The sequence below is a fragment of the Hippichthys cyanospilos genome, chromosome 15 (assembly GCF_059441005.1).
Source record: "Hippichthys cyanospilos isolate Australia breed blue-spotted pipefish chromosome 15, RoL_Hcya_1.0, whole genome shotgun sequence".
Taxonomy (NCBI): domain Eukaryota; kingdom Metazoa; phylum Chordata; class Actinopteri; order Syngnathiformes; family Syngnathidae; genus Hippichthys; species Hippichthys cyanospilos.
In genome coordinates, this window is record NC_142383.1 from 8,003,321 (window position 1) to 8,075,409 (window position 72,089).

General features: G+C 38.8%; 1 protein-coding gene across 2 annotated transcripts; it reads left to right on the forward strand.

Annotated features, from left to right (window-relative positions):
• The first annotated feature begins 9,425 nt into the window (after window positions 1-9,425).
• Window positions 9,426-54,759, forward strand: ctif (CBP80/20-dependent translation initiation factor). Of its 2 annotated transcripts, XM_088435666.1 has the most exons (14): window positions 9,426-9,587; window positions 16,318-16,552; window positions 17,223-17,294; window positions 17,380-17,502; window positions 17,604-17,677; window positions 18,289-18,393; window positions 18,491-18,569; window positions 30,038-30,114; window positions 35,025-35,099; window positions 37,708-38,215; window positions 39,412-39,702; window positions 42,384-42,539; window positions 48,421-48,474; window positions 50,817-54,759. In XM_088435666.1, exons 2-14 carry the CDS (start codon window positions 16,376-16,378, stop codon window positions 51,039-51,041), a joined length of 2,016 nt encoding a protein of 671 aa, XP_088291792.1. In that variant the 5' UTR covers window positions 9,426-9,587; window positions 16,318-16,375; the 3' UTR covers window positions 51,042-54,759. The 2 variants fall into 2 exon arrangements, with proteins under 2 accessions (XP_088291792.1, XP_088291791.1); XM_088435665.1 differs by lacking the exons at window positions 9,426-9,587; window positions 35,025-35,099 and adding an exon at window positions 16,088-16,240.
• The last annotated feature ends 17,330 nt before the right edge of the window (window positions 54,760-72,089 follow it).

Here is a 72,089-nt window from a genome sequence, read left to right on the forward strand (position 1 = left end):
TAAACAGCATAAACTAACCATTCTGATGGGAGTGTGCTTGTGTGTGGTTTTGCGCATGTGCGCGTGCTAGTGTAAATTAAAGGGCCAACACCACCTTTTGGGTTCAAGACGTCATTTTTCCTCATGGCTATCATCAGAATTTTCCTCTTTGTCATCCCTGGTATGCTGCGGTGACATGACACACACAAAAAAAGAAACTTGGAAATGTTTTAAGAAAAAGGAGGTTGACTGTTGGTACTCCCCCCACCCAAAATATGACTTCATGCTCCTAAATGGTGATTTATTTTTGTCTCTGTCGCGTTTTGTATTTTTTTTTAACAGATTTTATTGATTTGAGTTAATTTCTTGTCTGAATCAATTGAAAATCCTGGAAAAAGTTGTTTTTGTACCTTATTTACATGACTTATGGCAATTTTTTTGCGTTATTTTTCTTGGTTGCATATAACATTATTTTATTCCTGAAGGAAAAAAAAAATACTGTTCATGTTAAGTTGCATATTTCCTCCCAAAAATGCAAAGTCATTCTCATAACTTTTTGGGGCAAAAAGGAACGTTATTCTTTTAAGTTAAGACATTTTCTGGGGATTACATCATACTTGTAAGTTGTGAAAAATATTATTATTATTAATATTATATTACATGGAGGGGTGGCACTCCTCTGGAGGTCGCCATGTCTGTTATAGCTACGAACAGCCAGAGGAGGAGGGTGTATTGCTGCATTTACTGCAATGCCCCTAAAGCTCCCACGGGCGCAGGTGAAAAATTACACGTAGGAAACGCGGTCTATCATTTGTGTCCACTTGAGTGGGCATTTGTTTTTGGGCTTTTGACTCATTGGAGCTACCCGGGCATGGTCAGAGGAGGACACCCTCGGCTTTGTAATGATGTCTCATGTGTCTGAGCGTGATGTGATTAAATTGGACACAAATGAAAAAGCTGCATTTCAGGGGGGTTACATTCCTGTACATCAATGAAAGGTCTTGAGATGATTACGGTCAGACTGTATTATTTCCTTTTGGAAAAATTAATCTACAAAATGAATTAACAACATTATGCCAGATTATTGAGTCATCCTGAGTCCTCTCAACTTGTTCACAGCAGACATAATTGTTCAAAGTGATTTCTTTTTTGGCCTGCTAAAATTAAACCCTACCAAATTAAAATGGTGGATGGAAAAATCCTGTTTTTTTTCTCCATGCTGCAGCCATATATGTGCTTTTAGTCGCCCGTACGCGAGTACTATCGCGAGCCATGTGACTCAGCGTGGCTTTCGGTGGCCACATCATCGGGATGTCCTGGCGCGTAGACCATAATCATCTCCTGACATTAAAGGCCACTCGTTTTGCTCTGCTGTGTAATAAAAGGGGACTTCCACCAAAACATCTTATAACTTTCTACAAATCACAACCCATCAAAAGGCTTCCGTGTTTAGTGTTTATTCCTACTTTGCCGTGTGAAGGCAACACGGATGACATACGGTTAGACGTCTAAGTATAGTTATATTATGCGCTCTTGTATATGTGTTAACAGGTCCTGAGCGTATGCCCTGTCCCAGGATATCATGACTGGTGTCGACTGAAAATCGGACTGTCCAACTATAAATCAATGTCAGGCACTTCTCAAATTTTAACTTTTTATTGTGGATAACTGACATGAATGCCCAATTTCTTTTATTCTCCTGAGACTCAGCCTAATTATTTGTTTCCACTGAAAAAAAATAATATAAGAAAATCTTTTGAAAAAAAAAATGTATATCATTTGACTCATTTGATTTAGCCTATGAAGTCCCACTGCTCAGATACTCAGAATACTCAGATACTGCTCTGATTTCTGCAGACATAGGTCGGTTGTGGAGCGCTGAGTTTAAGGGTTCTTGTCATTCATCAACTAATTAGGCGCCCGTCAGTGTTGGACTGATGGACTGCCCGTTATAGGTGATGGACCTCTGGTTTTGAGAGATATCATTGTGGCTGAATATAAAGATTGAGTTCAAGTCAAGCACACTGTGGAGTTCAATGTTTACAGTTGACTTCTGCTATTTATGTTGGGTTCATTTAAAATTGGTGGCCATTGAAATGCATTTTTTGAAGGGGGCAGGAAACACAAAATATACGCTGAAAAACGCAGAAAAAAAAACCTAGAAAATATTTATATCTTAAAATAATTTGGAAAACATTTAAATGAAAAAATTAATAATTCCTCAGGTGCAGAACCACGAAGGCCAACTTTATTGCAAACAGGAACCCTCAGGTCTTGTTTCTGTGTATAACTGACAATTTCACAAATAAAAACACAAGGTAATCAATAAAACGTCTCTCAACATCGGTCAGTGGCAGTGCTCCAAAAGAGTGGGATGAACATGAAGACAAACCTGAGACGGACGAGTTAGACGGATAGAAAAGGGGAAAAGGAGAACGAGCAAGTCAGTGTTTTAGACGGGAGGCAAAACTCTCAAAAAGTCTGAGAAAGTCTCCAAATAAAGCACCCAGAGGGGGGAAGAAGAGCGGGAGGGCGTAATCTCTGCCTTCACCAGAGAGGAGAGGAGGGTGGGGAGGGTTTTGGACCTCGCTTCACACGCACACACACACACGCACACACGCACAAACAAGTCGGCCATGCCAGGCGGTTAGGTGGGAGGATGTAAGGGAGAGGGCTACACCCTTGAGCTCCAGCTTTGTTGTGTGACACATACACAGCCCACCCTTGCATTCCCACCCCTAAATTTGGCCTTGAATACAATTGCAGGTTTGAGGGCGACAAATCGGACCCTGCCACGCCGGCGCAACCAACTCAGCCCAGGACTGGCCCAAGAACAAATCAATGGAAAGAGGAGGATGTAAAGATGATTTTTAACACAATTTCACTCCCGAAACTTTAAAAACATGTTCAAACATCACATCAACACATTTAAATGTTAACATTTAATGTAACAGCATAATATTTTGGAATACATCATAAAAATAGCCCACGGCTACACTTACACAAGGCAGGGCCGCATCGTAAAATGTGCAAACTTTTTTTTTTTGAAGGAGAGATGCGTCTTTCATTGTGGCTTTTGTGGAGAGTTTTTTTTTCTTTTTTTAATAGCAGAAAAGTGTGTGGCTGTAGCTACTGAAGCAGACATTTTTTTCATGACCTCTATGGCTGCACACATTTCACTCCCCACCACTTCATATACTGGCTATAAACATGTGTGTACACATTCAGTGTTTATTCTGAGTGTGCATCCCACCCCATGACCGCTTTGGGCTCTAACTCATTCTCCACTTAATTTACTGTCCTCTACTACTGGTCTACTGCTGTATACAGTAATTAACGTGCCTAACACATACGCACACATACATAGACAGGTGCATGAAAACACAATCATACACTCATAATTATACCCGTTGCACACACACGCACACGCTTACACACACAAAGAGAAAAGTTAATAAGAGCAATAAAATGAATTGATAGGGTAAGATGGGGCTCAAGCACACTTGCTAATTTGGGAAACATCTTCTAGTCCTGTAGTTTTCATTTCTGTTAAATACAGATTTTAGACAAATCCTTTGGTAAGCCTATTAAATGGGCAGTATAATTTTTTGTTTTTAATTGTATATAATATGGCCTGCCATTGGCAGAGCAGAGCAAGGTGCACCCAGCAGCTCACCTGAAATCAGCTGGTATAGGTCAATCCATACTTAATATATATATATATATATATATATATATATATATACAGTGGGCCCCCGGGTTACGAACTTAATCCGTTCAGCGGCTACGCTCGTATCTCGAATTGCTCGTATAGCGGGCAATCCAAACCCATGTTAATTCATGAATGCGTGCAACGCGCGCCGAAGCCGCGCACCGAAGCCTTAGGTAAAACGACTCACTGTGTACATATATTAAAATTGAGTGACATAATCTGCTGTACACTTTCATTATATAATGAATACAATGGTTAAATAGCTTTTACCTATGAAACGACGAGACTTGAGCTGGGTGTAAGCAGAGGGGGGCAGAGTCCAACGCTCAAAGGTAACACGGCGATAGATATGCTATTGGTCTTACAGTGTTACAGTAACTCTTTCAGTCAGGGTGCAAATCACGCAGATACTAAAACATCATCCTCTTATTTCTTTCTTTACCGCTGCTAGTAATTTTAGAAGCTATGTCTAACAGATAAAGTTTGCAAAGTCTTCACAACATTCCGTTTTTCACTAATTTTCTCTCCTTCCTTCCATCCTGTCCCATCAAGCTAGATAAAGCCGTTCGGCCAATAGCATATCGGCATTTCTGTGATTGACATGTGACGCCGGCCAATAGCATCTCCGTGAGTGAGACCGGGTGACCTTAATCGACCAATAGCATATTCGCATCTCCGTGACTGACTGATAATTATTCGCACTTTTTTTTTTAAACGGTTGGAATGTATTGACAATTAATTTAAAAAAAAACCACACATTTAAACCAATGACAATTCTTTGTCCTGCAATCGGCACATTTAATTTCATGTCAGCTGTTTTTCCCTTTAGCTGTACAAACACTACACTTAAATGGTAATATATTTAGACACCGTGAGTGAGACAGTCAGTGTGACGTTGTAAGACCAATAGCGTTCACGTTACTGCCACAAGTAGCTACTAATGATTGATGATGTCGCTACTGTTGATTTTATTGACGCAATTCAACGAGAACTTTTCCACATACTCAATGGCCGGCATGTCGAATTGCGCGTAGGACAAAAATCTCCCTGATCCACGCTCGTAAGGCGAATTGTTCGTAAATCAGGGTGCTCGTAAGCCGGGGGCCGACTGTATATATATATATATATATATATATATATATATATATATATATATATATATATATATATATATATATATATATATATATATATATATTTATATATATGGCCTTCTCGCTTGGCTCAGTCAATATATCTCCTGCTTCCATGCTTCCTGCTTCCTCCCCATTTCAGCCAGCCTCTGCCACCTGTCTGACCTTAAATAAACCAGGTATTCACCATTCCTGTCTGCCTGCACGTGCAGACAAAAATGACCAGGGGTGCTCATAGCAGTAGTTTGTGCAGAGTGTCAATAGCTCTGATGTAATTACTTCGATTTCTGGCAGCCACCCCAGTTTTATGTCATTGATATACTGCACTGTTGCTGCCTGTCAACGACAGTGAAATGTAGACTCCCATCTGTTGTGAAACTTGTCACTTGACTGACACACAAGGCACGCTTGCTGCATGTCTCACTGCATAGATACATATGTAATTTTATCATTATTTAAGTTACACAATATACATCTTACTGGTACAAACAGAGTAATAAGTATATTTTAAATGAAAATATGAATAATAGGATCGTCTCAGTCCGACACTAATATAGAGTATCAGTCCAATATCAGACATAAAAAACTTTATTGGATAATTTTAGTCTACATCCTGATTTTAGCATCCTGATTTTATTGCAGACTCTGCTTCCATTATTTTTCGTCCTGTGTTATTCCAACCATAAACTGAATGGAAAGTATGAAAAATATGAAACAGGCCTTCCTGTGTGGAGTTTGCAGGTTCTCCCGTGCTCATGTGGGTCTTCTCTGGGCACTCGGATCTCCTCCCACTTTCCTAAAACATGCATAATAAGTGTATTGGACCCTTCAAATTGCCCCGTGATTGTGAACGATTGTCTGTCTCTGTGTGCTTTGTGATTGGCAGGCGACCAGTCCACGGTGCCCCGTGCTTACTGCCCAAAGATAGCTGGGATAGGCACCAGCAAGCTAGTGACCCTATTGGATATTAGCGGCTATAGACAATGGATATATGTTATTTTGCACTTGATTGTGTATAATTTGTTTTTATTGACATCATTAGGCTTATTTCTGAGGGTCCTTGAATTTATTTTTAAATAATGTTGATTTATTTTTAAATAATGTTGTTTTTTGTTTTTTTTGTAACACAAATGTTTGGCATAAAGAGGTCATAATTTGATACATAGTCTTTCCACTTACTGTTCTTTGTTTGAAGGGAATCACTTGATCAAGTTTAAAGTCATGTCTTGGGACAACCCAGATAAATGAATGAATACATTTGAGCTTGGTTATATTTCAAGCAGCTCGCATGCTTTAAAAAGAAAGTGTGGGCACCACTGCTGGGGACAATATCTTCCAGTTAAAGCAAAAAAATAAAAAATCAGTTTGGTGAGGAAGTTTTTTTTTTTTTTTTTGCAAGTAATGGAGCATATTTAAAAAAAATGTTAAAAGATGATTTTGCATGGGTCTATTGGATAACATTTCCTTTGTCAGGCATTTAAGGTCATGAGTATACTTCTCCCACCCTGTATCCTTCCTCCCATGCTCCCTTCCTGTAGTCCTCCCTGCACCTGATATCATTTTCTCCTCCACCCCAAGAGCCTCAACTCCCCCATCCTCCCACCCTCCCTCCCTCCTCGAACTTCCCTCTGCGTTCCATCTGCCCCTTTGCCACCTCTCCCACTGCCTCACAGCAGACCCACCTACTCAACGGGTGCTCGGTGTGCATACACGCAGGCGAGGCATTGCCACGGTGGTGCACAAACTCAGCGGGAGGGCGGCTGACGGGCTGCCGGGTGTCAAGAGCTCCGGGCCTGCAAATTGTAAGGAACAGATTAGCTCAGATTAGAAATGTTGTTTGTATTGGACATGTTACATGGAGTTATTTACCAACAACTAAATAGTTACGGTTGTTGTGTTGGTCCTTGCTAACCAAAACAGCAGCACCTACTCATTGTGGAGTACAAAAGACTACATATATATATATATATATATATATATATATATATATATATATATATATATATATATATATATATATATATATATATATATATATATATATATATATATATATATATATATATATATATATATATACGAAACGTGACTATCACAAAGTGTGTGTGTGTGGGTGTGTGGGTGCATACATACATGCATATACTGTATATATATATATATATATATATATATATATATATATATATATATATATATATATATATATATATATATATATATATATATATATATATATATATATATATATATATATATGTGGGTGTGTGGGTGCATACATACATGCATATACTGTATATATATATATATATATATATATATATATATATATATATATATATATATATATATATATATATATATATATATATATATATATATATATATATATTTATATATATCTATTTATATATATATATATATATATATATATATATATATATATATATATATATATATATATATATATATATATATATATATATACAGTATATGCATGTATGTATGCACCCACACACCCACACACACACACTTTGTGATAGTCACGTTTCGTGTTTAAGGAAAATGTAAAATTTGCAAGATGTGACATTAATAAGTCAAAGGTAAGTCAAAGTTGGTCGTCATCTTCGAGTGCCTCATAATGACTGTTTTCCACATGAAGCTGTTCTGTCGTGCCACATGTTTTGTAATGATGATGATATAATGAGTTGACACCCACTGAAGTATTAGAAACACTGCGCTTAGCGCTATCTCTCAGTTTATGATTTGTGTGCTGCCCCCACCTACTGGCTGCAAATCCAACATTGTTTTTGTTACTCAACATAAAAACTCCCAGCACATTCGTCTGTGGGCAATCGCAACCCACACAGACACACGCCAAATTCAAATGCAATACAACAAAAGGCCTAATGAACTACTTTCCACACGCGCGCACACACACACACACACACACACACACACACACACACACACACACGCACATACACACGCATACATATATATATATATATATATATATATATATATATATATATATATATATATATATATATATATATATATATATATATATATATATATATATATATATATATATATATATGTATATGTGTGTGTGTATGTATGCGTGTGCGTGCGTGTGTGTGTGTGTGTTAAAAAAAAAGCCCATAAAAAAAAAAGCCCAGATGATAGTGTTGTGTGGGAAGAGGCTGTGACCTTAGCAGCGGCATGCAGTCCCAACTCCATGCTTGTGGTTTTGCCTTTTATAACGCGCAGATGGAACCACAGGCACACGGAAATATCATCACTGCTAATTGGTGCCTTGGTGGTGGTACCCATCCTTCAGTCTGAGGAGCAATGAAAAACAGCTATTTCTATGTCATGCATGTATTCTTCCCAACGTTTCTGTTTACTGAGAGGGGCGGAACTAGTGGTTAGCACATCCGTCTCACAGTTTTGAATCCGGGCGAGGGCCTTCTTAAAGTGCGTAACTTCTTTACACAGCTGTAAGACAATAAAAAAATATCTTTTCTTTTTCTTTGACTTTTCAAAATACAAATTTATGCTGTGTTGAAGTGATAAGCTAAGTGCTTTCAGTATTTGCAGCATCATGCAGTAGGTTTTGAGCAAGCTCCACTTTTCATACCGTCCACAAGGGGTCGTGATTACATATTTTGTAACAATGGGTCTCTGCCGTGAACAGTATCTTTTTCTGTTGCGCTTCACGTATTACTTCGTTGGGTTTTTATGCAAGAACCAAAGGGATTCAGATTCATCCTAAATTACAACTAACTGTAAAAAACAGTATCTTACAAAAATATATAATTGCGCACAGAGGTTGAAATTGTTAACAAAATAACATAATGAAATAAAATATAATAAATAAAATCATAGCGTGCAAAACATCAATCCCATGGACAGCAAACGTTAAAATATTGTTGTGCAGGTAACATAGTATTATTTTATTTATTTATTTATTTATTGCCTTTATACAGTATGTATAGCAACCTTGTAAAGTATTTTGCATAAAAGCTTATCAATGAAAAAAACAACATTTTAATTTTTCATATATTGTTCGTCCAGTTTTCTTTTCGGGGTTATTTTAATTCATTTAATTTATGAATAATTTCCATTAAATGTGTACAAATTAATAACATTATTATGTTTTTTTGCCGACATCTCTGTACCTGTTCGTCAGTAGTGAGATAAGAAAAGTAAGATTTTATAGATAATTTAATTCAATTAGTAATGTATTAGCAAATGTATATCCCGTTTTTGTCTCAAAAGTGGATTTCATTTGTGCCCTTTGCTTTCTTTTACTGAGCAACGACTGAAACGCACCATATTTGTTTTTGCTCCCATTTTTTCGAGCTGAACTCAAAAAGCTCTCAACTAAACTCAACAAAAACTAAAACTATAGTTATTTTTCTTTGAACACAAAAGTCCTAAAATATCCTGAAATTTCCTGTTCAGTGTTCGCTCTTCTCTGAGACGCCGGTGTTATTTATTGACTACATTTCCCATGATGCACCCCCCTCCGGCTTGCACGTGTCAACGCTGCCAGCAAACCGGACTAGACGTCACATTCCTGCATTCCCTTTCGCCCCCTACGCTTTTTTCTCTCCCGCTGTCGGCAACTCCGAAGCTAACCCGATCCTTTCTTTACACAGTCACTTTCCCCCTCCTTTCCCCCCCAAACGAACATACACGATGCGGCAGGTTTGACACGAGAAGGAGGTGAACCCGGGTTTCGGAGACACATTCGGGTGAGCATTAATCTCATTATAAGCCGGCGGATGTGTGCGTTTCCATTGCTAACAAACACACATAACAAGGTTGGCGTGTTAAATGTCATCTTCTTGCAGTCTCCTTATGCTATGACATTTTTATGTCTGGCTAATGATGAGGATTTAAGTCCATAATGTGTGCTCTTTTTTGTCTTGCGGTTGTTAGCATAGCCGACCGGTTAGCCTCAAAGTTGGCGTCAGGTCAGCATTGTTGTGTTGACTCACTCGGGCGTGTGTTTTACCTCCGCGCGTGGACACTTGTATTGTTGTTCATAATGTAATGTATTTTGTTGTTGTTGATGATGATGATGATGTGTGTTGTGCGATGCCAAAGCTCATGGCTAACGGATGTAGCGTCCCAGGCAATATGGGCGTGGTTATGGTAGAGAAAAGACAAGGATACTGACAGGGTTTGTTTGGATGACAAGTGTTTTTCTATTTGCTTTTAGCAACGTTATTAAACATCAATGTGACTGGATTAACAATGTCGAGGATGATTCAATCTCGTGCTCTAAATCACACACTACATGACCCTTTCAAATCATCTGCAAAATCTATCTAAAAATATTGCCTCACATGCTTGAAACATACCTTGGATTCTTGTACGAACAGAATCGAATGGAATGTGTACGTGTGACAGCATGACTCCTATTTGAGACCCTCACCATACATTCTGGATCTACACTGCATGGCTCAGTGTTTTGTTTTTCACATATTTATGGTTCCTCAAAAATGAGCTTTCATCATGGCAGCGTATGCATTTAAAATTATTCCATGTATTTTGTCAATGACCGCAGTTCTCAAAAAAGTTGGATGAGTATCCCAGGGGATACACGAAGGCACTTCGAGTATTTCTTTCCAATTCCAGGACAGAAAGTACGTTCAAATTAGAGCAAATTAATTGGGACATGAATAACCATATTGTTAAATTGTGTTATAGTGTCTTCTTTATAATGTCATGCTTTGCACTGGTTAGGGGGTACGTGGCCCATAAGAACAATTTTCACAGGTGGTATGTCAGTAAAAAAAACAAAAAAAAGTTGTTCAGAACCACTGGTATAGGCTATATGTAACTTGGAACATGTTTAGAAATACATACTTCAAATCATAATTGGGAATAATTTCTTGGGAGTCGTCACTATATTGTGGCAATTTGCACACAAGGGAAATATATTATGCATCCAAACAAAAGCCCTTTGTTGCAGTTTTTTTTTTTTTGTCCTTGTGTTCAATTAATTTGTATATGTTACGTCAAAAGTACTTGAAGTGTTAGTACTCTAGTGGTCAGTGTTCAGAGACTGAAATAATGGTTAACTTTTTTTTCATGTTTTTGCAACAGTTAGACACTGAAAGAGATTAATTGTATTTCCATTGCTTACTTAGGGACACCCATGTTTGCCGTTGTCTTCATCTTGAGATAATTCGCTGTAGTTGCACTTAATATAATGCATCTGTCAGCTAGCACTGTTTAGGCCTAGATTGAGTTCTGCTCCGTATTGATCAGTTTACTCAGTCAGCCTCTGTCTTCAAAGGTCAAAAGAGCAGCTGGAAATGAGAGAATGTGAACAGTTCAAATGACCCACGTGTACTTTTCTGTATCTAACTTGACTGAATTCTGTGTAAAATAAAAAGGCAGGTAGATGCCAGGCTTATGTTGCAGCTTGAATTAACATAGTTGCCTTGCATTGATACATTTTAACTTTTTGTAGTTTTATTAATTAGGGCCTTCTCTTTTGTCTCTGGCGTTTATTTGTGGTGTTGTTATGTAACCAAACCAAAACCACAATGCTAAGGTTAAAAACAAGGTAAACTTAGTACTTTTGAAACACATCTTTTTTTTTTCTTTTTCACAGCTTTAGTGTTTTGGGGTGTGCTGTACATGTCAAGAGTTGTACATGCGCAATGCTATTGCTGTACATGTCAAGAGTTGTACATGCGCAATGCTATTCCATCAGGTCATCACTGTCCCGCTGGGAGACAATGGACTATTGTGTACATAAATGTACGCAAGCACCCCCATACACAAACAGCCTCTTCCCACACAACACTATCATCTGGGCTTTTTTTTTTTATGGGCTTTTTTTTTAACACACACACGCACGCACACGCATACATACACACACACATATACATATATATATATATATATATATATATATATATATATATATATATATATATATATATATGTATATATATGTATATATGTATATATATATATATATATATATATATATATATATATATGTATGCGTGTGTATGCCCTGCTTTTTACCACTCTGTGGTTAACGCTAGCTGCTCTTTACCTCTTTATGAATTCAGTTCATTCTCTCCTGTTAAAAACATCTCAAAGATGTGTTACTTATGATTGTTAGCTGAAAGTTTCCACTTTTGTTGTAACATCATTCCTCTAGTTCACTTTGTTATGCAAGCAACACACAACCTAACCTGCTGTACTTTAGCTCCACGCGAAAAGAGTAAGAAACAGACTTCTTTGACGCCCTGTCAGAAAGGCCCATCAGTGTGAAGCAAAAAACAAGCTGAGGGCTCCCATTAGTTTGGCGTTAAAGGGGCACTGTTTAAGATTTGACAGTTTTTTTTATTACTTACAGCTGGAGGTGCTCTATTTATTATTGTCCGTAGCTATAACAAACATGGCAGCCTCCGGAGATACAGTGGGCCTCCAGTTTACGAGATTAATTCGTTCCGTGGTTGGGCTCGTAAGGCAAATTTGCTGTATGGCGGGCAATGCAAACCTATGTTAATTCACTCATGCATGTACATATATATATATATATATATATATATATATATATATATATATATATATATATATATATATATATATATATATAATATATGGTGTATGACTAATGTCTGATGAATGAGTCAGGCGAGGTCCGTCTTGGTGCTTTCGTGTAATGAACCTGCGCCATTATTCATCCGGCAAGAAATACTGTGGTGAAGCAACCTCTGCCAGAGTATAAGGTTAAGCTGGCCATCTTCCACTCTTACTGCAGCAAAAATGTTGAAGACAAAAAGATCCAGCCCAATCATCATGGACGAGGTGCCTCTCACTTTCAACATCCCAAAGTTTAGGGTTACCCCTAACCCTAACCCTGAGCCACACTGTAGAAAAGAAAGGGACGAGCACTGAAGCAATATGCACAACAGGCCATACAAAGTCAGCTTTTACTATTGTGCTTGGATGCTGTGCTAATGGATGGCCATCATCGTTTCTGAGGAGCCGCACGGCAACAAGACGGACTCAGACATTGACGAGAGGGAACATGGCGTATTAGATGCAGAACTTGCCCATTTCTTCATATCAGATACAGAAGACGAGTACTTGGATGGTTTTCTGAGCCTGTAATGATAAAAGATAACTTGATTACGTTGTACATACTTGTGAGCACTTTAAAGTACAACCAAACTCAGTTTTGCTCTTGCTGCCTTATTTTAAAAACTATAAGCCAACGTGCATGCGTGCTACCACATGTTTTAGGCTAGCGCTTAATTATACGTTGCATCTTGTGTGTGTGTTTAATACAGGAATAGCACCTATAACTGAGACTTCACCTTCACATACGGTGCATATTTTAGCTCCAAAATAATGTCATAAATGCAAACGACCAAACAACATAAGAGTATTTCCTTGTACGGTAATTGTGAATGACCAACTTTAGTAAAAACATTTTAAATGGCCTTTCACTTATAAAGTGCTTTTCTACCTTAGGTAATAAAAGCGCTTTACACTGTATTCATTTACCTAATGATGACATAGTATGAGGAGGACCTGGGTATTCAGTATCTTGCTCATAAACAACTCAGTATGATCATGAACGTTGAATACTGTGTTTGTATGGAGCAATATGAAAACATATTTCTGTAAAAAAAAAAACAACAATTTAAGGTTCACTTCCCCTTTAATCAAAAAATCAACCTAAAAATAAGATATAATAATTTACTATCTTCAGTTACTATGCAAATGGATGCAGGTTGTTGCTGTTGGATAAACAGCCACAACCCTAGTAGTGAGCCTGATCTCGGAAATAGAATACGCCAAATTCGGTGTAACCCTGCTGTGTGAGATTGTTAAGCCAGTCATTCTGTAGTAGACCAGATTAGATGTATTAGCCGCCTTCACTGTATGTGGTGGGAAACCTGACTTGCATTCCCACTGTTTTAGCTCCAGGCTTATTGCTTCTTTATGTCTGCTTGTTGTGTAACCGCGGGCGTCTAAAGGATACCAGACAAGTCTCAGAGTTGTTTTGCGGTACGAAGCTAAAAGAAGACCACACAGTTTGTGGTAAATTTTGCAAATCCGATTTAATGGATGGGTCAATATCAATCGGCAGCAGTATGTTCCTGCGGCACTTATTGTAGCCTACTTGTCAAGGACATTTGACTAGGCTGCAAATACACTCAATAAAAATGTCAAGTCTGCACAAAACTAATGACCAGGCTAATCATCGAGCATAAATGTATGGTCGCAATGTTTACATGCTGCGACTATGATGTTGAGCACGTATTTATTGTGCATTAGTTAGTGTTTTAGCCATTATCATTTTGATGTCTCCAGTATGCAGTGTGTTTACATGATAGAATCTGGCTGCACACCAACCATGTTGTTGGACTGCATACCTGCAAACACTATTAATCATGTGATAGATTGATATTTAGTGGTGGTACATTGATTCTTGAGTAGGATATGTTTTGTTTTTGGCAGGATAAAATTGCAATGACCGTTAACTGGACAATTCACAACAGTTGCACACATAAATAATGTAACACATTTTCACCCTCATGTTACTACAGTAGTAAAAATGGAAATAACATTGTTCACATGGTTCACCTTTTTTGGCCTTGCTGTTTTATGGACTTTTTTTTGTGTGTGTTTGTATGCTGTAGACCCCATTTCCTGCGACATATAGCATGGCAGAATATTGTCTGACTGCGAGGCAAAGCTCCAAGTATAAAGTGCAAAAGTGCTGCAAAACGCGTGCCACCACGTCAAGTATAAATCCAGCTCGACCTTTTCTGCAGACTTGTTTTTGCCATAGTGAATTTCAATGCAACACAAATGCAGAAAAAAACATTTCATATTATGCAACAGGGAATTTTTCGTTGTATGAGGAAGAAAGGAAGAGGGAAAGCCTTCAATGCATGGATTTTTTTTTTCCCCACACTGGAGGATTTGTTTGCACAAGCAGGTTTCATTGTAGAGGAGTTTTACCGTACGTGTATAGGAAGGGGTTTTACAGTCTTCAAATATTATTAATAATAAATTTTATATATATATATATATATATATATATATATATATATATATATATATATATATATATATATATATATATATATATATATATATATATATATATATACACCTGTATATAGGGTTTTGTTCTTAGCATAAGCCCCTGCATTGTAGTAATTTTTAATTGTTTATTTTTTATGTTATCATTTTTAAATTGATGAGAAAAAACAAATAGTCATATTAAATGAAAAGTCATAATAAACATAAAAACGACAAAAAACATGTATTATAAATGATAAAGGAATAAAGGAATGAATACAAAACATCTGAAGGCATACAGTAGTACAATCAGCAAAAACAAACAAAATAATAAAATGAAAGGACATAATGAATGAAAAAAAGTAAAATCCTAAACAAATAAACAAATGAGTAAACCTAATCACAGGGGAAAAAATACATTTCTACCTCACAGATTTCACTTATCGCAGGCATATTTGGGAACATAACCCTCATAAATGAGTGAACATTGTATTTGCAGAACATTAAACTGGTTTGGTATACTTTGTCCTTTAGTAATTTAAAATAGCAAAAATCTTTTTTTTTTGTAGGATTTAAGGGGGTGAAATGTTAATACTTTAATGTTTTTGTGTGCTAACAAAAAAAAAATAGAAAAGTGCAGAATGAGAGGCCAATAAAATCTGTTGTCTGATTGAAAGATGAAAAGTCTCTGATACACTTTCAGCTGTATCGCGACATAACAAAGAAAGCCTTTTGTATTCAGCATTTTATACCTACGTTTCAAAATTCCATCATAACCTGGAGCTGACCCCACTCATAAGGGCCAGCGTACTTTTTGCCACTGCACAAGTCATTCACATAGTCCGTGCCCCAGTAATGTGAGACTTTTTGGCCCTTGCTCTGTTTTTAACAGAAACACTTCTGCTACGTAGTTTGAAATATTATCAAACATACAGTATGCTAGTCTTCGTTGCCACCTATAGCCAGACAAAAGCCGAGGACTCCCCAGCAAATCGGCAAGCATCGGTCGAGAGCGCTCAACATGCTCCTTGGGGACAAATCCTCTTTGCATGGCCGCTGATCAAAGCTGTGATGTAAAGGAGCTTAGCGGCGAGGGCCAGGGGGTCAGGTGTTGGCACACAACAACCCCGACAAGAGGGCGGGAGACGTGGCGGGTAAATGAGGTGGAAAAGCAAACAGAGAGGCAGTCGAAGATGTTGACTGTAGCGGAGGAGCCTGTGATGGTTTGGATTTAGTTTAAATATCAAACCTGTCAAGGCTGGTGTGAAAAGATGGTTTATGTCTGGATGCTCGTTGACAGCAGTCATGTGATGCGTTGTTTTCAGATCATGAGGTGAGATAAGCTTATAGCAAATATGATATCCTGATGAATTGATGCTGACTCTACTCTCACAATCTTTCCTCACATAGGTCACTTTCCTATCCCCCTACCTCTCCTTACCGCCCACCCGCCTCCTCCTCGGTTGTCATGGAGAGCTCATCAGTGGCGTCAGCGTCATCCGAGGCCGGCAGCACGCGCTCGCAGGAGATCGAGGAACTGGAGCGCTTCATCGACAGCTACGTGCTGGAGTACCAGGTGCAAGGGCTGCTGGGAGACAAGGTTGACGGCGATCTAGATCTGGATGATGGCGGGAAGGTGCCACAGGTTAGTTCCTTATTTCATAGATGAACGGCATAGGCGCGGTTTAGTTGAGGGTTGTACAAACCTTCATGTTTAAGAGTACGCATGGGATTTTTAAAAGTGGCATATGGACCAAATCAGTCATATATGAGGTATTAAAAACAGTTCAGAGTGTATAAAATAGTTTTATTTGAACTCACTCACTGCCTTTTACGGCATGACCTTATACATCAAAGGTCCATTTTTACTGGGCTACTTTTCATTTTGTATTTATTTGTAATACCATTATTTAATCATAATAATAAGAAGGACTTGACTGATATGGGTTCTTGTAAGCCGATGCACATTTTTGAGAGAAAAATTCTGACTAACAATCAATGGATTAATTTGAAAAATTATAATCACATTTATTTTCTCACAATGCATTTCAAGTAAATGCATATTTTCACTATACAGAAGCTGGCCTGGTATCTATTTCCCCTGAATACCAAAGATCACAGTAAATATAAAAAAAAAAAACACTTTACTTTTGAGCTCACAGAATGCGTTGTGTGGCACAATCGATTAAGTTATGAGGACAATAGTTCTTGTCATGTGTTTGTGCTACTAGTAATTGAATAGATGTCTAATTTGCAAAGCAGCAGTTGGTTAGTTATTCCAAAAATTGATCCTTTGTTTTGTTTCTCTCTTCCAGTGGACGGATGAGTGCAATGTCTACAAAGATGGTAGCTGGACATCCTCTCAGGGGAGGAGTTCCTCCAAGCCAGTAAGTGCATATTCTGTAAAGTTGGAGTGGACCCTATCTCTCAGAAGGATGAAAAATAAACTTTTTTTTTCTTGTCTGTCTGCAGGATGAATGGGAGCACAGCAGTAATGGCAGTTCAGGCTCAAGGCCCAGTTCCGGATCGAGACCGGGGTCTGGCTCTCGATCTGGCAGCAGGGGACGAAACAACCAGTTCAAAAGTTCTGCCAAGGTGCCAGTTCAAATCATGTCATGTCTGTGTTTCTCATATGTCACAATGAGGATGCATGCTATATTAATGTTTTTTTTCTCTTTCTACTGTCTGAATTGTAGAATGGAAACAAAGATGCGTCCTTTGATATTTTGGGCACAGACATTTGGGCGGCTAACACCATGGACTCCCGAGGGTATGTGCTTTGCATTACTGTATAGCGTCAAAAGCAAACTTTCTTTCAAAATTCCTTGTCAATTATTTTTATATTGAATAGTATGAAAAAGTATAACAGTAGCAGATGTTACAGGCAGTGTAATTGGGGCTTTATACACAATCTTGTTCTCTTTTATGTCTCTATTACTACCCCAAAAGTTTGAAATTGTGCTGCTCAAGATTGTCCACCAATATAATGCTGTTTACAGAAAACAAAAACAGGATGGAAAATTGCAGTTTGGTGTTCTGAATACAAAATCTTCCTTTTTTTTATAATGTCAATTTTTGTTTTACAGAAGATTTTCAACTGAATGGTTGCGACAACTTAGCCTGGAATATTGCAGTTGCTTTTTCTTTCTTTTTTTAAGAAAAATATTTTGCATTCTTTCGAATTTTGAATTGTTTTTAATAATTTTGTGGGTGTATGGTTGTTTTTCATTGAAAACACATTTATCAGCCTTTAAAAAAAAAAATCTACCCATGCATTTCAATGGAAATCTTTTGAATGCATTTTTTTGCAGGCTGACCCAGTCCCCATCCCCTTCCACTAGTGAGGGTTTTAAAAAAGTAATGTTTGTCTGCATGTTGCAGAGGTGCAGGTTGGGATATGCAGCCAGAGAAGCTTGACTTCAGTCACTTCCACAGGAAACACACAAGAGCTATGCCAAAGCACCTGCCACATATTGACCGAGAGGGGTATGATCTGCCATTTTGCGTGGAAAACAATGGTTTCATATTGTTCCTTGATGCCATCCCTGATGGGACCCATGATTTTTTTTTTCTCCTGTTTCAGAATGAGCAAAAACAAGTTTGAGGAAGACGACAGCATAGGCTTAAACGACATAGAGAAGTTCCTGCCCCATCTGTGTTCTGTAAGTTACAGGCCCATTTTTTTCCTTCTTCTTAGAAGAGATTGAATAATTCATTTTCTAATCCCAAGCATATAGCAAGTAAACAGTGCAAAAATTAGAACCCTTCTGCTGTTGCTTAACAGTACCTTCTGGTTATTGAATGGTGAAAAATAACAAGCAAGCCTCTAGTCTATAAATGTTCCTCTGGTGACATCTCGTGGCTCATTGTAAAACTGCGGTGCAAGTTGCTGCAAATTGCATTACTGCCTCCTGGTGGTTTTATTTTGTGTTTGCATCATTAACATCCTCCATTTAACAGGGTATATTTTTCGCAATTTATTTTCCCTTTAAACACATATACGTTGTCAATAGAACAAAAATGAGACCCCCCCCCCCCCCCAAAAAAAAAAAAAAAAAATTCTTAATGACAGTAGATGTATTTAAAGTTAATATTATATAGCCAGTAGTTTATAGAACGAAATAAAAGTTTTAATTTTACTCAAGCTATAATTAGAAAAATCAGACTACATATGTTGCTCATGTGCCTCTGGAGTAAAGGGTGATAGGAATGGTTTTGCACTCTTGTCCCCATCCCACAGAAGCCCACCCCCCACCCTGCCCCAAATCCGAGAACACAACCATCCTGTCCTGTTTCGCTGAAAGCGACTGCCGTCCCATCCTGCTCCTGTATTGAATGGCTCACACTCTCGTACCGCTCCCAGTTTTCGTTCCATAAGTGTACACATTGTTTACAAACTAGTCGTCCAACCTATTATTGGGAGCAGAGGACGGATTTGAGTCACAGATTGAACCCCCCTTTAAACATAACTTTGCCTTCTTTTAGTTTAGAAAACACTTTTGCTCATTAAGTACAAACAATATACAAGTAAAAATTCAAAAATATAGCTGTCTATATTTTAATATAACGTGAAGTGCAATATAATGCAGGATACCCTTTTTATGTATAGATAAAATATATGTATGTATAAATGTATGTATATATATATATATATATATATATATATATATATATATATATATATATATATATGTATATATATGTATATATATATATATATATACACAATGTATATGTGTATTTATATATGTATATTTATATATAATATGTATATTTATATATATATATATATATATATATATATATATATATATATATATATATATAATATATAATATATATATATATGACGCAAGCCCACAATTTAAAGTATTTGACTGACTCAAATTCTTGAAAAAAAAAATTATCAGCCTACTGTGTAAATGTTGTGTATTTTCCTGCAAGTAGATTTTCACTATAATACTTTCCTGAAAATAGTGTCAACAAATATACCCAATGTGTAAAACTACTTTTGCAGATGTGTTGCTATCAACAGACACATAGCATTGTGTTTACCAGAGGTGATTTGAGTTTGGCCGGAGTGTCCAGCAATGTCACCCTCTCTTCCTTCCCTTCTTTTTGAGCCCTTTCCACTTCCACTCCCTGCCGCTGTGTCATCATGGGAGCATTTTGAGCCAAGACTGACCCGCTTGCACTGTTAAGGATGACTTCCTCATTGTATAGATCACGAGCCAAGAACACCATTTCCAGTTATTCATGTAGGACCGACAAGAAAGATGGGGTGACCTCACGTGCGCCAACATTAGAGCTATGGATTCTTGGTCTTCTCTTCCTTCACTTTTCGCAATATCCCATGAATCATAACTGGAAAACTAAAAGCAGTGCGCAAGTTATCCAGATACACTTTTAAAAAATTAGTAAATGTGGCCTACCCTCATTTTACCCTCATGCAAATAGAGGTACCATACCTGTCCCATACACACTCAGCAACTAGGCAATGTCTGTATAAATGTCCCTACGGTGTTTTACACTGGCGGTCGATAGTTGACATTAGATAATATTAATTACTGAAAAAAGGTTTACACTGGTGGTCGATAGTTGACATTAGATAATATTAATTACTGAAAAAAGGGGATTTGCGCCAGCAGAATTTTTTCCCTAATATATGTGAAATTTCCTGGTACTGATAGGACTTGGAGAAGAAGTGTCAAACTCAAACAATACAATCATCGTAATATTGGGTTTGTGAGTTCAAATATGCATCCTGACCAACTCACAGTTTTTCCATAGCATTCCGTTATGCTCACTGTTGATTGAATCTCATTTCTTTCTATTATTATATTCAAATTTTCATCTTTGACTAGAGCCGAATAATACTTGTTGGTCATCTACAAATATGCATTTTTTGTTTTATATGGCAGCATAGTGGTTTAGAGGAAGAATGCTTAGTTGGCCCAAGACCATATGAAAACTGTTGCCTGGAAATTTCACACAAACCCACGCTAAGGACAACATGACCTGCAATTCCAAACGACCACTCAAACCTACTGCTGCAGTTTTTTGTTTTGTTTTGTTTTTTGCGCCTTAGGAATGAGCCATGTTGTTGTACTGCTCTGTCAGGGAGACTATTACAATGTCTTAAAAGAATGAAAGGCAGCAGAAAGGGAAGGTTAGGTGAGAGCAGTCATTGAGGACATATCCGCTTTCTGGCCGAGGAACAAAGCGGCAGCCCGAAACTGAGATGTGTCGCAGACTGCCTGGCCCCTGTGTCTGGACGTGTACGTGCAGCAGAGCATAACTTGGGTCAGGAAATGGACCTCGGGAGGTGGGAGGCTCACCTGGGTTGGACTCTTTGTGGCAGTGCGTCTGCCAGCTGTCAGTCACATTCCACTGGCAGCCTTTACTGTTGCTTATAGCGTTTCTTTCATGTTTCTCTTGCCACCATTCTGACTCCATCTCCCAAAACGCTTGATTTTTGACTTCTTCTTCTCCCTGCGCTCCACTCGACATCCTTCACGGTTCCCCACATCCTTCGAATGTTGGTGGGCAGCGGAACAACATCCAGGGAGGGGTGAGGGGGTCAGGGTGACCGGTTGCCCCCCCACCCTGTGGTCTCTTCCTGCTATTGTCCCTGCCCTTGAGGTTAACTATGCGCTGGTCACTTCTGCAGTACGACCCTTTGGTCTTCTTTTTGCCACCTTAGCCTCTGCTACAGCTTTGCATCTTCTCACTAGCCAATGAAAAATTTGTATCTCCTAATTTAGATTGACTTTGCTTTATACATTATCAGCATATTTAAAAACGGTTTCAATTTTAAAATAATTATCACTGAACGTTGCATCGTTTTTTTTCTAAAAAAAAAAAAAAAAAAAACTATTTTGTGTTTGTTTTAACTAGTTTTTTTTCCTGATCACATTACATTTTTTTCTGAAGAAAAAGCTTTGTTTTTATTCCAATTGTATATTTGTTTTAACCAAACATAACTTCATACTTGTAAATAAATAACTTTTTGTAAAAGTAACATTTTATTCTAGTTACTATAAATCTTTTTTTTAAAATACCTTTAAAATACCACCTTTTTTTTCAATCGAATGCAATTCTTTTTATTAGATTTTTTACAATCAGAATTTTAAAGGCCGATAACGGTCACTTAATAAGCTTTTGTGTTTTTTACACAACACATCCATCAATACCTTATCACTCGAACTACAATCAACTGGATCATAACCGTTTTTTTTATATCCTCTCCATTTTAATCATTGCTTTAACATCAATGAAGCAAAAATGAGCATGATAGCATCGAATTAGCTACTCAAAAAGTCATACAGAAACAAATGTATGTGTAGCTAAGTAAAGCAAATCTACATATTCTACGTTCTATAGTATAGAAGATAGTCGGCTTACCTCGTAGTTTTCACTTGACACTGTGTCAATGGATCCGGGGTTCTTTCGTTTAAAAAGTTCATGCTTTGTGGTTACCTTCTACGCAAGTTCACTTTTATTCAGCCTACATGTCACTGACCATAGTGATCTAGAGCATATATCAAACCAGATCTGCCAAAACCTTTTCTACGCCCATTCAACTTTAACAAAAAAAGTAGTTGTCAATTGACGTCGCTGGCACTCCTTAGTAGGTTTACGTTGACGTCCTTTCACATACACAATACACTTTGTTCTCTCTCCGTCAGAATATTTTCAGACTTCTCCGTCACGTTCCGCCAATGTTGTGTTTTTGTCCAAGATGGCTCCAGCTTTTTAAGCACATAATTGTGGCGTTGTTATGTTCGAGTCACATGAATGCGACCTGGCCGTTCAGACTGAAGTCGCATGTCAAAAGATCGGATATGTATGGAATTTAGTACCACAGACGCAAGTGGCCTGGGTCGCATTTGGAAAAATACAATCCATGTTATTTGCATTGCCCCCAAAAGATCAGATACAGGTCGGAGAGTGACGAAAAGTTCGGAATTGTGTCACTCTAGGCTACAGTGTGAACCTAGCTGAAGGCCTTGTCTTAACGTAGCCGGCAAACGGGTAGTAAACGTCTCCGGTTTGCCCTATTTGCTATACATGGCCGGCTTTTTATTTTATTTTTTTTCATCAAAGCCGAATGTTTCAAAACATCCGGCCAAAGTGGAAATGTTCCCAAGCTTCCGTTTTCGTGGTTGCCTGTAACCAGCTTAAACGGAGATCTGCGTAATCGCGCTACTTTTTTTCCCACCAAAGAGGCGGATACTGGTGATGTCAGAGGCGGAGGTTCTTTCTGATTGGACACGTTAGAGGCGGACGTTCTTTCTAATTGGACAGAATTTGCGACATTACTGCCACCTAGCGACTTGGCATGCCTGTACACGGATTTGAAACCGCACTATGCGGTTTCACATAGACACATAAATGCACCCTTAATACAAACCAGAACACACAAGCACACAGCTTTGATTCTTTGGAGATGATGAGCCGACTGTCAGTGTCATATAGCACAGAGCGCGCGTATGATTGAAGTTACACTGGGAGCGGTGGCAAGAACAGAGGGCGAGAGCGTGAAACCCGTCTCTGTAGCAGTGGGTGTCATATGATTACATTTCTATAGGGTACTACAGCCGCCCACCCCACCTGACACTTTGATCCCACAATGGCTCCATCTCCTCCTGAATCCAGACCACCGGCTGCTTTGATGTAGCTGCCTATCCGTCGGCGCTCCGCTGTGGCACCGGCCTCAGATCACATCTGTTTAATGAGATGTGGATGTCAGGACCTTGCATCGTTTCGCCTCCCATCACCGATCACCCACTGTACCTGACTGTGATGACTCCAAATCTCCCCTTTCTGTACTGCAGGCGAGCATCATTTATGGAGTTAGATCAAAAAGCCCCCCGAGTAGCGATCTTCAAACACAAGCAAATCCGGCACTACGGGGAATCCTATACTACAGGGATTTTCACAAGAAAACACTTCTCGAGAAATTCCCCGCATTGACAGAGCTCGCGTGTGAGTTTGAGTTTGCCTTGACAGCAACGGCAGTCGACTGTCAGCGTAGATTTTCTGATTACACCTGAAGTGCCGTTCGTCAAGTTTTCTTTGATCAATAGATTTGTTTTTATTAACTTTTCTCATTCTGCGCAAAAATGATTGATTGATTGATTGAAGCTCTATATATATGCCTACATTCCCCCAAGCTATCGGGAAAAAAAAAGATGAAAGGTTTTGAAAAGGTGATGGTGATGAAAAGGTGCATTTTTTGAGATGATAAAATGTCTGTTTTTTTTCCAAATACTGCTATTCATTTTAGATAAACATTGCTCTTGATGGTCATAAATATATTTAGTAGAAGTCTGTTTTTTAAAGCCACAGCAGCTACACTGCTATCCATCACCAAGACTTTATTCTCAATTACCTTTAAATTTTTTTCTTTAAAATAAAAAAAAAAATCCATAGAGAAAAATTTATTATTTCAGCATTGGCGTATTTAGAGTTTTCGTGACAAAATTAAGGCCTAACCAACATAGTTGCTTTTTGGACGATGCCAATTTTTGGCAAAAAAAAAAACACAAAACAAAACAAATACAAATTAACAAATAATCAGCTGATTATTTTTAAGTATTACATTGAATAAAATAACATTTATTCCCTTCCAATGTATTTCAATTGGTTTTAATTATGTTCAGATTTTCACTATTCACTGGCCGGCCCGCTACCTATTCCCCACTAATCACACGATTTCAATTGTAAATATGTTATTTAAAAAAGAAAGAAAATAAAAAACATTCCTTTTTGGTTCACAGAATACATTGCATGGCACAATTGATGACCTTTTTAGGACATTCGTCCCTGTCATATGTGTTTCTGTTACTAGTGATTGAATGGATGAGATATTTAACACATAAGCTTAATTTATGTTCACTACATATTTTTCTTAACAAACTGACTTTAGATTGCGTGTAAAGGTAGATAGACAGCTTTAATGAACATGACATCGGCAAGTACAAGGCAATGACATTTTTACCTAACGAGCTTTAACTGTCCAAGAAACATTCGACACAGTTGACTGACGGGAAGACAAGACGGGAAGACCCAACGGTATTTGCCATAGGACAGTGCTCCGTTAACTGTATGAAACATGTCACACGAGGAAAGGAGGACGAGAAAAAGAAAAAGTCTTCTGCCATGCCCCAAATGAAGGGCATGGCAGGAAAAAAAAATCCCCACACGTGCTGCAACAACAACAAAAAAGAGACACTACAACATATCTCGCACAAACATGTGGACGGCGGCGGCAGGGGTGGTGGGTGAAGGGGAACATGGCGCGGCTGGCTAGTAGCAGCTAGGTAATACTTCCCATGTGTTCGCAGTGTAGTCACATCTCGTGGGTGGAGATTAGGGCAAGCAGAAATGTTGAAAGTAGGGTGTGTATGTTTTGAAGTCTATGAATGTGTGTGTATTTAAGAGTAAAATTAAGACAAGTAAGAGTAAAGGTGTGACAGCCACGTTATTTTTTTTGCACAACTCCATTGGTTGTACAAATTGAGATTTGCTTTGTTTTTTAATGATGATTTGCTGAATTACCTCATCAACAAATTTCATGATATACACTTTTTAGGTATACAAAGCTATGATATGGATTCATGTGTACAAAGTAATGATAGCATGGTAACTAGTGTACAACTTCTATAAGTGGTTAATAAAGATGAAAGGTAAGTAATCAGTCATAAGCGGCCGATTTAGTCAGTCGGGTCCTAGATTTTTTTTTTTTTGGTCACAAAATAAGCCTTTCATGAGATTTTTTTTTTTTTTCAGTTTTCTTAAAACTTCCTCCTTACCCAAAATACTTTCAATTGCTTTTGTATCAATGAATGAATTCCAAAAGATAAATAGATCCTTTGTCAACTGTCCTCAGGAGGACGCAGCAAGGAAACCAATAATCTCTGACTATTATAAATTGTCTACTTTAATCCACAAACACAAATTAAACATAAAAATGTCAACACTGTATAAACACAAGTCTTTATTTTAACACAACACTGGTGTTATTTTTTTATGCACCTTCGTGCATTTAGATGTGATTTTATGGGGTGCGGCTCATTTCTAGATTGAAACAAGTATCATTCATCCATGTGGAAATGTGGGAAAAATGTTGTAGTACTTAAGAGTCCCTCCCTCTTGCTTTTATGTGCTCGCAGTCTTAAATTCACAATCTCTCATGTTGTCATTCCTATTCGACTTCTCCCCCCAACCCTCAGTGCTCTCAACAACCTGTCCTGTAACGCCACTCTTGGGGCACTTTTATATTTATCGCTTTTGGCCGCGTTCCCCGGCAACATAAATAAGCTGAGAGAAGGAGTGAAACAATGGAGTGCTCCGAAATGATGCCAGAATTGGTGTTCCACTTGAAGGCGCGTTAAAGACAATGCATTTCATTTTTTGTGCAATTGCGAGAAAGTCCAGTATAACGGTCAGTCTTGTTTGTATTCACATTCACCGCTTCCTTCCTGAATCTACATTACGCTTGAGCAAACCAGCTTCCATTCTAATGAAATGATCAACAATGGTAATGAGATCATGACCTTTTTTTGTACTCCTGGGGTAGGCCGGGTTAAATTCAGGCCATTTGTTATCTACTGTATGTTTCCTTTGTGCTTCGTGTCTTTACGATACGTGTCGTCCCAGTAAGGTAGGGGGCAGTCTGATTTTCTTGGAATTCTCACAGCTACGTCAACATCCTATCAATGAGACTCCATGCCTGCACATTATACGGCACATAGTCACACACAGTTTGTTGGCTGCGATTTTGACAGGGATACACGCATACGCACAACTGACAATCAAAACGTATCAGAGCAATAACAGGCGGGATTCCATCTGTCTTTTTGGCACTTTGCAGTTCTTTGTAAATGGCACCAAAGCAAAATTGGGGACAAGGGTCACACCTGCATGCTAAGGGAGTTTAGTTTATGAAGATTTAAAATGCTGTGCTCATTTCTCCTGTCCCATCATGTTGAAAATCAGTTAGTCAGCTGAAGTCACATCATTTAGGGCTGCAGCTAACAATTACTTTGATGATAAACTCATCTATTATTTTTATAATTACCATAATTCCCCAAGTGTAAAATGGACTTTATTTCCCCCAAATGAATATTTATTCTGTTTTGCAATAGTTTTAACATTGTTGTCAAAGTCATAAAGTCAAAGTCAAGTACGTAGAAAATACCAGAATTTGACCCCAAAATTAAGGGCGCGTCCTAAACACTGGTGCATCTTATATTTGGGGAATTACTGGAATAGTATTTTTTTTTCCATGTCTATGAATAACATTATTTCAAATTTACAAAAAGAGAATTCAACTATTAATTTTTTCTTATTTTTTTTTATTTACAAACATATTTTTGAAATCTCCATCAAAGTAATACAGAAAGTAAAGAAAAAAAAAAGCTATTGATCGTGTTCCAAAGTAAAAGCAAATAATCTGTCTTCTTTACCGAATAACAGAAAATGATTAACTCTGTTTTTAAAACAAAACTCTAAGCATTTGGTCGATTTTGAATTAAAAACAGTATCCAAATGATTAATCTGTCAATCAAAATAACGTGTGATTGGTTAGTTGTTGATTAATTGTTGCATCTTTAGTATAATTGTCTGATTGTAGAAGTCCATGTCAGTGTATAACATTGTGAACACAGTTTCGGCAGTATCCCACTACGCTGAATCTGTGCATTAAAGTGAAGGCAAGCTTTATCTTTTTACAGCTCTGATGGGTCAATTTAGTAATACATAAATAAACAAGCAATTTTAAAAAAATTATGAACATTTTGCCAATCAAATACGTCTTTGTTGATAATACATTCAACCTTACTATGTAAGTCAGACTTTTTTTTATGTGTATGTTAATTAGATAGCTAATAAAGTATCTGAGCTGCATCTTGGCAGCACTTCCAGTGGCCAGAATGCGCTGACTCGACACTGGCTCCACTCATCAAGGCGGTCTGAATGACAATGAAGGTGCGGCAGTCATGCTTGACCTCCAGAAAATAGCATCCAGGCATTGACTGTTGCGTTCAAGAGCAGCTACTATAAAGATGACAAGGTCGGGGGGAGTCCATAAAGTCCAGGGCTAAGATGTCTGTTGATGATCAGAGTAGAGACCTACTCATATCCAATCTGCCATGTTAGCCAGAGGACAAGGATAAGACCAGCAGTTTATTGAGGCTTTTCTGTATTGGCCGACAGTACTGTAAGTGGAAGGGATCCACTCGGCAGCACCGTTAGCAGGCTGATGTGTGACCATGGTAACGACACGCATTGATGCAAAGGTTTGCTGGAAGTACGCCGTTTGACCAATCCATACTATTCAGTCAACACTGTTCAAACAGCACGATGACTGTGAAGCAAGGAGATGTCAAACCGTTAAGTCCTTAACATTTATGAATGTTTATCATTGTTATTTGGCATCACATAGATCACCCACTGACTTTATAGACAATGTCAGGCAATAAAAGCACAGTGAAACTATAAATTACATTTACTCGCTATTGTAAACATATAAACCGATCCCGAGAATTATGCTTGTTCCTGGATTGGTGATTAACATGCAGTTTGCCACTGACTACATGATCAGTGAGTAAAGAGGTGCTAATGACTGCACAGTCCCAACTATAAATTACTTTCAATGAGCGCATTGTCACCTATTGGATCTTTCATATTTAATTTGATTTTAGTGTCTGTGCCCAGTCGAAGAATCCTGTTTACATACCTTGGTGAAAGATTCCTCCGTGTTTTTTTCCTGATTTTAGGAATAATCACACACACATACGTTTATCGCATCAGCAACACCCGTTAAGCGTTTATTCCTTACTAAAAAGTCTAAGCCAATTTCTAAATGAAGCCGGTCATTCACGAGGCGTGTCCAGTTGTTCCATGTCCTCTACTACCCACTTTTGGATGGAGGTTCCACCTCCATTAATGTCAACACATGTGCTAACACTGGATACATTCAAACACATACATGTGAAACAATGAAACAAGCACTACAATTAACCTTCCGGTTATATTCTAATTGTCTAACTAAAATAGACTAGATATTTCATGTTATCGGTATGTGAAATATGTGTTCTAACAGATTTAGCCATTAAGGTGCCAGAGCCTGCAATGTTTATTACAGGAAGCCAGAGAAGGACTGTCCTTTGAAGCCTGAGAAGTAGGCCCCCTCGCAGGTGACCAGATCAAAATACCCAACCAGTCTTATCATAAGTCAAAATATGAAGCACTTGGGCGCTACTACCTGATGACTAGTTCATGCTAGATACGACTGTAACAGAGCACACGCCACCAGAAAACAATGGCAACAGTAGCCATGTGTCAATGTCGGCGTAATTAAGTCATTTGTTTTAGATGGATATTGAGCATGATTTCACAACAATGTAGAGTTCTTTGTATCATGAGTCGGGATCAATAGTTGCAGTAGGATGGCAAGTCAAGTTGTTATGTTGCCAGGGACACCTTAAAAATAAAAGCGTACCAAGGCATTTTTGATTTTATGTTATTTGGTAAAGTAAGGCATATTTTGAAGGTGGCCTTCTTCCGGCATGTTTTATTGTCATGAAAAGCATTCAAACTTGTTGCTGCGATTGATGTGTAAATTTTTTCCCGAAGAAGGAAAAAAAAAAGCCTCAACCAAGGTACAAAAGTAACTAGAGGACTCTTTCAGCCATGTCACAAAAAAGTACTTTGATAAAAACTTTACTTGCCAGGCACTTTGTTACCGGAAACATATGAAACATATCTAGAGTTTATGCCTTGTGCTGTTATTCTTTGTGTATGTCTGAAAACAGCATACTGAACTAAACCTTTTTAGTTATTTAGCAGTACCTGTTTTTGGCACCCTAGACAAATTTTCTGATGGAAATGCAAACAAACTGTGTATTATAACCGAGCTGCAAGACCTTTTTCTAATGGGATAAATAAAGCTTGTCTACTTCCTATTCGATTTAAAGCAGACCCAAGAGCAAAAAGGTTTTGGGTGTATCATACACAAAGTATGTTTCTAATGCACTTTTACATGTATAGAAAATTTTCGCTCAGTGATCTAGTGCACGTTGCTGGTTTGACATCAGCTGTCTCTATGATTTGTGCTTAACAGATCTTCCCACCCCTTCCTAATGAGGCTGAGATCGCGCACACCAAAAAACTCTTCCGACGCAAGAGGAACGACCGACGGTAATGACGCATGGAAGTCCACATACGCACACACTCCTGGGAACGTTTTCATACAATGAAGTCAGATCTCAAGCAGCCAATATTTGGCCTTAACTGCTCTCGGCTGCCAAATAATGTCCATGTAGGAATGCAGACTGCAGACAAATAATAAAACAGACACATTCAAGTTTTTTTGTTGTTTTTTTTTATATATTAAAACATTCTTTATTTTGACTTGAAGTTTTTGCTGGCACATGTTCTCTTATTGTATACACAATGAAATCTGATTTGTGACTTCATTGAAAGCAGCTTCTTGAGAGTAGAGGACAGGCTGGTGGGAACCTAATTCTTTTGGTGCCTGCCCTGATGTCACTGGAAAATGTTCTCGGGTTGCTAAGCAACCAGGATAGGGAAAATATTTGTGTTGTATTTTTGGTAAGAACAAATTAAATTTTGCTAAGTACCAAATGGACAACATAAGGTAGAGAAAATAATTGGCACTGTTGAGAGCTATTGTGTTCATGGCAATGGATTTTCTGCAAAAAAAAAAAAAAGAGGAAAAAAACAAACACTTCATGTTTCCAAGCACACTTTTATCCATGTTTATGTTCGTTTTATGCACCGTTGACACCAAGGCAACGCCATTGACTCATTATCGTAGTCCCGACTGTCAAGACACTTATGTCAGAGCTCCTTCTGTCGAGGGATCGACCGCAATTTGGTTGACCGAATAAGTCAGACCACTCTGCCTTTTTTTGTATTTTTGAGTCATAGCAAGGGAAAAACACATTTCAGAAAGTACAGTGGAACACCTACATTGAAATGCCGTCATTTTGGATGTCAACCTATGAGCTTTTGGGTAGAAATATGCATTGAAAATGCAACAAGTTTCAATTGATATGAGCAAATGTCTTGATAAGCCCTTATTAGTTTTTGTGTGTGTGTGTGTGTGTGTGTGTGTGTGTGTGTGTGTGTGTATATGTGTGTGTAATTGCAGATTTGGTAGTTGTGAGGGCAGACCAAGAGAAAAAAAATGTAGTTGGAACATGCAGCATGGACGAACCTTCAAAAGTAATTCAAATTACAGTAAGACATTTGCTGTCTGTTAGCCCTGTTCACTAGTTAGACATTGTAAAAATTGTAACTCCAAAATTATTTTCCATAGAATAATGAATAGTAGCCTGATCTTTTGTCAAAATTTAGGCAAAATACACAATTTATTGTCGTTACGTTTTACTTTTTATGCATATGTAGAATGGTTATAGACAAACTCCAGAATTCTCACTTACTTTACTTATTTGTGTCAATCAAAACCAAACTTAAGGGGATACTTTACTTATTTTGCCATTTTCAGCAGGAAAAAGTGAATATTTTGTCAATATTTCATTTTATGAGGAAATTATATTTCATATTTGAATTTTAATACCTTAAAAAATATGTTTTTTCCACTTATGGACCACTGAGTGACATCACGTGCGCAAGGTTCAGGTAACAACACTTACCTGGTCATGTGACTTTTGCAATTGAGTCGTGAGTGGTGATCAGCAAGGTATAAATTGTACATCAATGATTTAGTTAAAACAATAACTAGAGACAAAATCTTGTCTTTTTACTTCTGAAAATGGTTAAACAAGTATACAGACGATGCTTTACATAAGAACGAGTTACGTTTAGGGCGCCCGTTCGTTAGCTGAAGTTGTTAGTCATAAAAATCTGGTGGAAAAAAATGAACGTCAATCAGAAAAAACATAACATGGTGTTTATTACATCAAATGCTACTCTGGGAGGGAAAAGCTCAAATTTACCGTTATCACTGTCATGCTTCCGGGAGGTACTTGTGTGCCAAGACCGTTTGCATTATACGCTTCTTGCTATGGTCCAGTTTATTTTGAAGCAATGACTGGCCTCTCAGAACATTACCGCGTGCCTCTCAGGACATTTCTTGCCTAACCAAAATGAAGAGAATTGGAGAATTGGCACATCTTCCAAGCGTACTGTACAGTATTTCATAGCACTTCTGGCCAATCCCTATTAGTTTCTGACAGTTAAATGTGTCTATCCTGCCTGCATCAATTTAGTCTTTGTTTCGCGATATCACTGCAAAAGAGCTGAGCTTTATTGAGTACCCCTGCACTGCACTATCAGCGGAAAAAAGACATACTGGGCGGAAGGTTTGATTATGATGCCAGCGCCAATGTTGGTATCACAGAAAATGTGCTAAGTACAAAAGCTGACTTTCAGCTAACTCTGCTCGTATCTCTGAATGTTTGCAATCAATTGGAATTTTCAAATGTACAGTAGCATAGCAAGACCATAATTTTGATGTTTTAGTTAGGGTTGTTTGATATTGCTTTTTTTTTTTTTTTTAATCCAGACTTAACGCTATTATGCATACTCAAATCTTGAATACAGCTACCAAACTAATGCCACGTGTAATTGTTTTAGACCTACATATGCCAATATAGCATTTTCCTTAAAATTTCATGAAATTAATGGCATTTCTAGTACACGATCGTAAAACTGCTCCAAAGACTGTCTTAGTATTGGCTGCCATCGTGGGTGCTGATTCCTTGATAAAAGGCGAGGTATCAAACCAAAACCAATACTAGCTAATCTCTAATTTTAGTTTAACAGTTTCTTTTTATGTTTGCATATAAACTAGAATTTTAAAATGCCCCCGAAGTGTTAAAAAGTTTGAGAACGTTATTCTTTTTTTGTTGCGGTTCATTTTTTATGTTTGTATGGGAAGCAAGCAATGTCAAATTTTACATCAAACATGGCCTTATAGTTGAAGGTTTTATGATGATTGCCATTTGATCTGGGCGCGGATGCTTTCCATGTCCATGATTTCCTCTTTGGGAAAAATGTATTTCAAATCCAAACAAATCAGTTTGACAATCATCAACAACAACCCTAAGTGGTTTATTTTATTTATTGTGGTGGGGGGTTTTTTGTTACTTCTAAAAGAATCACCGCAGGTCATTTGGAGATAATGCAAATGTTGAGTACACCCTCCTCTACACGTGCATTGTAAAGGAATTTGTGAATGGGTATTTTGTTGAAACGTACTGCATATAATTAAAAACGCACACAGGAGCAACCTGTTAAATACTCAACGGCAAGCGTACCTTATGATATACAGTACATGTGTGTTCCATAAGGCACTACACTGTAGTAAGAGAAGGGAAGGGGAGGCACTACATGTGTTTCTACTTTAGATGGCACGTCAAGCAGGGCTGAAATTAGTTGTGATTTACCGGAATGTACTGCTCAGACAGAAGGGGCAAAGTACGACTCAATATGCAACTCTTAAACATGTTTTTTATTGTGTTGCTTTTGTCCAACTGCACTCGTCTTTGGACAATTCTTTTGTTCTTGCATGGAGAAGATGCATTGAGAAGTGAAGTTTTCTGTGCTCCATTCATGTGCTGTTTTGGCTTTTAACTGCCAATAACAGTCAGTGTCTGCCTTCAAGATCCTGTAACATACCGTAAGCCTCTTTGACATAGAAATGTTGCTAGAATGCCCCTGTAAATACTGAATATCCTCAGGCTGTGTAAACGTATTGCATTGTTCTGTTCTCAGTGTTCTGGTTACAAGTATCTGCCTTTCATACCGAACAAAAATGTTGGAGCTTTTACACAGTGTTGTATTCCTCAGATAAGGCCAGAAGTGGGAAAAATCGGCAAGTTATCGGCAATTTGTCAATTATACAGAACAATGGTACAAGGGGGGAAAAAAAATCTGAAAAATGATCATGTTTTACAGGCAGTGAGAAAGGGTCTTTACATTTAGCCGTTGTCTGGCAACCTTAATAGCTGTGATACTTCCTCCAAAGGTGGAAAAATTAACTCCATCCCCCAATTTTGTGCCGTTTCTGTTCATTCAAAACTGAATATTGGTTTACTGGCTTTTAAGGTGAGAATTTAAGTCAACTTCGTCCCTCCAGTTTGTATAAGTGCCCTTTAGTTGAAAAGTGAGACGCAAGAAAAGCAGGAAGATGTCTTTCGCAAGCTGTGTGAAATGGGCAAAACACACTGACTGATAGATGTCAAAATGTATGTTGACTTTGTCCTTTCCATTTTGTGTCTGTGCCCCTCATGCATAATAGTGACACAGAATGACAGTGAAAAACGTCTGCTTTGACAGGCAGCGTTAAATAGGTTGACACCTTTCATAGACAATTCTGATTCATAAACAAGCATATCGTGGTCTTCTAGTTCATTTGTATTTTCATTGTAGACAAATGCCATATTCATCATCCTAATATTGTAACATTGAGGCCGTACCGCTAAGGCTCAATAAGGCAATTCTCACGCTCATTTGAAGCACAGCGTGTAGTGTTCAGTTTGAAGTTTTGACCATGTTATTGACTACCTGCCTTAAAACCGCCCCACGCCACCCGGGACAATCATTTTGTCTGGGTCAGCCAATGGTAACCAATAGCAGCAAACCTGATCAATCACCATTTTTAATCAGCTTTAATCCATGATTCATTCAGCGCTACAGTCGCCGTGGCTACCTTCATTTCCTCTAGTTCATGGTTAGGCAACTCCAGTCCGAGAGAGCCACTATCCTGCATGTATTCGATGTCTCCCTTCAATAACGTCAAATGATCAGGATTGTTATCAGGGTTCTGCAGAGCTTGCTGATGAGCTGATTATTTGAATCAGGTAAGATGTAGGAGACAAAGACATGCAGGTGTGCGGCTCTCTCGGAACGGGATTGCCTACCTCGGCTCTAGTTCTTTGCATGTTGTTCATGACATTGTTATCAACCTGTAGTTTTATTTGTCTCTTTTTGCCTCCTTGCTTGCCTCTCCTACAAAAAAATCCTTCTTTTAAATTATTCTTCCACTTAATGCACTCATCTACGCATCTCTTCATCCTTCCGTTCACCCACACTGCCGCGCACCCCTCTCCTGCTTTTAGAGCGGTAGATCGCAGCGACCGGTTAACCATACTTCTGCCCACCGGCCCTGGGGGGATGCGGCACGTCTATGCCAGGTTAGTCTTGGAACGGGACACGACATAATTCCACTGTCCTGTAAAAAGTTTGTATCGTCATCTTTTAAATTCTTCATATTATGTTGCTTTTGAAGATAAAATATTTCCTTCCAATAAGGAGTTGCTTGCTTTTTGTTGGACAATGACAACAAATTATTTCTTATGTAATCTCACGCAGACCTCACACTGGGATGTTGATCAAACATTGGATCGCCACCAAAAACGACTAATTTGTGCACTTTTGTGATAGTGGATTTAGGGGAAAGAACTGTTGTACATGGACCAAACAAAGGTTACTTAAAGTTTTGCTTGAATTCAGTTCACTCGTATGGGGGCGGATCTTTAGCTGATAATAACAACATTCATGCATTTGAGTTTCCAATTTGGTACTGATCCAATTTAGGATTTGTTGTTGTGGGGCTTGGAAAAAGGCTTTTTATCTTGATCAGCCTCTGCTTGGAAAAACCCATCAGCTTAGACAACATCAAACAAGTTAATTATGATGTCTACATTGATGGTACAAAACACATTATGCTGAAAATACTGCTCGATTTAATTAGCCGATGGCTTCTGAGACAACCGAGCTTGCATGTAGGCAACTTTGAAAGCTCATCAGTGGCCTCAGTTGTTACGATTTCATCGCAAATACCCCGGCAGTGATATGACTGATGGACAGTCGGCGCGAGCAATACCGCCACCGAGCTCGGCCATCATTAAATATGATTAACGTTTTATTACCATCTCATTTTCACCCCTCGCCTCCGGCGCTTTGGGGAAAGGTTTACGAGACGTGCGTCTCTACTAACAGCTGTCGTAAAGATCAAATTAATCATTAGCGTGAGCGAGATATTGTCCTACTCAACTTTTGCAACGTCTCCTATGAGCGGCACGTGGCTTCCCGATTGATTCTAATACCTCGACCTCTTTAGTCCCATTAAACACGATTTCGCCATTTCTGTCGGTCGGCATTACAACTGATTGGGATTAGTCACGTAAAACCCCGGTGGAAATATCGAAAAGCAGCTTTGTAGCCGTCATTTCGTTGAAGGAGGTGAAGAAAAGCGCGGCCGCTCCCTGCTCAGCTTAACGAACATCCTTCTCGGAAAGCCGTTGAATATTTGAGGCAGTTGTTTGCTCACCACCAGATGAACTGTCTCCCAACCTCCCCGGGAGAGTGGATCCGAGGTGCCAGAAAGGACGTACACCCAATGAACGCATACAAAGCGGCCTATAAATATAATGCATTTGCATTTACTTAGGCTGGCGCTTTTATGAAGTGAAGAAATACTTTAAAGTAAGCAAAATTCTAAAACACAAGGCTGTTTGATGTCTTTTAAGGAAGTTTCTCTCTTCTTCAAATGTAACCTCCTTACCTTTTAGACTTTACTTATTCCAGGCGTTTTTCAGCTAAAAACATTGAGTATATGGGGTCCTCTTTTTTTTTTAAATGTAGCTTAATTTTTTTGGTCGCAGCCTAACCATACTTCACACACAAGTCAGAATATAACATGTACTAAAGCAACTATAGTTACTGTTTTGTGTTGTTTTTGCGTGGCTGTAAGTCAAATTGTAACCAATCGTTCTCAAAGATGATAAAATGAACCTACTGCTACTTGCTTTAGGATTTAAGCCTCTATCCCACTGAGGGATGAACATTGGCGAGTGTCAGCAAAGATAGCAACTCTATTGATGTAGTCAGGGTTTGTTCAGGATGGCAAACGTTCGCCTTTAAGAACTTTCCAAGTAAGATGATTAGCAAATCTTCAACGAAGACCTCCATTTCAAACAAATTGGGACAGGTCCAAAGATGACTACCCTTGGAAGACTTATGAGAATGTTTGAATAATTGACAAGATAGGAGATGATGTCCGGGAGTTAACGCACACACACACACGCACACACACACACACACACACACACACACGGCATGTGCTTTAATTGGACAGCCATGATCTACTGTATGTAACCACTGAAGTCAGAGGTAGACTTATACTCGTTTTTTGTAAAATTCACTTAAATTGAAGTTAAAAAAAATAAAAAACGGGTTGGGAGGGGGTTCCACTTATACGTGAAGTTGACTTACAGTACCGGAAATACGGTAAATCAAAACAACTTTTACTTAACCTTTAAAAAAAACAAAAACTATTATCTGACCGCCAATTAGTGTGTGGTCTAATACCAAAGTGAATCACTAATCTATGGCAGTCAACAGCTTAGTTTTTGACCTCTTCTAAGCAAAATACACAGAATAATGTGCACGTTGCTTGTTTAAGACAACAAAGTCAGTTAACTTATCGTTGCATTGTCAGACTCCATGTAGCTGTACCTTTAAACAAAATGGAGCTGGCAGAGCAAAAGCAATGGCTGTTTGTGTTTGCTTGGACAGAAGTAGATAATAGGTTACCTTTTCAGAGCTGGTGTGGTTAATCTCTCAGACCATATGGCAGTAGCTTGTCAAGCACAAAGAGGTAGTACAGCAGTAAGACTCTGCGGGATCAGACAACCTTACAATGCATCCTCATGTAAGGGGTCGTACTTAAATGACGACGTTTGCAGTTGTGATGCGACATCACAACCAAGCTAACCATAACATCGCTTTCCATTCCAGGAGACAACAACGGGCTCAAGCAGGCAGTAAGAACCAGTCTCCATCACCGCAACACCAGTGGGATCAGCAGTCACCTAGCCCAACAGAAGCGGGAGACAACCGAAACAACATCCGGTCACCTCGCCAGTATCAAGGCGGACATGGACAACGTCAGGGCGGACCCCCGCACGGATACAGCCAGACCCGCCGCTGGCACCCAAATCAGAAAGGCCCGGGAGAACACAGCCCTTCTGGTTGTGACAAAGGACCACCTCTTAGAGCAACCAAAGAGACGGAGAATGTAAAAGTGACAAGCGACAAGCACACACGACAGATGGAGGAGCCTCGGGACTGCAAGAGTCCCGCTGACTTTCCCAAGGCTGAGTCAGCACTGGATGCGAACGCCGTGTCAGACGTGACAGCCTGCAAAGAAAGCCCCAGCTCATCAGGTCAGGGCCCGTCCAGGGAGCCCCAAATCAGCTTGCTGCCATCGTCCAAGGAGAGGCTGCAGAGGAGACTAAAGGAGAAGGTATGAGAAAGCTGCTTACTTCCTGTCCTTCACTATTAAGACAATCAAGATTGTGTACATGCATGTGCGTGTTTGCAGGATTTTTTCATCTTTACCACACACATTTCTATGCTTTAGTCATTTATCCAGTTTTTTGATTTGACTCATGTTGTATGACTCAGCTGTGTTCTCTTGAGGCTTGCCTGCTCAGAAATGACAGCAAAGCCACAATTCATCATCATTAATCTTCAGTGACGCCTCTTCAGCTGTTTTCATATTTACAGTATTTGCTTGGTGCTGTAATGTAATTACGTTATAGTAATTTAATTACAGTACATGGTTTGCATCTATTATTTTGGTCTCAAATTGTTTTTGTTTTATTTTTCACTTTACGTCCGGACAATTCTTGAATGCCTTCTAGAAGTCCTTGATGTTTTTACCAGGGCATCTCTGTCAGTTTTGGAAATGGCAAAGATTCTTAAACTGTGGCAAAATGCTGTATGTTATACCTATTATAAAAACATTTTTGTTGAAGCTCTAAAAAAGTAAACACATGTATGTAATAATTAAACCTGTTATGTATTTAAACAGATATATTGCCACATCCTGTTACCGGATATTTTTAAACTTGCTGATCGGCTATCGTGCTCAGTCTCAACAATCCTGATCATGCAAAGTCTATTTTATATAAAATAATCATTTTTTTTCTTTTTTTTTTGCATGAATCCCAATTTTTAGGCCCAAGTACCTAGTAAGCTGAAAACCTTGGGTCAGAATGAATAACCCAGAAGACAACACAAAATTGGATTGTTTTGTTGTTTATTCATTTTGGATGAACTTTTGGGAATAAATGAATGATGCAATAAGTAGCATTTTGCTTCCGTTTTTTTTTTATTGTTGTGATTATTATTACAATTTACGATTATTACTGACCCAACAGCTATAAAATATAGGTACATACATATCTCCAGTCTCAATTTGACCCAACTGTTTTTAGAAGATAGCTGTTAACTTTCAGGATTTGAATTTGATGCTTCCTATGTGGAGCTTGCATGTTCTCCTTTGCTTATGGTTGTTGTCCAGGTACTTTTGTTTCTTCCCATAAGCCAAAAACTTTCATTTTACATTCACTGAAAAACTGAATGTGACTGAATGGTTTTAACCAACCAAACCTGGGTGCAGCTACTATGTGTAACTAAACTCTTATGTATCCTCAGGAGGAAGCGTTGGAGACGATGGGTGCACCTAGCATGGACCGCCTGCTGAGGTTGCTCAACAGCATGAGGAGCAACAGCAGTGGCGTGGAAGAGCAGCTGGTCTCTTTCATGGAGGAGGCGCAGAGCTCAGCGCGCTCCGAGGAGTCCCTGACCCAAGTTGTGAGCACTATCTATGACAAGGCCGTGTCAGACCGAAGTTTTGCTGCCACCGCCGCCAAGCTTTGCGACAAGATGGCACTCTTTATGGTGGATGGGACCAAGTTCAGGTCCCTGCTTCTCAACCTATTGCAGGTAATCTGTTTTCTTACAGAGATCAAGTAAAAATGATTCAGAACTTATTATGCATTTACAAATACAGTACCCAAATTATTAATGGTTGGTTAATGAATGGCTTATAATGGCCATTTCTCCTAAAGGCATGATCTCTACCTTCTGGGTTGGCACTAGGACCTCAACTTCTTTGCTTGATTTAGTTTAAGAACACAATGGAATACCGATGGTGCAGTGGGAGTCAGAGGAGGCTGACTTGGTGTGAAGGAAACATAACATTTGGACCCTTAAATGTCATCTAAAGACAGCGTGGACATGTTTGTCTCAGTTCACCACCTCAGGACACTTTGCTGTCTTTTATGAGTTGTCGGACTCGCTGGAGCTGAGAGAGGAGTGCGCTGATGGCCTAGAGAGACCAAGGGGGGCAGTGGTGGCCTTGTACTGAGGCAGTGGCCCGTGGTGTCGTGGGTGAGGAGAGACAGTTGCATGGGGAAGCGCAGAGATCATAAGGGCCAAAGGAGGCCTCCGGGGAACAGCTCAGGAGTTACTTTCTTTGAGGATGGAACAATAGTACGACTTTAAAAGGTGACAAGGAAGGGTAAGGATGAAAGGGGGTGGCACTGTCTTTAACCGGTGAAATATGGATAAAATGGATATTGGGGTTTTGAATAATATTATATTTCATTTGCATTCATCTTTTCGTGATCTTGTCCTTTCATTCGCCCTTTTTTTGAGACCTTTTGACATTTTGCCTCAAAACACTGTAAATGTCACCCGTGGATTCATGGCAGCGCTGCTTAATGATATGATTTCAAGGCTCCCCCTTCTGTCAATAGGGGCGACAATTATGCCGTGACCACACTGCTCATTAGCCAAGACGTCGATTGTCACACGTCTTCTTCAGGCGAGCTTGGCCTTTTCAACCCAGCTTTGTTTATCACCTCTGCTTGACTTGAGGGCTAATGCTCCGCTGCATGCATGCGGGTTATTAGAAGAAAATGTCAGATGTCACACCGGTGGATGTGGGACTCTTCAAAGTTTTCCTTTCACTTGTGGTGCAACATGTGTATAACTGTGCTTCAACCTATATTAACTCAAATACTCTTATGGTTCACTGGCCGCCACTTTTGCGGCGCATTGGTATTAGAAATGCATCAAATTTGTATCAGGTTTTTAAATGTAAGGCTCATAAGTTTATCCGTTCACCACATACAAAAACTACCATTGCGTATGTTAACAGATACTGCTTACATATTTTCGGGAAGTGTTAAATGACCACGGGAGAGTAACTTACAATAGCAGTTAAGGACATCATCTGAGATTTGAACACATTCAAATCGGAGGAAGGTTAGCAACTCAACAGATGAAATAGGGCAATTGTCAAATTATAGCAATGGGAAATTTGATTTAAAGTTTTGTGTCATTTAAACCATGATTTACCATTTGGCGTGGCGGTGACCAGAAAGTTTTATCGTCTAAATTTTGTGAAAAATGCTTTAGTAGAATATGTAGGAAGGGTAATATTATGTATTAGAAGTCTCACTGTTATCGGTTCTTGGTATCAGTATCAATGACTACTTAAGTGTACTCATACACTGGTCTGAAAAAAAAGTGCTAAGTGATATTAAAGTAGTATGGTACAGTGCTCTTGTTTCCTGCGTCCCCGCGTAGCATCATTTTTGATAGGAACGCATACTTTCAAATCAATGTGCGTCTACCGGACGCAACGTTTTTTGTAGGGGGGGTTGGGTGGGGGGGTGGGGTGCCAAAAAATTGTTTCATGTAACAATAAGGTTTCTCATATACAACGATTTAAATCAATTTAAAATGTCACTCTATCAATTAAAACAAAAAAATGATACACTTTCATAGACAATACTGACTCATAAGCAAGCATATCGTGGTCTTCTAGTTCATTTGTATTTTCATGGTAGACAAATGCCATATTCATCATCCTAATATTGTAACATTGAGGCCGTACCGCTAAGGCTCAATAAGGCAATTCTCACCCTCATTTGAAGCACAGCGTGTAGTGTTCAGTTTGAAGTTTTGACCATGTTATTGACTACCTGCCTTAAAACCGCCCCACGCCACCCGGGACAATCATTTTGTCTGGGTCAGCCAATGGTAACCAATAGCAGCAAACCTGATCAATCACCATTTTCCCACGATCTTAAATCCATGATTCATTCAGCGCTCCAGTCGTCGTGGCTACCTTCATTTCCTCTAGTTCATGGTTAGGCAACTCTAGTCCGAGAGAGCCACTATCCTGCATGTATTCGATGTCTCCCTTCAATAACTTCAAATGATCAGGATTATCAGGGTTCTGTAGAGCTTAGTGATGAGCTGATTATTTGAATCAGGTAAGATGTAGGAGACAAAGACAAAAAAATGATACACTTGCTCTATGCTATTGTTGCATCCTCATTTCCTGGAGGAAATTCGTCCCATCCTTATTGAATGCATTCTTGTTGCATTTTGCATGATGGACGAAAGCCACACAGCTATGAATTTTGAATTTAGATGCAACGTTTCATTCATTGTCTAGCGAACAAAGTTTGACCATTACGGTTGTAGTGATGTGTAAGAATTAAAAGTGGCTTTTCTCTTTATGAATTTGCATTATCTATATTAAGCTTTCCTTCATATCCTGCCCGTTACGAGAAAATCAATCAGGACTCACGCCCGTTTCCAATCCACAGAAGGACTTCACCCGCCGAGAGGAGCTCCAGCGATCAGACGTGGAGGTGTGGTTGGGCTTCATCACCTTCTTATGTGAGGTATTTGGGACCATGAGGAGTTGTTCTGGGAAGCCCTTTCGGGTCTTGGTGTGTCCCATCTACACTTGCCTGCGAGAGGTGTGTATTGTTTTCCCGGACGGGATGTTTGCGATTATGACTTTGACTTGAGTACAAACCTAGGTGTAGGAACAGAACTCAGTTTTAAACCTATGGTTTAACACTTCATCAACCTCTCAGCGGCTGGCATGATAAGCTAATGTTTGAAGCCTACATCAGCACTTAGTGTGTTTTGTCAAACCGTACTAACAGATTGACTCAAACACTGGACTCAATTATATTAAATCAAAGTCCTTCTGCTCCTCCACCACATTACTGTCATGACACCAAGACTCTCATTAATGCTGGACAGAAATACTCGACAACTATTGCAGGCTATTTTATTGAGTGACATTGAAGTGAGCATACAAGCCAGACAACCCTTTATGTAACTCCGTCATGTCAAATCGAAAAGGTAAGCAAAGCTTTGGTTTATAAAGACATTAGCTTTAGCTTCTGATAAGCAGCACATGCTTGATTGCCTAGTGAAGCCGATGAGGAGAGTGAAGGGGTGTTAATTTGTGTTTGAGGATGTGTCCTCTGCTTGCGCCACATACACAGATCCCCACACTAATGGGCATGTCTAATTTGCAGACTTGCTCCTTCCAAAAGGGAAAATGTAAACCATGCGATGTTTCAGAGGCTTGTGTGTGGTTTGCAACTAGCCTCATCATTCCATTTAGTTGTCATGGTAACAAAATACGCTCTTGTTAATGGCTCAGTAATCTGTAGGGTGGGGTAACCTTTGGCTCACTTGCTGGAAACACCACCTCTAAGCAAATTAATCCCAGCAATACAGAAATATTAAGCGTGCTGTAAGTATCGATCCCTGAGCTATTTGATGAAAGCTTGTCACATAATTTGTGAGTTTGTAACGTTTGTTTTATTTCACCTTTAAATGTCCCATTTACAGTCAACCATCCCCAACCACATGTTTCCAATAAGAAGAAAGCACTTAAGCGCCTATTGCACCATGAAAGTTCAGTTTCCTGTTTCCCGCCCTGACCCAGTCTAGACACTAGACACCGCAGAGTTTTTTTCGTTTGTGGCGCAACCCGCCAGGACGCCATCGCTTCCAGGAGAGCGCACGACTTTGGGTTTAACTTCTCATCAGCGGTTCACGACACCTTATGCGTATGCTCCTCTCTGTATCCATGGAAACCATGGGTCAGGTCACCACAGCAGAGCGACCACTGTACAGAAGGCGCCCTATTGAAAGGAGGAAGTGGAGGCGAGGGGGAAGAAAGAGAAGAGATGAGGGGAAACTGCGGGGAAAGACTGCGGTCAGGTCGGAATTTGCTACACAGGAAGTTAACTGACAATGTGACAGGTACAAGAACAGCATTTACTTCACTGTGCAGCACAAGCTCTAATAGATCATTTGCTTTCAATTTTTAAGTAAAAAATTGCAAATATAATTTGTTCTGTCCAAAACGTTTACTGTACAGGTATTAGCATCAGTTGTTTATAAAATTTCATTGTAAAACAATGCATTAAATTGGCCCAATTCAGTTTTAATCTCTTTTTATGGTGTATCGGACATGCAAAAGACAAGGATTATGATTCAAGACGAGTTTAGCTGAAGAATGGAAATCAGCTAAATCGTGATACTGATGTTTTGCAAATGTAGCAGAAAGATAGATTAGCTAGATTAGATTACAAAACATAGTATTTAACTCAGTCAGCCATTTTCCGACCCTTCTTTACCCTAACACTTGAACATGAATAAATACCTAGGATTGAATGTCTAGACATAAAAGATACGTAAAAACACGGATTTAAGACTGGAGGAGTTAATTGTGACGTTTGAGCAAGTTGTGCACAAGTTATGAATGTTAAGTTTACGTCAAGACTGATTTAAAATCATATGGATTGATTAATAATTAGTGTCTTAGCAGCGTCTTTGATAATGGTCAGATCAGCTGACTGATTACGGGCTCCTCTTTTGTATTACGAAAATGTGAAAATTCTATGTTTTAAATAGTAGGAATTAAAGTCTGTCATGTTTAAAATTAAAATCAAACCCTGTCAGAATAATCCAAAGAGGTTAAAAAAAAATTTCAACTAACACAAAGTCAGCTTTTGTTAACAGGTCTCTCTGTGTTCCCAGCTATTTTGATAAAGTCTCAGCAAGGACACACTTTAAACAACAACATTTTGAACAGTCAAATTTAAGAAAGTAAAATAAAGTTTTCATGGCTGTCACCAGTGTGCCCCTCTGTGATGGCGTCACAAAAAAAAAAAAAGCAAACCAACTGATAAAGTCAGCCGAACAGAAGTGGTTTTAGCCCTATTAGTGTCTGTTTGCATTCAAACACCTTCCCCCCTGCACCTGTTTTGCTGTCGCCCCCAGGGGAAATATCCGCTTATTGGCCGCTAAGTGCTCCGCTATGACCACCAGGCGGGTGGCAAGTGCTCATCCATTTAGTGCAGGTGCCGCACGGTGGGTTTGTTGATGCTTTTTCATTAGCAGCGGCACCTGCAGGAAGATACTACAGGGAGCAATGTGAATAAATTAAGCACCACTCTTGTACTAGTTGCATACAACGGCTATGAAATGCCCCCGAAATGCCAAATGCTACTTAACACATCACACCAATTCCCATAAAGCATGCATGTCATTTGGCATGCGGAGTGCAGCCTTAGAAGATGAATCGCCAGTTTTAGGATGACGTTTGAAGAAAAGCTAAACAATACTTTTCCCTGTTAGATTGTGTACATTTTTCCTCGGAGCGTAAACAGGAGAACATCACTAAGAAAGGGATATTTGTCTCTGAATTATTCATCAAGTATCAGCGTGTTGCCGCAGCAAAAAACACGGTACAGAAACAACTTCCTCTCGCGGTCGGCTTAAATACAGGCTTGATTAATTGATGCGTAGCCTGTTGTTGTGTAGGCGAGACGAGAAGAAAAAAAAAACACAACGGATTTGTTTTGCTTTTTAGATGCTTATCCTGTCACAGGAAACTCGGTTCTGCTGGAAAGACTCATCTTTTATTGAAGCCGGTGACCTGCATGTAGCATACTGAAGTACCAGTACATGAGTGAGGCAACATATACGTACTTGGTTTTCCGCTGCATGACCCTGCCTCTTATTGAACTCATTTCTCAATTGGCAAAAAGCAGTTTGTACCTGTTTGTACCCTAGTCACATTTTGAGCGGCCTTTTGGTAGCTAGCAAACATCATCCTAACATGTCTAGAAATTACAAAAATAATTAGAATTAGACCAATTGCTGTCCACAGATATTTGGCGTTTTGACGAATGTCGGCATCGCGCTTTTTTTGTTTTTAATTCTGATGCCCGATAATAGATCCTTAAATATATGTTAACTTTAGGAAATGGTTTATTTAAATTCATCAACTTCAGGGAACGGTTTATTTAAATTCATTGCCTTTTTGAAACATTATGCTGACCCTGGGAACACTCTGCAGCTTCTGTTTTTCTTTAAAACAAAAAAATGAGTTTGAAACAAAAATAAGCAAAATTTTAACATTTTGAAATATTGTAGAGCTTTATCTACTGTAGAAAACTACACAGAGCTATATACAGAAGTCTTCATTTAACCCTGGGAGCGCCCTGCACTTTTTATTGCAATTTTGCAACAAAAATGTATGATGTATAAAATTGTATTATTATTATTATTATTATTATTATTGTTGCTATTATTATTATTATTACCGCTATTTTTTTAAGTTTTTTTTTTTTTTTTTGCTTTGTGGAGACATTTATTCATTTCAAATCATCCAAATATCGGTTATTGCCCCCATGACTGCTAAAAATCAGAATCAATCCTGAAAAAAAGCCTATCGGTCTATCGCTACTCTGAGCGTGTCGGTTATCAGGTCAAGAATAGCCATAAGTTGGCCACTTACCTCTTATCGCTCAGTAAACATGGAACAATATTATGATTTAGATTAGTTATAGAGCGTTATAGTTAATAATCAATGATAACATTATAATTTTATTTGAAATCATGTATCTTTGTTCATTCATCTAGGCCAGCGTTTGTAGTGACAGGCAGAAGAATCAAACGCACTTCCTTGAGATGGCTGGAGGAAAAGAATTAACCAGTCTATTCACTTTTTGTACTTTTGTTTATGTATGTGCATTATCCTACAAAGATGATGAGAAAATCCATTAGGTAGCGCAGGTTCACTCGCAATGAAATGTCAATTGTGTGCTTTTAGTTGGGTACACTTCAGTGAAGTGCATGTGATGGAAAAAGACTAATACTTGATGAAACAGGCATGATCGCAGGTCCCGATGCCAGAAATAGTGTTGCTATGCAACTATTGGAAGCCCATTTGAAGTCATCCAACTTCCAACGCTCCCCGCACGCATGTGTGTTATTATTATACATGTTTACATCTCAGCTGGAAATCGCTGCATCCCATCACGGCGTTCTTTGACAATGTCATCAGTGAAATGTCATTTGTTCGTCAAACGCGCTGACGTTTGATCTGTGACAACGACGGAAACATGAGTATAAAAATGGATGTTCCCCAGTCACAGCCATCCTCCTTTTTTTTGTTTTTCTGATCAAATGTTTTGAATGCAGGAAGCTGGATTGGTGTGGGGGCAAAAACAAACTAAATGGGAATGACAGGAGATTCCCAAGGTTTTCCTAGCGCTATTATCTAACAACAAGCATGCACGCGGCTCCTGTCTTGTCACGGTGACACTGTGGAACTTTGTTCTTTTTCTATATAAAACAAAAGAAAAACTATCCACATGCAAAACATTCTGAATGTTTAACAGAAGAATTGATGATTAATGACTGTATTTGTGTTCCCGTAAATGTCTGCACAAGATCCCCCAGAGTACTCATTAGGAGATGGTCTAGCCTGAGTGGGATCGTCACGCTGTCATGGCGTCCATCCACATGTGCTGAGGCGACACGTAAATGTGTTCAATGACCGTTTGGAATATAGTTGCGATCACCATATGATCGCCGTTTGGCTGACATTTCTTTTCAAGGAGATGGAAATGCATTTTTTCGCTTTAAAAAGTTCCCAGATGTGACAAGCCTTTGTCAAAATACACAAAGTATCAAGAATTATAGACACACCTGCTTTCGTGTCTTGCTAAAATTAGCCTGCCTCGTGCGACTGTATCCCTCGCCTCATGTTTTGCTGGGCCAATGGCAAATCTAGCTTTTGTCAGCATGACAAGTGGAGGAACAGACTGGCCAAAAAAAGAAAACTGAGCACATATACAAACACAGTAAAAATCTTTTTCTTTATTGCAGCTCTGCCTACCTTTTGACTTTGGCATAATAGCCATCAATTCAACAAGCCAATTGTTTGTAATTGACCACATCTTTTAATGTAAAATTGACCTGAATTTGATTGGAGAGCTATATTTGAAAATAAGAATTTCTTTTTGACTGTTTTGTTGAGTGTAGCACAAAATTCACTCTAATCTACATTTTCAGCAAGCAGTATACTGTACTTCAACTTTTTTCCTTTTCTTTTCGTAACATTTTGACCCATGAGTTCTAGCATACAACTTTATATCATTTAAAAATATGTTTCAATATTCCAGCTTTGGTTATCAACTAAACTTTTGTCCGTTATATGCCAATTCTCGGATTTCATGTTTTAAAACGTCATTCTTTTATACTTTGACATACACGTCATGACAAGAATACAATGTGAAGAGAAACGTACACACTATTGCATCCTTTTTTTTCTTTTTGCTGATTTCAACACGTTTTCATTTTTTAAATATGTCTTTGTTCTATTTTTGATAGACTTTCTCATCATCTTAGTCTTTATTTTTGTACCATGTATTTCAGTCTTACAACTTAGTTCATGTAAAATATTTTTTTCTAGTTCTCTTGCAACTTATGTAGTCATTTATAAATCATCGACACTGCTTCTGTTCTTCATCCATGTAGCTGCTGCAGTCCAAAGATGTCAAAGAGGATGCCGTTCTGTGCTGCTCCATGGAGGTAAGGACACAAATTCCCAAACATACATTCATGTATGACATGTTTTCACAAAACTTAAACTATGTTATTGACAAAAATAAAAATTAACATCAGAAAAGACGAGCTAGCCACAGTGTTCCTGTGAAGCTACCGCAATGTCACAAAACCATTCCATCTTTTGTTCACAATGGTGAATGTGCTTTCTTACTGTGGAGAGAATTTTTGAACTACCGCTATGTATTATATATTGTTTTAAAGGGGATTTTATGGGGAATTAGAAATATACATACGCCTGATTTTGTGAAAACACATCACGTGTGTGTGTGTGTGCGCGCGCCTGTGAATGTACCTTATTCACAATTTTTTTATAATACATTTTTTGGCAATTATTTCACGAACTCCCATTTCAAATCTCAGTTTGAAAATCACTCCTCTAAACAAGTTGCTTATTAACCTCCATAACATAGTTTATTCAACCAGCGTCGCATTTATTCCGACGGCATGCTAGTTGTATGTGTATCCTCGCGAGTGTGATGAATAATAAAATAGCGTAGGTGCAGCAGAATTATAGATTAATTCTCTTTTTGACCATGTGAGGTTAAAAAAAAGAGGCATACTGGTAGTAACAAGGTGAATTTGTGCATTTGTAGCTTTCATTTTGAATTGCCAATCCAACAATTATGAAAAGATACAGTGACGTGATTTTTTTGTTTGTTTTTTAATCCATCAAAAAGTAAAGAACTAACAAAAACAAAGACAGGTTCTTTTTTTAATTCAGTTTTAGGCCCAGATTGAATATTTAATTTAAAAGAGCGCCTCCATATTAACATTCATTTGGTTGTGTGTATATGACCAGGATGTTTAATAATTTATGAAGTAAAGATATGCCAGCTTGCTAGCCACCATGATCTATCACTTAAACTCGACCAAATGAACATGAAAATCAGTTTTTGTCTCCTTAGCTGTACAGACACAGCTTGTCAGCAGCAGGTGTTTTGCAAATAGTTTGCAAAATAATAATTCTCCAAAATTGTTGATTCGCGAGTATGTATGATATATATTTTAATGTTGAGAGTAAGAATGATTCCACCTCAGGCCTTTGTTGAGAATACATGCCCCTGCAAAATGGGTTTAGTGTAAGAAAACAACTTTTGACTCCTTATCTTTGTTCATACTCATAACCTTTTTAACTTGAAATTGTTGCCGCCCCCTGCAATTCCAAGAAACAAAATTCAGATTTGCTTCAGGCGTTTAGAGAAGATTCCAAGGTGAAAAAACAGTTAGAGGAGAATCGTAAACAAGAGAGAACATGAACATCCTACCCCCTTTTCATCACGTCATGGCTCTGTATCTGACTGTTTCGCTGGAGTCTGGTCCAATCAGGTAGACTAAAGAAATTAACAAAAGTACAACTAGTCATTGCATCACTAGTCCCATTTCTAGTATTCATTATGCTCAAGAAAAGCTCAGTGATTCATTTTAATCCATAATTGAATTTATCCACATTTCCGCGCAATTTCCGACATGTTAAACACTCAATGTTGCACTTATTTCCTCAGATTTCACTTGTACTGGAAAGATAACCACTGAATAGTGAAACTAGCATAGGGTGACCAGTTTTTCAAAATAAAAGCTGAGACGAGACACATTTGCTGCTCGTTTTTAGATTTGGTTTCAGCCAAGAATTCTTTGCAGTCTGGTTATTACCATATATTTTGTAAATTGAGTGGACCACCACCATATGGTGCTCAAAGCGCTTTACAAAGGCACACATTCACACACCAATTGCAGTTGCGGCCACGCAGTGTCCTGCCAAGTCCACCGGAGGCAAATTAGGGTTCATATCTTGCTCAAGGACATGTCAACATGGTTGCCAGGGTCGAGGATTGAACCCACCACCTGGTTGGGAGTACTAGTTTTGTACTTTTTGTAGTACAATACCGAAGCTTGATAGTTTCCTTCTATTCAAAAAAAAAAAAAAAAAAATGTTGGTGTTTTGTGGGAGTTGGAATGGATGAATGGCATTCCGGAGGGGAAACTCCATTTGCGATGCAATTGATTTGAGTTCAAAGTCTTGTTACAGAACAAATTAAACTCATATGAGACTGTTACTTAATAGTTCTGTGCCCCCACTTCCTTCAGGAAACCTAATCTCTGAAGCTCACACGTAAGTCAAATTTTGACCCACAACCCAAAGTAAAGACAATAAACCGAGCGTAGATTAGGGCACTCTTAAATCAAAATTACCGCAGTAAGTACCAAATAATTGCATTTGTTCATTTCCAATTGAAAATGAAAAAGAAGACACATGGAATAAAGGTGCTGGTGTTGGCCGTCTGTCAGTTGTTCTTGCTCCTGTGCAGCTGCAGAGCACCGGACGCCTTTTGGAGGAGCAGCTGCCCGAGATGATGACGGAGCTGCTTGCGGCCGTGCGCGACAAGATGCTGAGCCCGGCCGAGTCGCCCCTGACCCGCTCCCTCCTCATGGAGGTAGTGGAACTCCGCGCGCACCGCTGGAACCCCCTGGAAGCTCTCACCACGCAGTACTACGACCGCACCATCCATAAACTCACCACGTCCACGGCCTAGACGAACCGTTTCAGACAAGCGACGGACTCATGATGTTTCACATGATGTTCGGGGCGCTAGGGGCAGTGTAGGACGGCAGCAGCCTGTCCGTTGGGACTAGAGAGATGTTGGGCGGGGGGGTCTTCATTGTCATCCGTCCCCTCCTCCCGTTCCATCCTCCAGCCCTCGTGGCTGATAAAAGACAGAAAATGAAGGCAGGGAGCAGACACGGTTCGGTCTGTCTGCACCGTCTGCCCTCCCCTCCGCAGGGAACCCCGGGTCAGGAGGTCTCGCCGCGGGACTCCAGCACGCCTACAGCAACCCCCATAACCCCCACCCTTTGTCTCCTCCCCTTAGCAGGAAGCCTTTTTTGTCGGGATGAGACAGCGGGCCCGCTGGGCCGGGCTGGGCTCGGAATACGGATCAGGCTGGCTCGAGTAGGGTGGCAGATGGCGGCTTGAGCCCTTGTGAGACCCACACAAACACACTCGAAACGCACACAATCAACACGCGCACGGCAACCCGCCATCGCCGCTCCTCGATAGAAAAGGGGAGACGTGGGGGGTCGTCAGCATTAGTGGAGCGTTACAAAAAACAGAAAAACACAGAGTGCGGTTAAACCTTTTGTTTTTGTCTCTCAAACCGTGCACATTCATAGTAACTGTTTTTTTTTTAAATATTTATTATAATCGTGATTGATTGATTTTAATGTCTTATTTTTACAATGAGTATTAGTGCCACACTGAAAACAAATAAATGTAAACATTACAAGATGAACGTTGTACCACTATGAAAGTCAGTTGTGAAATTGTGCCAATTAGCTCAATAAGGACGCAAGATTACGACAAAATAGTTATCATCGGAGATTGTAGTTTTAACACAATAATCCAGTTGTGAAGGTGCAAAATTAATGTTGATGTTCTGTGAAAAGATGTCATCACAGTGTTTTGTGAATGAAGCTGTAAAGCTAACTACGTTTACATGCAGTCAGTAATACTTTATGAAACCAGAATTTTATCAATATTTTATCAATATTGTTCAGGTTTTTAAAAACCTTGAGGTACAGTACACCGAATATGTGGTCATGTAAACACATTTGGGTTACCTTCTTTGATTGTGTCATTGATTTGTGTGCTTTGCAGGCTCTAACTACAGGGAATCCATTTTTTTCATCCAAAAAAAACCTTAAAACTTATGCCATTACGAGCATAATGCAATCTTAACCTGAATATTGACTGCATTTAAACATAGCCACATTTATGCGAATGAAGACAGAAAATTGTGTCTCAAGTTTTAATAGGACAATGAAGTAATAGTAAGAAAACAAGGTATAGTTATATTAGGAGAATGAAGTTGATAGGAAAACAAATTGTAAAGCTGTGACAAACCCTCTTGAGTTCAAAAAAAAAAAAAAATTCTCAAAGACTGTCTTAATGGCGTAAATAAAGTCGGAGCAATTTAAGAGATCAGCAGCCACTCATTCTCATTATGAACGTTCTTTTTCACTTTTCAGTGTGGCGCTAACGCTCTTGTTTTTAGGATTTTCAACATGTTCGTATGAGATCTAGCATCAGGCCCGATTGCACACGTTTGAGTTGTTTGCACTGTTGTAAGGCGCTTGGCTTTAAACAAAATGGATGAATACACAACATCCCTGCGGTGAAAGAAAATGATTGCTCAGCTAAAAAAAAATCAATAAAGAACACTTCCTTTTTAGGAAAAGAAACTAGGAAAAAATGTGGGTTGGCAAATGAAGTGTAGCTGACCTTGACTTTCAGCCATCTTTTGCTGGTTTTTGTGTTGAAGATTGACACTATTTGATCATTTTATTGTGTTTAAGGAATAATGACACTTATTCAACTGTGTATTTTGAAGACCACATAGCCAAAATATATCTATACGTAAATATGTATGTGAAGCTAACATGCTATGATTGGTCATGTAGCATCTGTAAATGGGATCTTTGTAACCTGTGCTCAATATATTTGCAAGTATTTAAAAAAAAAAAAAAAAAGGTTGAAGTTAGCACAAGAAATGTTCTGGGAAGATACCCAAAACATTTCTATCAGGATTTACTTAGCTTGTTGCTTTTGTGAAAAATCACTAACACAAACGAAATTCGGGGGCTGCACCGATTGGTCTCGAATAACCATCGTTTAATGGGACGGCCAGGATGTGTCGTGATCCTAGCTGGCTACACATTAGCATTACTAGCACCTCATATTTTTAACTGAAGTTTTAAGGTTGCAAGAAGAATTCGTACGTTGAGCGTGAAACCCCGATGTTTTATTTAGGCGTTTTGTTGTTTTTGTTTGTTTTTTACCACTAAGGGGTGCCGCTCAAAAAGTTTTGGCTGAAACGGGCATACAGTAGTGGAGCGTTCTGCATATTCGTAATATTCCACAAAAAGAAGTTGTGATTTTATAGGGGAAACGCCTAACGTTATGAGAATAACATTGTATAGTAATATGAGAAAAATTTAAAAGCTATGAAACAGTCCTAATATTACAAAAGTAAAGTTTGTGACACTACAGGGAAAAAGAACATTACAATACTAAAGATAAATAAAGATTAGTGGCAATTCTTCAGAATAGTCATAACCTTAAAATTGTTTTACAGAAAATTTTTGTATCAACTTATTGCAACAATTAAGGTGGTAAGGATGATGTTTTGTCGAGAAAAGTCAGAATCTTATATTTCAAGAAGAAATATTGGAATACTCTCAGAAAAGTTGCAGACCTACAAAATATTATAGCAACATGCATAATATTACAGTCAGTTAAAACAATAAAAGGAAAAAGTAACAAGGATACAAGAACCCATGCAATGTTCCAGGAAATAGTTGGAACATAATATGAAAAATTGTAACCTACCAAATGCTTGTAACATTAATGTATATGTTAATGTTACAGGGATAAAAGTAATATTACAAGAATAAAAGTGAAAAACTGCTTTGAATTTTGGCGACCTTTGCTCCATTCAATCGATAGCGCTAAAAGTCCGGAATGGAGACACCGTGACACAAAAGGGATGTAGCGGTCTGAAGACGTGGCAGTTCTGCACCAGTTGAGACTGCCAAATGGCCTTTTAGTTTTCTTTTTTTTCTTCTTTACGTTATTTTTAGTGCCTTATATTGAATTAAAGAGCGACAAGTAGCCCAAAAGCCAAATAAATCCGGCCTTACAGCTACATTTATCCTAGCTTAGCATATTACGTCCCGTATTCTTGCACCCCGAAAACACAGTGTACATGCTTGTGCTTACACATAGCGTGTTTTTTTTGTATTATTATTTTCTCTGTCTTGTATCAAGAATTCAGATCATGTGTCATAGAAACATCGTTACTTGATGATGATGTCATAATGATGGTAAATTTGTTTTTCCGTCTCGTTTTGTTCCTTAGCTTTCTATTTAAGTTAAGCTCATTTATAAGTGCGAGGAAAAAATAATGTTGTAATACCTAGCTTGAAGACAAGTGTGTAAGTGGTGAGATTACTATGGTTTGGTTCAGCAACAGAAGTTTTTGTTATGCAAAAAAAAGAAAAGAAAAAAAGAGGTGGGGTGGCGGCCACCCCCTCCTTGTTGTCTGTGCCCGTAGAGTCCCTTTTCCCCTCCAAACCGGTTTGCATATTGTCATGAATATTAAATTCTGGGGGCCTCCACTCGGGTGTTTGTTTTGCTTTTTCTTCCAGAACTCGTGGAAAATAAAGAAAACAGAACAAAAAGATGTGGAAAAACAAGTTTTGTTGCTTTGTGCTTCTACTAAAAACAAAAAGGCAGACGCTGACATTGTTTTCAGGGTCATTAGCGGCAGAAGCGCGTGACAAACGCTGCGCCGCAGTGGGTCGTTAAGCTAACAATGCAAGTCTCATTTACATGCCGGCCGTTACGGCGTCACACATTAGGGCACACGACACTTCGGGGCGGGGGTTCTAATCCCCGTCTTTAGGTAGTCCAGAGACATGCTTTTGATTCTTAATAGTTCACAATCTTCTTAGTTTACAATATATAAAAAAGTGACCTATTAAAAATGCAAGTCATGAATAATCAATCAAAATTATGAAGCTACATATTGCGTTTGCATCGTTGCTACTTGTACGATCAAATTTGACGCAATTGGTCTTGTTTCCACTTCATCACGTGTTTGCTACTTGTTTAAATCATTCGACAGGTTCTTGTCTTGTTTTTAACGGCACGCCTTGCACAAGTGCTTCATTTTCTTCTCGTCGCTCTTGAGGTACTTCACACAAGCACACACTTCATTGTTAAAATAGCTTCATCTGATAATGGACAAATCATGCCTGACCGTCAGCTGCGCATCCGATTGCATGTTCGCTTCTTTGTTTTTATTTACGGCTTCTTCATCTTATTCTTTCATTTACAATGGTACCTCTACTTACGAAATGAATTTGTTCCAGAAGTCATTTTGTAACGCGATTCATAAGTAGAACCGCTATTTACATGTAAATGGTAAAAGCCCCCGTTCCAAGCCCCCAAAAATACTCCTAAACCCTTTAACTGAATATATTATAACAGTGCATCAGAAACTGTAACAAATTCATAGTAGAATTTCATTACCGCAAAATAAAGTATATCTTGTAAAGAGTAATGTAAAAATAAAAAAAATAAAAAAACGCTCCTAAACGCTTTAAATAAATTATATTAAGTGTAGCCTTCGACAGAATGACAACAGTTCATTTGTTTGTCCTTGAGGTGGTGCTGGTGTGTCGGTGATGAATGCAGCAAGAGACACCTTTTTAGGGGTGTTCAATTTGTACATTTTTATTTGACATTTCCAGTGATCCAGGAATCATTTACAAGTCTACAGGAGCAATTAGTATTTATTTTGGGATTACTGTATTTTGAGCATGTAAGTTCACTTTGGTTTAGTTTGGGGTCATGCAAAGTGCTTCCTGTGTGATGTCATTGCTAAATTGCTAATGACGGGCTAGCAACACTAACGTCAGACCCGACAGCCCAAAGTGGTATGTTACATTTGTTTTTTTTATGTGAATATGTACCATGTTAGCTGTAGCTCATGTCTATTTTATGTTTGTTAATTCTAGGGTATAAATTGTTGGTGGTGTGGGTGAAACAAGTAAAGAGGAAAAGTGGAAGACCACAGCAAACCGGCGCAATAAACTAGTGTCTCGTTTGTGGGTAAGCCAACATATTAATACATTATAAAAATACATCAAGAACAATAACAAGGGCGCTAGACCACTGCTTGTGATAACGTATTGCATTACAGACTTGTTGGAGTGAAGCGTTAGTGTTTCGTGTGTCTGGCCACTGGTTTAAATAACGTGCAGTGAAAATTCGTGAGCTGGTGAAAATATCACTGGTGGAAAGATCATTCGAAACAGTATTGGAGGATCCAAGAAAAAAAAAAAACTTTGAAACCCTTAGTGGTTTTGTTACGTCTGAGCAAGATCCGTATAGGCTTTAAAGCATTTATGATATGTAGGTTAATGAGATCAAAGGCTGGACTGTTGCGAATAAGACTCGGGCTCCTTTAAGCCTTCTGTTACGTGTACCTGCAAGGAGAAGCAATAAAGTCCCTGGGTCACTTTGACCCGGGGCGTGTTTAATTGCCTTTTAACTTCGCAGGAATGCATGAAATCTAAATTCAATACTTTGTTTTCACCAGGGCATTATGTTCATTTCTCAGAAACAGAAATTATGTCTTCGGGTCAAAATGACCCTGTGGTGTGTTCAGTTATTTAAAAGTGCCAGAAAAAAAGTGTGTGTAATAGTAATAACTAACAAATCCTGCCATCTTCCCCTCAGGAATAGATGCAATATTTGCAGATCATTTAGACCTGTGTTTACTAAATTACAAAAAATTTCACAAATTTGAAAATGCACTAATAAAAATGCCATTTTTATTGGATATGATGGTTCTACATAAATAGCCGAGCAGAGTCTTTGTTTTTGTTTTTTTTGTTTGTTGGTTTTTTTTAACCAAAAAAAAAATACATTCCACATTTTATGTAACTATCAAATAAGTCAGTTACATGACTTTACATTACTTCAAGCAAAATCCTTATTGGGTTTAAGGGCAGGTGTGCAACATAACTGAAGCATTTGTGAAATACTTTACATAACAACCTTCAAATCGAGTTCAAATCCAGTGAGCCCAATCCAGAAATAAGCGTTCTTTCCAACTTTGTGGATTGACAGAACCCAGTAGATTTTACGCCAAATGTTGAAAACAGTAGGTGTTGTAAAGGTCAGAGAGGTATGCACATGCATCCTAGAATCACCCCATATTTCCTTCCAGATTACTCCACTGTGTCAAAGCAAGAAGTTTATTGATTTTGAATGCTATCTGATCGTCAGACGCTTCAGGCAGCTGGGGTCCAAGTTCATCTTTGTAACATGGAGTGTCAATGTTCTCTACCTGCTGAAACTTTCATACAATGTGCCTCGCTAGCAACAGGGTAAACTTATACAGATCAATTGTCAGAGTTTGGGGTTTTCCGCCCGCTATAAATGTTCCACGTCCAAAGTAGTTTTGAGGAAATAGTCATAAAACTCAAAGATTAACATTGCGGTAGTCGTAGTAATATAACGTCAAGCAAAGTTGTAAAGTTTGGTGAATGAAGTTGTAAAATAAAATGTCGGGAAACAGTACTGGTGTTATAAGAAGTAAGTCGCCATATTACGATAATTATCTTTATCTACAACAATTGTTTTGTATAGTAATTTTGAGTTCTTTTTGTACTGCAGTGTAACGAGCAGCACTGCATTATGAAAAGGGAAAGACGGCTTGAACAAGCCAGTGTGGATGTCGGCAGGTGGGGAGAGAAACAGGGAAGGGCAACCGTCCACGCTCTGATCTCACAACAACAATTTGGGAAAAGAACATCCCAAGTAAGATGATCGGCAAATCATCTCCAAAGACCTCCATTTCAAACAAATAGGACGGGTCCGAAAATGACTACCCGTGGAAAAGTAATGAGAATGTTTGAACATTTGATGAGGTGATAGGAGAGGACGTTCGGGTATTAACTGGCAGGAGCTATTTGGCCTGCCGTATAATCATGAGAACGTTTACGTTTTTTGTTTCCTCTTTTTTTTCAAGTGTTTGGATAATGGAAGGTCCTAACATCTCTTAAGTACTTAACTAGAGTCATTGCTTACCTAAGGTACTTATCCCAGATAATTAAATGCTAAAGTAGTCTATTACTTGAGGCAATCAAATCTAATGTGATCAATTACTTTGGTAAAGTAATTGATTACTTAAAGTACAAAATGTACGAAAGTAGTTGATGTCTTTTAGTACTTCAGTACCTAAAGTCATTTGTACTTAATCAGTTACTAAAAAAAAAAAAAGGTATATATATATATATATATATATATATATATATATATATATATATATATATATATATATATATATATGAATGCCTAGGATTGCAAATCTGGACTTTTTATTTATTGCAAAAAAAGGGGGCTTTAGCACTATATTAGTTAATATTGTTCTATGTCAGAGAGCGATACTAATAATCATAAAAACCATTTGACAGAAATCCAACTGTAATATTGCAAGGTATTCTGGGAGTCACCATGTACTATCTGCATTCAACCTGATTGGCAAATGACTTGTTCCAACTATTGAAAAGGTTTGAAGCTCCGTCGGTGGTCTGCGGTTGTGACACTCGTACGTTCCTGCTCATGTTCAGGCATGTCGTTCAGTGCGCTGTGTAGAAAAAAGAAAAAAAAAAAAAAAAACTCAATTTGCCTGTGTGGAGGTCACAGAGGCCACATGTTATGGAAGACAAAATGGAGTTAAAAAGCCCAAGGAAACGTCTCCCCAGATGTTATGCTGCGGAAACGCTCTTCTGCGAGAGAAATCAATAAATGTGGGCTCCCAGCCGCTTCCAGCTCGACCTCTGGACCTCTCCATCTCGCCGCCGCGCTACTTGTTACTTCCAAATCATCATCCTGGAACGTCAGTGGCGGATGCGTGATGTATTCAAGTGGGCTACAGGACAGAGACAACGACCGTTGTCGGAAGCCGCGCGTCGCGAAAACCTACGACGAGTCGCCGAGGCAACGATGCGATGGCACGTCAGGCGTTTTTCAAAAAGAACATTTTTTTCAACGGGGGCAAACTTTTCGAAGCTGATGTCAACCCGAGCGGAAACTGGAAAGCTGTGTCGCCGCTTCCTGGACTGGCGGTGCAGGAAATGATATCATGACCTTTACGCTTCCTGAATGAAGTGTCTCGCCGGCCCTTTTGGGGCGCAGGAACTCCTGAGTCAGTAAATCAAGCTTAAATGGAGCCAAACATTCAGCCCTGCATGGCGCGCTGCATGAGGCCTCTCAAAAACTAGTGGAATGTCCAATTGCCAAAGTCCTTCATTTGGCCCTCTGCGAGTGAAGTTTGCCTCCAAAACTATTATTAATGACTTCAAGACTTGGTTTTTTGTTTCTTTGTTTTTTTTACAATATTTTCCAAAAACTATTCACTATTTTCCTTCCAATACTAATTCTCTTCAAACATAATTGATTTCATTACCATAAAATGACAACTTTCATGTAACATTGTTTCATCCTTCCATTTTCTGAACCACTTATTTTATTTTTGTACAATTTCCTCTCATTTTTTGCAATAAAAATGCCATTATTCTTGTAAAAGTACAGGTATGGCTTATTTTGTATGACGTTTTTGTCACATCCTTGTATAATGTTTTTTTTTTCATATCCTGACTTTTTGGCATAAACAGGCTTTTTTTTTAATTGCATCTTATTTTTAGAATTACGACTTTTTTTCTAATGAGTTTAAATTTATTTTCTTTTAGTTATTTTTTTCCTGATAAAAAAGAGTTTTTCAAAAATTCTGGCATGTTTTTTGGGAAATTACTAACTTTTGTTAAAGTAGAACATAGGTTTATCAATTAATTCTTGGAAAGCCTATCTTAGGAAAGACAAAACAAAATAAATGAGAATATATTTGAAAATTGTATACGTATAACTAAAATTGTGTCCTTTTTCACATATTAACACAAGAAAAAAGCAATTTTGATCCACTTTCAACAAATGTTTAATTTTTACAGGGTTGATACAGGTTACAGCCTAGTCGGAAACTGAAAAAAACGTCCTTCCTGATTTAAACTAGAAACATTACAACTGAACTGTTTAATACTAAAAGAATAATAATAAAATCAAAAAGGCAATCTGCAAGATTAACAGAGGAGCACCCATATCTTATAAATTTTAAACTGCAACAAAAGGTATAAACCATTGTGCTGATTTTTTTTCTAAATCACATTAATGATTAATGTGATTTAGAAAAATACGTTGACGTCAATTTAACATGTTTATAGCTCCCGCACAGACTTTTACAATGAGAGTGCTGCTGCACCCCCTGGTGCCGTGGTTTTGCAATTACATTTCACACCACAAAAGCAAAGTTTGTTCCCTGCGTTCATACGTGGCGCCCTTGGCATTGGACATAAATTAAGAAAAAAATTCCATACAAGTGTTGAGTTTTTTTTCCGAATGTAATGACTTAATTTTGTTGAAATGACGATGTTTTGTAAAAAGTTCTTTGTTAACAACATATACACTATCAAGACTTGCAGATTTTTAGTAACACGTTTTTGTAAACATCTGTCTTAATACTTGTAAGATTTCGTTTTTTTATTCTGTAATGAGACTACTGTTGCAAAATTGTCTTTCGTAATTCAAGACTTTTGTCTTCCAATGTCAACTAGTCTCATAATTAGACTTTAATGGCCTTTCTTTTATTCTGTCCCACTTCAAAATGATGAGTTTGACACTTTGTCTCCTATTGGTCACGGTAGCGGCGTCCTTGTCGCTAGCATGCGCAACCTAGCGTCGGCTCGGCTGAACTGCTGCTATTTCCATGTCACTGCTGCCAACCCCAACAGATGGAATGTGGCGCCGTGCGATGAGAAAGGAGGAATGCAAGGAATGAGGAAGTGGGAAGAGGTGGGGGGGGCTTTGCTAAGCTCAACTGATCACTAAATCAGAAATCAACACTTGCGCTATAATTAGGTCCGGGAAAAGGGCCCAGTTAGCGAGCGTTGTGCGCGGAGGTCGCCGCAAGTGTCTGCGGACAAGCGGCGGGAAGTGGCACCTGATGTCTTTGTTGCCGGGCTCCCGCCAAGCCACTGTCAAGCTTGACCCTGTTGCCAGGCAACCTGCACCTTTTTATATTTTTTTTTCTCCAATATGCTAAAAACGAAGTCAAGGAACAAGTTAAACATCGAGGAAGGCTTTGAACGGTGCCGTTATGAAAACACGTGCACGCATTCGCCCTCTTTTAACGGGCCCAGTGGCTCAAAGGCGTGTTCCCTGTATAAACACGCTTCAAAGAGGCCGGCGGGCGGATCGCATGGGCTCGTGGACAAGGTGCTACTTTGTCCAGGGAGATTCCACACCACATACATGACTAACAAACCCAACCCAACTTCTTCTTATTCTTAATGGCGAGGCTTTTACTTTATAACAAAGTTCTATTGCGATATGTAACTTATCGGTAACTTGAGCTAAATGATGTTAGCTAATATTGATATCCATTCTTTTTGCGCAATGGGACGGTTTCAGATAAAGATATATTTTGATGGACCGACATTGAAAGACTTTTGAAAGTCTTTGTTGCGATCGTTAGCTGTGTCTGCAGTCACGTCTGGGTGCTTTGCATTTATGTGATAGGCTAAACACAATGCATATCACTCTCACCCTATTTTAAAAAGGTAAATCTACACTTCATCTTACATGCTGTTTTCATGTCTTCTGCCCCTGAACTTCCCTCCCACCCACAACAGGAGTCTATCAAAAAAAAAAAAAATGTCAGCCAATCAGTATCTGCTTCAGGGTGACTGACTGACTTGTTTTCCACCGCCCAATAACTCAAGGACAAGAAGCCTGATGCATAAAAAACATGATTTAATTAGCTTTACAGAAAAGCATAAAGAGATTAAAAATCAATTTGTGACAAAAAACGCATGACTGCAATTCATCACAAGTAATCTGTTATTTGAAACCTTACAGTTGTTATGCATGCGCAGGTGCTAAAGCAGTTTTATTTGCTAGCCCATCGCGACTTTTCTCTCTTGTGGGCTTATTCTCATCACCAGACCGAGATGAGCGTTTGGACAAAAACCTCTTTAAGACTCCAACCGTCAATCAAGTATTTTTCATTTATTTTTTGGCCATTAAAAGGCCTAGTGCTTGGTCTGCGAGCCCTGCTCCAGGCTTCTATTTTTAGATTTTAGCTAGCTCTCGGCATTGTTTTTGTAAGAGAATCCAATGAAGAACAGTACGTACAAAACATCTTGTGACGCTAATCACTATGTCGCCTTCACATCGTCCTAGTCTCAGCAATTCTGCTCCTTTTTTTCCAAGTCTCCTTTTTAAGTTTTTTTTTTTAACCATTTTACCCGCTCAAGTAATAAAACGTAGTTTTCCCTTGCTCGATCTTAAGCGAAGGTCGTCCTCTAAACTTTGCCTCTTCTAGTGAGGCGGTGAATTTTCATTATCGTGTAGCCACCCGTGCGCTTTCATGACAACAATAACAAGTGTAATTATATCAAAACTGTTAGACGCACACGCGCACACACAGTATGTGCTTTTATTTAAATAACTTTTTTTTTTTTTTTTTTAATTTCACTGCGGGTTCAGCACTAGTATAATATATATGGTAATTATGTGTGGGCTGGGAGCATCTCGCACCTCTTTAGAGTCCTTCATTAGATCTATTTCCCCCCCAGTGTCGTGTCATGTCTTGGTGCGTGTCTGTGTATGTGTGTGTGTGCGCGCGTGCATGTCGCACGGCTGCAGTTGAGACACGAGGCGGCAGACAAAGGAGCATTGAGGCGCCCTCGCGGTCACCCCAAGGCCGCCGCGGCGGTGGCGGCAACAATGGCGACATTGTTGGATGTCAGCGCCTCGGGATTCTGCCTCCGGCTTGGAATATTAAACATGCCGGCACAAAAGGGCTAACTCGGCCATTGGGCCGTATATCCATGCGGCTGAAAGGTGATTTGGATTTTCGCTCATGTGTAAACACTATAGTGGATCAGAAAAGTTGCTGTTATTTATTGATTTTTTTTTAATTGTCACACAAGTGCTAAAAGCTGTTTGGTTTTAAACTCTTCAAAACTCTTCAAAATAATTTCTGTGAAATGTTGTGTATTTGTGCTTGTTTCTTGGGGGGGTGGGGAGAAAATTGACTCTAAAAAGAGTTGGGTGAAATATAAAACTTCAAATTTGAGGTCTTTCTGGAGAAAAAATGTTGTCCTTTGTATGCGTGTTATGAATTAAAAGCGGGCCCGCACCGGATGAATTGTTGTAATTCAACTTTTTTCTTGTTATAGCTTGACTTTATGCTCACTGTTCAACCTCTTTTATGTAATATTTTTACTCTTTTTTTCTTAACTCTTTTCCATATTTTTGGTGTGTTTTCACTGTATCTGTATTTGTGTAATTGTGATAATGTAATCATTTTATTTTCACAATAATTTCAGTTTTTTTTCCCCCAAATATTTCAATTTCCTTTATTTTTATTACGTTTCAACATTATTCTCATTTTCTAACTTTGTAATATTCATGTCCTATTCTTGTGAAATAAAATTCCAATATAATTTGTTATCTTTTTCTCATACGTTTTCTTTCACCTTTATTTTTGTATAAATATACTGTAATGATTGTAAAATTATAATTTTCTTCGCATAATATTTGGAATATATTGATGGAATATTATATTTAAAACACAAATTACCAAATGTTAGCAATTTAACCATGATGGCAGTGGCGCTATATGATCTTTTCATTTTTTCAACACGATTTAGTAGCCCTTTTTCATGAAAGTTTGATCCCATTGGAATAACGTTATTTACATTTTGGAAAAAAAATGATGATGGAAAACACAATGCAAAGCCCTCTGGGCTTTTTAATATTGCTGCTCTAACAATAATAAAAAGAGAGGGAAAAAAAGCTAACATTCAGAGCTAATTAGTAGCTAATTGTTTTGGGAACATTGTGCATTGAGCGATGTAAACATCAAAGCGTCGAATCAGGTTATTGACAAACCTGTTAGACAATCCTATCACCGTCATTGATTTTCTTCTTGTAACTGATTTGTGAGTCGCGACGTTATCCATCTCGTCATAATTTTCACGCCTCTCCGCAGTGGATTGATTACGTTATTGATCCATCATTACGGCTGCCCGCCATGTGTGTTTTGCTTCTTTTATGACAGCTCAATCGTTACCTTGACGTGGACGACTGTTTAAGAGGTAAATTAGTCGGGATGACCCGCGCGGTTGCAATTTTCGTCTTCTGCGTGGTCGCAATTAAAACTGCCGTTTGTCTTAACGGCCAAAACAAACAGCCCGGTGTGAGAATGAGCATGCAGGTGTAACCAACATGGCATAAGCGGCCTCGCCGGCCGTGTTTATTTTTGTGTCAACGCACCTCATAAAGGAAACGGAACAGGGCTCATGTGTGTTTGAGTGTTTATAGAATTTTCAAAAAAGTCTATTAGACAACCTTGACTGACAGCTGACCTTTGAGGAAATACGAGTGCTGACCGCACTGTTTGCTTAAAGCCTTAAAATACATTGGTTGGACACAACATTAGGTACACCTGCACAGTGTCACAGGCACAGGCTCGGGCTCATACACCACAAAGAAAATACAGCATTGCCTCGAGATGCAATTTTTTCACAGTGTCAGCAAACTTCAGCAGTTTTTCCAAATCAAAAATTTGAAAAAGAGAATTATTGTGTGTTTACCCAAACCACCTAATTTTGGTTCGTTCACTAGACTATTGCTAACATACAAAGCAAAATGTCATAGACAGACACACTGAACTGCATTACAAATAACCTATGTAATGGATATTTGTTTTGTTTTTTTTTGCTTGTGATAGATATTTACTGGAGTAAAATATGTTGAGCGACTTTTTAAAGGCAAATTATGTAAACGTCCATTTTATTTCTCCTTGTTCCGGTGAAACTCTAACTTCTCTCTGATTGCCTAGTTAGCATGGTTAGCATAAATACAACTGTGTTAACTTAGCTCATTTTGTTGACACTTTATCAAATTCACATTAACCTCCAAAGCACTAACTTTGAAAACCCTAATAGACATCTATCTATCTATCTATCTATCTATCTATCTATCTATCTATCTATCTATCTATCTATCTATCTATCTATCTATCTATCTATCTATCTATCTATCTATCTATCTATCTATCTATCTATCTATCTATCTATCTATCTATCTATCTATCTATCTATCTATCTATCTATCTATCTATCTATCTATCTATCTATCTATCTGTCTATCTATCTGTCTAACTTATACAGTATTTCTACACATATATAATGGATACATGCTTTTCGTCATTGGCTTGATTCTTTATCCACCATGCACAATGTGCGAGTGCAAAGAGTGTCAGACGTGTGAGCGTGGGTTTGCACGTCTCCGCACGACACCCCCACCCTACTGCGCCCCTATTCTGCCTCGCCCCTGCGGCCTGTGTGTGACAAGCTGTGCGAACTGCTAATTTCCTACCCATGCGCGCGCGCACTCACGCACACGATCCAAACCCCTCCTCGCGCTGCCTTTGACCTCTGTCCCCATGCACAAAAAGTTGACCTTCCACGTTGCGGTAAGGTCATGCAGACTCATAAAGGGGGAGGTCAAGGAGAGGCTGCCATCTTTACCTCCTAAGGGGTCTCTAGGCGATGTGACAAAGGCAAAGCAATGGGATTATGACGCATTTGTAGCCAGTGGAAATGTGCATCATCCAACAATGTAAAAATGCATTTTACTGTTTTAAAACACACATTTTGTGTGTATCTTGTGTCCAGTTGCACCAGTTTGCTATTACAAATGGATCTCCCTCACGATAGAACGAGAAAGCCCCTCACACACACACACACACACACACACACATATATGCATACACACACCGACATTCACCATGTTGCCAGATGGGCTTGTGTCCCCCCCATAGCCAGACAAATTAAGTTTGAGCCCCCTCCCCTCAGTTTAATATTCAGGCAAAGTACTGGCTCTATATAATTGAATCATGATGCCATGAATGTACAACGGGGGCTACTTTGAATGCAGCCACCACGTGCATACGCGCGCACGCCAGCGTCAAGCCTTGGCTGCCAACTCTATATGCTGTCATGAATGCAAAATGGCTGATGTGTGTATGCACAACACACATTGTTTGGATATTGTAAAATTTCTCTTGTGGTAGAGTGTTTTGCAAAATTTCCTAAGGTAAGAATGTGCAGTTTGCCTTGAAATTTCTCATGCAAGTCCTAATCTGTCCTTCAAAGAAATGTAACCTTAGATATGAGCAACTGTAGATCTTTTCACTGTAGTGGACATTGTGTTTGAGGAATAATGAGATTCTACGTATGCCAAGTTATGGGCTCTTTGAGAAACATCGCATTGGAGGACATCATGGCACTATATGAGTTGCGTTAAAAATAAAGTATTATTTTAAACTTATTTTAAACAAAATAAATACATATTGTATTAAAATATTTAGAAAACACCACATGTTGAGTTGTCAATCTTTAGGTCAAATAAAACTATCTATCCATCCAACTTCTAGAGTCCAATTTTTAAAAGTCCTGACCAGGGTCGCAGACTTACTGGCGCCTATCCCAGCTGTCTTCGGGCAGTAGGCAAGGGACATCCTGAACTGGTTGCCAGCCAGTTGCACAGCCATATAAAAATAAAATATGCAAATTGAGACAATGCTGCATCAGCAAATATGGTCATTCTATACTTCCCTGAGGACGTGTGAGAAAATCTTGTGCTGTGCAACCAAATGAAAAAGTTGATCGCTCGGCACAGCACAGTTGTGCTTCACTACCAGTGCAAAAGTTAGTGTCAAACCCTGTGATGAAATTTCCCATGCAATTAAAGCTCATGGAATTTTGTTCGGTCCAAAAGTTACACTTATCAAAATATAAGTCAGATCGATTTGAAATTTTTCACACAATAAGTCTTTGAAATTTCTGACACAATTGATCTTGTTCTGCATCAAGTGGGAAGCGTATTCCTCCCGATATGAGTAGTGTGCTGCTTATGTATTTCAGCGCAGCTGCTGTATATGCCGTCTATGTTCCCTTGGGGATTGTGTGTGGTTGTGGTGGTGGGGGGATGGGGGGGATGGGGATGGGGGGGTGCTATAGGTGAAGCTAATGTAATTTTCCTTTTGATGAGAGAATCTTTTGATAAGGTATGCTGTCTGAGTGAATACCGTCATTGTTATCTTGCACATATTAACAAAATGCTTTTGCATGCGATTGTCGGCAGCATGCCGTAAACAAACTGTCACAAATGGTTGTAACCACATTCGATGCCTTGATTTGAAAGAAAAAAACGTTTTTCTTTTCCATCGTAGTTTTTAACTTCTAAGATACAGGACGTCATATTTTGTTGAATATTTAACTAGAAACCTAGTGTCGATGCTGAAAGAGATACGGTTCTGTGCCATAGGAATAACTTCACGCTTCGATTGATAATTTCATCACAAACTTTTGTTAGGAATTGTAAAAGTCTAAAAATATACAGCGATGATCACCAATCCAATCATAGCATGGTGTAAAAATATTTTTATATAGCTTGCAATGTTTGTTTCCAGCAGCAAAAAAGTCGACCAAGTCAGGTGTGTCACCTCAAAGATTGGTCGGCTAAAAATCCTTTGAAGCTCTTTCATAACCATGTTTGCGCTCCACATGGGCATTTCATGTGGACGTACACAGTGTTAATGACAGCAAGGGAGAAATACTCCCCCTAAAACCTGGGGATATGACAAGTTAGGGACCATTTTCAAAAAAAGTGACAGAAATAAAGCAATGTTCAATGTCATTAAATTCACATTGAATTCAATTTTCCATTCCATTCCATTTCCATTTTCCATTGTAATTTGACATTAAAAACCCCTTGTTCAACATTCAAACAAGCAAAGTTTGGCAGATGATGCCTCAGTAATTTATTGTAGAATTAATTTAAAAGTCGTTCGGGGTTGAGGCTAAAGAACAATATTTGCCCAATTTCTTCTTTTTCATCATATTAACATATGCAGTGCTATTGTTTGCCTACGTCCCTGCGTCCATGCCGCATAATTTTTGCCATGGTTCGCATACTTTCAAATCAACATGCGTCCTCTGGACGCAACGTTTTTTTTTTTTGTAGGGAAGTTGCGAAACACTTAGTCAATCACGTTCTCACGTTAACTTCCTGGTCTGTGGGCTTGAGTTACCACTGTAAATTACCGCAGCTGTTTGTGCTACTTTGACGAGCGTTTTTTTTTTTTTATTTTGTTCCAGGTAAGATGCTAGCAAGTGTATCGAGATATAGCGTGGGTCAAAAAGGCAAACCATTCAAACTTTCCCTTCTGTCCCAAGTCGGCTGTCTGGGAGTTTTTCAGTTTTCCAAAATGAGACCTTTATTTTATTCAGTAAAACTTGACCACTGACTGAAATTTTTTACAACTTTGTTCGCCAATCTTGCAGGTCAGGTTTTCGTTGTCATGAGATTTCGTCTTCAAGAGCTCATTATAGAAAAAAAAGTGCCATCTTTAGGTGCAAAACAACATCAACTCAGCAATTTTCTTAGTTATCAGTGACAAGTCAAGTAATACACAATAAGCTAACAATGACCCAGAACATATAAAGCGAAAACGAAACGCTTCAAAAGATCGAGAAGAGGAACAAATGTTGACATGTAGAAACTAAGCGGACTTTTCTACCAAAATGGATTAAGTTATATCAGTTCTATCAGTTATGTATATCATACATGTAAGTTCATTCTATTAATTTAATAGACTTTACTGTTACATTTGTTAACATCTGTTTACGCGCTGTTCTATCAGGACCCATAGTTTTTCAGTATTGCGACTCCTAAGGACCCAACACTTTCCAGAAGTAAAATCAGCACTACATATGTGCCAAGTATTTTATGCTGGAATTGTATCATTTTTTAATACCCAGGGTGTGCCACAAAGGCTCTTATTTGCGCTCCTTTCTTTGATTATTAATACATGACAAATTGTGAAAAGGAACAATTTTCTCATCCTTATTACAGGTTCATAGAGTCAACCTGAACATACATTTTTTCATGAAACTAGTCTCAGGTTAGACTAGAGTGTCTCAGACTGAATCGGGTCAAAACGGCTACCACCTGGGCTCACACATGCGCGTGTGCTCTCATGCGAGGTGCCGCCAGTAAACAGCGTGCCTCACAGTGACGCTTTTTTTTCCTCCTTAATCTCGAGATCCTACTGTGGAGCAGCCTAGCACTTAGCATCAAAGTGTCAGCATCCAGAGGGGCTTTTAAAGGTCATGTCTACACTCATCTGTGCATGAACAGAAAATGATGGGCAAGTCCTGTGAGCATATTGCTTTTTTAATCAATATGTTTTTACCATCACTGGAAAGATTTTTTTTTCATTTGTTTTTATTTTGAACTGTAATATCATCCTTTAGAAACTTAAAGGGAAAGTGTGTAAGATCTAGGCCATTTTTCCATTAAAAAGTAATAAATTAAATGATTGGAAATTTGACAAACTTGCAAATGAATGTGTTCATAATGACCAACAGTATGTTTTAAATATAATCATAGGTCCAGTTATTATAAAATTATATTACATGGGGGGTGGCACTTCCCCAGAGGATGTTTGTTATACTGTACCTACAAAAAATGGTAAATGCAGCACCTGCAGCGCCTCCTGCTGTCCGTAGTATAAAATGGTCTAAATCTTACACACTGTACCTTTAATGAAAGTACATACATTTTTTTTGACAATGCTTTTCCTTCACTTGAATGAATAACGTCATGTTGCTAACCAAAAGAGCAGAAAATTCTTAGACAAATTAAATTGAAGGGTTTGCTGCACATAAACACAACTTACATATTGTGGAAAATGGCGACAATTATTTGCATTCCCTTCCAGTGATATGAGACCAGGCCACAGTGTTTTGTTATTTTTATATAGTTTTTTGTTGTTTTTTGCTTAACCTAATGTGTATAATGTCCCTGCAACATTGTTTATTAGTATTCCAAAGAAAAGGCTCCCTCATAATAGATGTCTCTCACATCCATTTGCACTTGAGTAAAGAAACTTACACTGGTGGTAGGATTACTGTTGAAATAATTGTAAATATCGTGATTATACATTTGCTACAATCAATGTAAACCGCAGACAGTTGTCATTTCACTTGTGGTTGAGAATATTTTGCAGAATGTCTTGATCCATGAAATATTGTGAGTGAGTGAAGTGAAGTGAAGTGAGTGAGCCAGTCATTCTTTGTTTTTCAACGTGTTCCTGACTTTTTTTTCCAATCAATCGCGGCAGTTTATTTAATATTTGAGGGAAAAGATGGAATTCAAGTGTTTCTTCGTTCCTGAAACTTTGAAGTCTTGCTTTTAGAGGCACTTAATATTGATCGAGACGCACACACGCACACAGACTCACACATACACATGCAGTCTCCTATGCTTCCTGTTGTCTGACTGCCTGTCACACTCAGGTAGTGGTGCAGAAAGAGGTGACAAACACACACACACACACACACACACACACACACACACACACTCACAAAACCACACAACCCACTTAATATCTCATCTGGCTTTTTGTCAGAGACGATCACACCTCCTCTGTGTCTCGCACTGTGTGTGTTGTGTTGTGTGTGTGTGTGTGTGTGTGTGTGCGTTATGTATCTCAGTCACAGTTCACTGGCAGGTCAGCTGGCAGCGTAGCCCTATACTGTATTCTCTATTTGAGTCTCATTGTTGACTCACTTCAAGATTTGTTTTTTTTTTCGTGTATATTTTTGCTGAGCTTTCACACCCTTCATTTTAGAGGAAATGCCATATGGTTGATAAAGTCTGTTGTAATTCATGATATTGTTGGCCTAGCATGCATATTTCAATGTTTTCTGACATTTTTCTTTTTGCAGACAAGTGTGTTATAGTACAGGGGTGCTCAATGCTTCGATTGCGGACAACCGGTTGTTCTGACATCCTGTAACACGCCCCCTCAAAAAAACAAAACACTGATTAGCGTGTATTCTACGGCGTCGTGTTGGTAGATTATTTGATTAAATGTAGCCCCACCCCCTGTATTTGAAAAAGGAAAAGAGGTTGCGGGAAGTTTGCTTCTTAAAAGATGAAAAAAGTTGGGCACCCTTCTTTAATGTATACTTCCAAATTAACGGCAGCAAGAATCATCAGTGTAGTAGCTAAATTACGATACATGTTTGAATCGTCTGATCGTACAGTGTAGTATGCAAATGAGAATTGAATAAACCTCAGCAGCCTTCGGTACTAATCTACCTGCAGATGTAAATGTGACCGAGGCAACAAGAATAGTCAGCAGCATTGTATTGAGCAGAAAAAAATACGATACATGTATGACAAAATAAAATGTTTATTTGACTGGCTGAAATGAAATCATGCAGCAATATGTGGGTGTGATTGTGACCAAAAGCAGCAAAAATGGTAAGAGGCATTATGAAGCCACTATACAGTACATGGGTCAACAGTACATTAATAAATAATATATAAAGAGTCATGTCCCGGCGATTAAGAGAAGTGAGAAATTTGGGCAGAAAGTCAGGCTTTTGGTTGCTTCTGTGATTGAATCGCAGCCTCCGCGCAGCCGGACATCAAGTCCATCTAAATAAAGCCTGGCACAGGTCCTCCCACGGCCGGCCCTCTCAAATTGCATAAACGCTTTCCCCCTGTCAATTTAATATGAAGCCTCAGCGCAGTGCGCATGATTAAATGCGTGTGGCTGTGTGATTATGGTCGTGAAGGGACGGACCGAGACGGGAAATTTGTCACCCGCCGCCGCTTGTGCACGGTGCGGCAAGCCGTCACCTTTGGACATTATCATGTCCGCCTCTCATCTGCAGACAGCTGCGGACAGCTTCGTTGCCAACAGTTGACTTCATGCAAACGACGTCCTGTCTTATTTTATTTTGCCAGGCAACATATCACACAGAAAGACGACACGTACACACTCATAAATAGTTGAAAAACATCAAAT

What these genes read in the sequence shown, in the direction of transcription:
- ctif (XM_088435665.1), top strand. Translation starts at nt 16,179, where the DNA reads ATGGTTTATGTCTGGATGCTCGTTGACAGCAGTCATGTGATGCGTTGT. An exon ending in AGTTCAAAAGTTCTGCCAAG is followed by an intron (nt 17,503 to 17,603) that starts GTGCCAGTTCAA and finishes TCTGAATTGTAG; the next exon opens with AATGGAAACAAAGATGCGTC. An exon ending in TTCTGTGCTGCTCCATGGAG is followed by an intron (nt 48,475 to 50,816) that starts GTAAGGACACAA and finishes GCTCCTGTGCAG; the next exon opens with CTGCAGAGCACCGGACGCCT.